Source organism: Syzygium oleosum, unplaced genomic scaffold, assembly GCF_021117445.2.
Source record: "Syzygium oleosum isolate NSW1041296 unplaced genomic scaffold, Sole_v2.1 Sole_v2.10, whole genome shotgun sequence".
Lineage (NCBI taxonomy): Eukaryota > Viridiplantae > Streptophyta > Magnoliopsida > Myrtales > Myrtaceae > Syzygium > Syzygium oleosum.
In genome coordinates, this window is record NW_026607494.1 from 1013533 (window position 1) to 1085621 (window position 72089).

The 72089-nt window shown below is 39.7% G+C and overlaps 6 protein-coding genes and 1 long non-coding RNA gene across 8 annotated transcripts; all 7 read left to right on the forward strand.

The window, feature by feature from the left end:
- Positions 1–3389: 3389 nt before the first annotated feature.
- On the forward strand, positions 3390–4169 carry LOC130139068 (agamous-like MADS-box protein AGL82). Its single transcript, XM_056315294.1, has one exon. It carries the CDS (start codon positions 3390–3392, stop codon positions 4167–4169), a length of 780 nt encoding a protein of 259 aa, XP_056171269.1.
- Positions 4170–8986: 4817 nt separating this feature from the next.
- On the forward strand, positions 8987–9448 carry LOC130139069 (uncharacterized mitochondrial protein AtMg00810-like). Its single transcript, XM_056315295.1, has one exon. The coding sequence runs from the start codon at positions 8987–8989 to the stop codon at positions 9446–9448; it is 462 nt and encodes a 153-aa protein (XP_056171270.1).
- Positions 9449–18644: 9196 nt separating this feature from the next.
- Positions 18645–19424, forward strand: LOC130139070 (agamous-like MADS-box protein AGL82). The gene has a single exon (XM_056315296.1). It carries the CDS (start codon positions 18645–18647, stop codon positions 19422–19424), a length of 780 nt encoding a protein of 259 aa, XP_056171271.1.
- Positions 19425–27359: 7935 nt separating this feature from the next.
- Positions 27360–28139, forward strand: LOC130139071 (agamous-like MADS-box protein TM6). The gene is made up of 2 exons (XM_056315297.1): positions 27360–27542; positions 27600–28139. The coding sequence occupies exons 1-2, from the start codon at positions 27360–27362 to the stop codon at positions 28137–28139; spliced, it is 723 nt and encodes a 240-aa protein (XP_056171272.1).
- Positions 28140–39115: 10976 nt separating this feature from the next.
- On the forward strand, positions 39116–52227 carry LOC115687931 (IAA-amino acid hydrolase ILR1-like). Of its 2 annotated transcripts, none has more exons than XM_056315422.1 (5): positions 39116–39295; positions 50626–50751; positions 50860–51174; positions 51576–51704; positions 51791–52227. In XM_056315422.1, exons 1-5 carry the CDS (start codon positions 39131–39133, stop codon positions 52190–52192), a joined length of 1137 nt encoding a protein of 378 aa, XP_056171397.1. In that variant the 5' UTR covers positions 39116–39130; the 3' UTR covers positions 52193–52227. The 2 variants fall into 2 exon arrangements, with proteins under 2 accessions (XP_056171397.1, XP_030469495.1); XM_030613635.2 differs by lacking the exon at positions 39116–39295 and adding an exon at positions 49653–50168.
- Positions 52228–55745: 3518 nt separating this feature from the next.
- LOC115687973 (mediator of RNA polymerase II transcription subunit 11-like) lies at positions 55746–58356 on the forward strand. The gene is made up of 2 exons (XM_056315057.1): positions 55746–55877; positions 57659–58356. Exon 2 carries the CDS (start codon positions 57705–57707, stop codon positions 58029–58031), a length of 327 nt encoding a protein of 108 aa, XP_056171032.1. The 5' UTR covers positions 55746–55877; positions 57659–57704; the 3' UTR covers positions 58032–58356.
- Positions 58357–64141: 5785 nt separating this feature from the next.
- Positions 64142–65223, forward strand: LOC130139134 (uncharacterized). Its single transcript, XR_008817357.1, has 2 exons — positions 64142–64739; positions 64870–65223. It is a non-coding gene; the product is annotated as an uncharacterized LOC130139134 (long non-coding RNA).
- Positions 65224–72089: the final 6866 nt, after the last annotated feature.

The window sequence follows — 72089 nt, forward strand, 5'->3', positions numbered from 1 at the left end:
GTAAAATCCCAAACTGGTATACTCGTCAACTTTCATATGTCATCCAACTCAGCAATTTGACAGTAAAATTTAACGTAAACTAACGGAGGGTAAATTTGGCAAATGTGTACCAGTTTGGGGTTTTTGGTGGTAAAAAAATTAGTTTTGGTAACTTTTTCATATGTGTACCAGTTTAGGATTTTTCGTGGAATTAACCATTTTAATATTAGACCACGCCTTTATCTAATAACTTAAACTTTTAGAATAGTCGGCAGTGATATCACAAATCTCACATGGGATAAGTTAGACAAGATAGAAGACCACATGCCTTTGTCAGATTGAAAAAAAAATTGGGAGAGAGAAGTGGGAAAATATTAAAGGTAAAATGAAATATGAAAGTGAGAAACTAGACTAGAAATTTCATTTTGCTTTAACCCAATTAGTAAATCACATTTTTCGACCAAAAAAAATCGCATTCACATTTCTTAATTAAATTATAATAAGGCGATTTTATAAGTCTTTTGAATGTCAATTAAATTACCGATCGGTGTATAGTCTCATAATAAATTTCCCCTCTTGTATTGTTACTTTCTTGAAAGACGTTTACGAAGACAAGAAATTTGCACTTATTTTCCCTTTTGAAAGGGATATATAGATTTCCAAGAAACTTGTGATAATTATAAGGGTTATGTTCTTTTTTTTTTTGGGTCAGAATTAAAACGATTATGTGTTAACAATGTTTCAAGCCAACTTATTTTAAGAAAAGTCAATATATTTACCATTTCCTCTGGAAGTTTTAACAAGATAGTTTCACAAAATCCATAATATAATTTTTTGTATTAAGGTTGTACCAGGTGAATGAGAATAACATTAACACGTTGTGGTTAGGATATGAATTGAAAACTCCCTGAAAAGTCCATGATATAAAAAAAAAGTTTCCACCCATGTTTGAAAAGTCTACACTATCACCTACTTATCTGTTATCCTTTCTCTCTTAATACTTTAATCCCAATCTCGCCGCACAAAAAAAATAATAAGCACATAATTTATTGAAATTACGAATAAATGTTTTTTTTTTACAAATTTAAATTCTCTTTTTCTCGGAAAGAAATCGAACTCTCTCTGTCTACCTCTCTTGGATTGATTTGCTTTGTTTGTACCTTTTTTTTTTTCATTGGCCAATAGATATCTTGTCTTGATTAAGTTGTGATGAGCATGCACATCTTTTATTAAGGGTCCGTTTACACTCACATACTCTTGGAAAGTTGTGATCAGATCAACTAATAAATGGTTATAATATTCACAGTCTAGATTTACTACTAATTGCCTTAGTTTCTTTATGAGCGCAAATTTCGATCGATCAATTAAGAAATATTTTTATTCTTAATTAATTATTTCTAATACATCGATTAGCAATTTATTTGCTTCAAACTGATCCATTTACTATTGATTATTTGATCAAATAAATCCTTTATAATAATATAGTGAAGAGTCAAATATTTTGACACATTTTCGTGACGTTGAATCAAATCTCTTAAACTAAGCTCGGTTATGTATAGCTATATTATAATTGTATATAAATGTAGAATTCAGTTGAACTACACATAATGACCGTGTACGTATATATTTTAAGACCAAATCTAAAACAAACAGATTATTTGTAAAATTACAGAGTTGAGAACATTTTCATTTCATAAAGATTTGTTGCCTTCTTGGTATATTTATTGTAAGTAGTGGACTAATTATCAACTTTCTTGGAAATTTTAATTGATTATTAGGTCACAATTACGTGCATCATCACCTGCGAAGTCGTTCTTTTATTTTTTTTATTTTTTTATTTTTTGTTTGCCCTTACAAGTTACAATCACCTCCCAGTCATCAAGTAAATAAAAAGCCCTAGACAATTAAATTAGTAATTATTTCAAATTGATAAAACAAAAAAAGCCCTATATAAAAAACTTAGTGATTACATCAAATATATAATAATTTGAGATCTCGCAAAATACAAGGTGGTACTGATTAATTTCGTCTCGAAACAATTAAATTATGTGGTTCGAAGCTATTGAAAGCGAATGAACATTTTTTTTTTGTTAATATGGAATTGCTCTAAAAGATAATCTCTTTCTTCATCCCTTCTCTATAAATTGAAGTTCTTTCCTTTCTTCACGGTCAACACGCAAACCAGCTTCCACGACTGAAACACAACGGTCACTTCTCTCTCTTCTCTCCCTGTCTCTCTCTGTTTTGAATAGGAAGAGCAGCGAGAACAGAGACGTACATTACCTCTTTGCTCTGTCTCTCTTTTCTCCATTGAAGCTCTGGGGGTTTATCGAAATTTGCAGAGGGAGGAGATCTTGGTCGACGGGATTGTGAATCGGTGAGTGCTTTCTCTCTCCAATAACCCTAGGTTTATGTTTTGGTCAAAAGCGGTTTATTGAAATCTCCGTAGTTCTGTGGTGCCCAATTGTCTCTGTTTTTTGTACTCCTGTTCTCTGTTCTCTGTCTGCGCGCGATCTCAAGTTCTCGTTCAATTTCTTTGTTTTGTTTCTTGCAAAATTCGATGAAGAATCGCCCCCCCACACCTTTCTCTCTCACTCCTCTCTCTTCTCTCTCTCTTCTCTCTCTGGAATTGCTCTGAAATTTTCCTGCGACACTTCTCGTGAATTTGTTTTATCCTTCCATTGTTTTTTTCTCCTGGTTTGTCTGGATTCTGACATTTGGAGGTTACTCTCAATTACATCCTTTGACGGTGTTCCATTAGGGCAAGACATAAAAGGGAAAAAGGAAACAGGGCAAGAAAGAAGCCATACATAATGTTGTTTGAAGAGGAGAAAACACGGACGTGTTTACAAACCATTGATCGATTTCTTTCCACGATGTCAAAGATTATTTAGGCGTGAATTATGCAGAGGAAAGCCTCCATTGAGGACCAAGGTTGTTTGCTTGAAGTAACACTGTACCATCAGTTTACTGTTCAAGACATTCAACCAACTTCAACTGTCGTCTATTTTATTTTCATTTATTTATTTTTTATTTTTTGCTTAAATATATGCTTGAATTTTGGAGTTCTCCTCTGTTGGTGGCTATATCTGGTTTTTTCATTTGCTCGTCCAAAAATCAAGATCCTTTCTGAATTTTATTTTTAGATATTCAGATAGAGACAAAATCATGAATTAGCGCTTGAGGATTGCTTGGTGATCGATCCATAATATCTTTCATGCAAATTTACAGTAAAATTTTTTATCGGGTTATAATGAAGAATGTTTTCTTTTGTCCCCTCTTTATTTTTTAATTTTTCTTGTCCCTCGTTTACCAAGAATAATTGGTACAAGTCTATTTTTTCTTTCCTAATTGTTGCTGTTTCTACTTTTTTGCAGGATTTATGCAAAAAAAATTAAAAACTTTGAGACATGGGTCATCGTAAATTGCCTTTAGAGCTTATCCCCAATGAGAAAGCACGTAGGATCACCTACGAGAAGAGGAAGAATAGCATAATGAAGAAGGCCCAAGAGTTCACCACCCTATGTGGTGTCGACACATGCATGATTATTTACAGTCCCGAGGGATCCGCCACCAGTGCCAATGAACCCAAGGTTTGGCCCGCGAACCGCGAGAAGGTAAAGCACATCATCGAGCGGTACATGAGCAAGGGGGCGGACCGCCGTGCCAAGAAGACAGTCGTGTTGCCCGACTTCTTCGTGAATCGGAAGAGGAAGGTCGACACCGAGCTCACCAAGGCCCGACTGGCCAATTGGAAGGCCGAGTACCCGATCTTGGAGGCATTGATTGAGGGCCTATCCAAAGAGGACCTAGAGAGGCTATTGGGCTCTCTGGGGCACAAGCTCGAGGCGGCCAAGGTGAGGCTGGCCGTACTGGAAGAGGATGCAATGAGGAGATCATTGAGCCGCACAAATGATCATCACGCACATGTAAATGATCATATGCATCATCATCATCACATGGACGCCTCGTTTCAAGATGACTGCCATTTTGGTGATGTCCCTCCTGGACAAGACTTTCATTTCGCCACCCCGGAGGGGACGATACTTTTGGAGACATCGTCGTATGGCCCCATCATGGGCAACATGCCACTGGAAGGCACTCCGAGCTTTGGGACGTGCTATGACGAGCTGATGGTCCAACCAGCCTCGCTCCTCGTGCCGCTCTCGGTGATGCAGGCTTCGTCATGAGGGGATTTTCAGTTTCTTGATTATCACTAAGATTCTGAGCAAGAAGAGCACACGGTTTGAGTTGCTTCTTCATGCATTATTGCGTGATTTTAGCTCTTCCATTAGTCGGTTGAATTTTAATGTGTAGATATGTCAATACTTTTACTACAGCAAGGTCGTTACTATTAGGGGCGAAATACTTTGTTTCTCTCCTCATTGAATTGTTCGTATTAGATAGCGAGGAGTCTTGTAATTTTTACTTTTTGGTTGTCCAAAAAGATGGACAAAAACGAAAATAAATAAATAAAATCTGGCGGGATGTGGTTTTGCTCATTTCCATTAACCTCTCTGGATTTCTTTTTCTATTATTCCGGAAGTGGTAACAGAAGAGCCGTGAGATGATTTGCTTCAGAAACACAAATTCGGACAACTGTCAACTATCAATAAAGGCTTTCAAGGACAAAGATAAACATAACACACTCCCAAGTCACAAATCCAAGTTGTTTCATCGTCCACTCTAGTTGAGTTGCATGCGAGTGCAAGCTGGGGAATTACTGAGAAAAAACTTGTTATATAGTAAAAAGAATGACAGAGCAACAGCAATAATTTCTGAAAACATAGAGAGTCTGCAATGCGCAGGTCTCTTGTTTTGTCCACTATGAAAGCGCAGTTCCTCAGATTGTAGAACGACATCCCTCTCCATCTCTCTCGTACTTGTCTCCTCCAAGAAGCGACAGATCAACGAGACTCGCTCCCACCGCATCTTCGCTGAAACCAAAACGTCAATCACTCAAACTTGTAATGGCTGTTAAACATAATATGTAATTTAGGTTTACTGTTCATTCTTTCCCTATATAAAGGGACTTGGCCTTGTAGTTCAATGAAAGTAATATACACAAATTTCACTCATCTCAACTTGGTATCAGAGCCGTTATTACCTGAGGAGCGCCCATTGAGTCTGCCACCCCGTGGCCGCTACGACGCCAGCCGCACCGGCCGCGCCGTCCCGGTTCTCAGACAAGACCGAAGTCTTTTCGTCTCTGCTCGCCACGACGCCAGCCGCACCGGCCGCGCCGTCCCGGTTCTCCAACAAGACCGAAGTTTTTCGTATCTGCTCGGCATACTTCCGCTGCTCATTTCGGAAAACCGAGACCACCAGCAGACTCGCCGCCCTCGGGCGACCCACATCCTGAAATTTCATCATCAACGGTCGCGGACGCCGCCGCACGACCGCCCCGCGCCCCTGCGCCTTCGACTCGGGGAAGTCCACCGCCGTTCACTGCTTGTTCACCGGTGTTTTGGACATCCTCCGCCGTGTTTCTCCAAAAACCAACACCAACCCACGACTCGCCGCCCTCGGTCGAGTCGGCCAATAATTTCGCCGCATTCCTCCATCGAACGCGCCTCACGCGCGCTCCAAGCCTTTGCGCGTGAGATCCACGCAGCGGCGACTGCACGCCTGTAGCCGCGCGCGCTGGGCGTGCCCGCACGCGCCTGGCACATGCCGGCACGCGCCTGGCCCACGCTCCCAGCTGACGTCACCGCCACCGGTCGTTGACCTCCCGTTGACCGGCGTTGACCGGCGTTGACCGGAGTTGACCGGCGTTGACCAGACCGGTTTTTCGGCCGGTTTGACCATTTCCTGACCGGTTTTCGGTGTTTTCCAACCGGTTCTTGAGGTATTCCGACACCCTGAGCTGGTTTTTGGTGTTATTTTTTCCATATCTGCGCTCAGTATACTACATTCCGTTGATTCTATAGTAGTAAAGTGCCTTTCATGGATAGAATGGATAGAATGGAAGTCTCAATGCCAATTCAGACTATTTTGAATGGTTCCAATTATATTTTATGGTCTCAAGAGATATCAAGTTTCTTAAAAGGACGCCGGCTTTGGCGTTATGTCACTGGACAAATTAGGGAACCTACTAGAATTGCTGAAGAAACTGATGATCAATTTGTGGATCGTTTGGATGAATGGGATAGTAGAAATCATCAGATTCTCACATGGTTTCGAAACACTTCGATCCCATCTATTCGACTCCAGTTTGGCCTTCTTAATACAGCCAAGGAAGCTTGGGATCTTCTTGATCGTCGTTATTCTAGTTCAGATGTTGCTCATCAATATCGGTTGTTAGGGACTTTATATCACATGCATCAGGAGCAAGGTCAGTCCATTAATGATTTTCTATCATCTATGCATGCTATTTGGGATCAGTTGACCTTGTGTGAACCACGCTTGGAAGGGGATAGTAACATTCGCAAAGTTGCTAAACATCGTGATCGTATTCGTGTCATGCAATTTTTGATGGCTCTAAATGATGAGTTTGAACCTGTGAGAGCTTCCATTCTACATAGAGATCCCTTTCCCTCTATTGAGACAGTTGTATCAGATTTACTGAATGAGGAGACTCGGCTAGCTACCTTGAAAACGCAACGTCCTGCTGTGCCTATATCCATGCCCACGGATGCAGTACTTGCCGCTTCGAGTTCTTCCTCCATGCGCCGTCCATTTTGCAAACATTGTCGCCGATATGGTCATATGGCATCAAATTGTTATCGGCTACGACCTATGCAATCCACAGGATCGACCACTCAGCCTCGTAGCCGAGGTCCCTCACGAGGTCCCTCTGTCGGTCCATCTGCCAATGCTACCACTGTAGAAGCTTCTTCCCATGGATCGTCCCACACACTAGTGTCTCTAGAGGATCTTCGCACTATTCTCCGAGAATCTGGTACCTTTACTCCTCCTATTCCTAGCACTTCTACTATGTCTACTACTCCAGGTATTTCTGATTCTTGGTTCTTTGATTCTGCTTGTTGCAATCACATGACATCAAATTCTGCCTTATTTCAGTCTAAATCCTCCGCTTTACATGCACCTCATATTCTTACTGCCGATAATTCACATATGAGAGTTAGTCATACAGGAAACATTTCCACATCTACATTATCTTTAACTAACACATTCCTTGTTCCTAAACTCTCACTTAACTTGATCTCTGTCGGCCAATTGTGTGAACTTGGTCTTGATATTCACTTCTCTTCTCATGGTTGTCGTGTGCAGGATCCTCGGACGGGACAGACACTTGGGACAGGCCGTAAAGTGGGGCGTCTCTTTGAGCTTGTTTCCCTAAATATTCCGACCTCTTTTCTTTGCTTGTCTTTGCCACAGTGTCCTCTCGAAACTTGGCATTCTAGGTTAGGTCATGCTTCCTTTTCTAGGTTAAGCTCTTTAATTTCGAGTGGTCATTTAGGTTACGGTGACACTAAACATTTTGGTATGCCTTGTAAGTTGGGAAAACATCATGCTTTACCGTTTCGGACTAGTGATTACGTGTCTCTATGCTCCTTTTGATCTCATTCGCTCTGATATATGGGGACCTTCCCCCACTCCCACCATGGGTGGCTCTCGCTATTTTGTCATTTTTGTGGATGACCATTCTCGGTATACTTGGGTTTATCTTATGAAAAATCGTTCTGAACTTTCTCGTATTTATCGTGATTTCGTTGCTATGGTTAAAACCCAATTTTCACGAGATATTAAGATTTTTCGTACTGATAATGCTATGGAATATAGAGATACAGAATTTCTTCGGATTCTTTCTCAAAATTGTACTATCATTCATCGCTCTTGCCCTGGCACCTCTCAACAAAATGGTAGAGCTGAACGTAAGCATAGGCATATCTTAGATGTTGTACGCACTCTGCTCATCTCTGCCTCTTGTCCTGAACGGTTTTGGGGGGAAGCTTGTCACACTGCTGTTTACACTATAAATCGTACTCCATCACCTATTATAGGTCACATCTCTCCTTACGAGCGTTTGTATGGTAGTGTCCCAAATTACACTCTTCTACGTGTTTTTGGTAGTGCACATTTTGTGCACCTTCATCCACATGAGCGCACGAAATTAGAACCTCGTGCCCATGTATCTTGCTTCCTTGGATATGGCATTGAGCATAAAGGGTATAGATGTTGGGATCCCGCTTCCAATCGTCTTCGTGTGTCTCGTCATGTCACGTTTTGGGAACACAAGATGTTCTCCTCTATTCATCCCTTCGACCCCTCTACTCATGTTCCTTTCTTTACCAATCCTTCCGTGGACTTATTTCCAGAAGACACTACACCTCCATCCACATCTGACTCTTCCATTCCAGATGTACATTTCTCTCATCTTGAAGCAGGACATTCTGGTGACCCTACTTTGGCCACTTCTGACGTGTCTGCACCTCCCGCGGATTCTCCACCAGCGGTCATTCCTTCATCCTCTGATTGTCGCCCCACCAGAGTAAGTCAACCTTCTGTTTGGCTTCGAGATTACCATTGTTATTCTACAATAGCTTCCCTTCATGAACCTCGCACATACAGAGAAGCTAGTACTAACCCTCTTTGGCAGAAGGCAATGGTAGATGAGTTACAAGCTTTAGACAAATCTCATACTTGGGATTTAGTTGCTCTGCCTCCTGGTAAGTCCGCTGTCGGTTGTAAATGGGTGTACAAGATTAAGACAAAAGCAAATGGTACTGTGGACCGCTATAAAGCTCGCCTCGTTGCAAAAGGCTTCACTCGGGAATATGGCATTGATTATGAAGAGACTTTTGCCCCCGTTGCACGTCTTACTTACATTCGCGAGTCTCCTTCTTGTCTGCTTTGTTAGCGTTGGCCTGCATTTCAGATGGATGTCAAAAATGCATTCCTAAATGGCGATCTCACCGAGGAAGTTTATATGGTACCTCCTCCTGGCTACACTCATTCTTCCCACCAAGTGTGTCGATTACGTCGTGCATTATATGGATTGAAACAATCTCCTCGTGCATGGTATTCCAAGTTTAGCTCCACCATGGCATCTCTTGGCTTTAAATCTAGTCCCCATGACCACGCTCTTTTTGTTCAACATACTTCTCGTGGATCTATTCTCCTGCTTCTATATGTCGATGATATGGTTATTACTGGAGATGATCGTCCCGGAATTTCAAAACTCAAGCATTATCTTGGTCAACAGTTCGAGACGAAGGATCTCGGACAACTTAGTTATTTTTTAGGCTTGGAGGTTACTTCAGACACATCCGGATATTATCTTTCACAAGCCAAATATGCCACTGATCTTCTTTCTCGAGCAGGACTCACGGACACCAAGGTCGTTACGACCCCTCTTGAGATCAATGCCAAATTTGATGCCGGTGATGGGACTCCTCTCCAAAACCCTACCCTCTATCGACAGCTAGTTGGCAGTCTTATATATCTCACTGTTACTCGCCACGACATCGCTCATGCTGTTCATATTGTCGGCCCGAGTACATGAGCGCCTCGTACAACTCACTTTTTGCTGAGTTCTTCGTATTCTTCGCTATGTCAAGGGTACGTTATTTCATGGCCTTCACTTTTACGCTCATTCAACATTGGAGTTGATTGCCTATTCGAGATCTTGCCGGGCGGTGACCCTCAAGATCGTCGTTCCACTACGGGTTATTGTTTTTTTCTTGGGCACTTCACTTATCTCCTGGCGTAGCAAGAAACAATCCACTATTGCTCGTTCTAGTACAGAAGCTGAATATCGAGCTCTTGCTGATACCACATCGGAGTTATTATGGTTGCGATGGCTACTGGAAGATATGGGAGTCCGTCATCATAGTGGGACAATCCTTCATTGCGACAATCGCAGTGCTATCCAAATTGCACATAATGATGTTTTCCACGAACGCACCAAACACATTGAGATAGATTGTCACTTCATCCGCTCTCATGTTCTTCGTGGCACTCTACGACTTGTCTTTACTTCATCAGCTAATCAGATTGCCGATATCTTCACAAAGACACATCCACCTGGGCGCTTCTTAGATCTTCTCTCCAAACTCCAGTTGACTTGTTTCAACTCATCTTGAGTTTGAGGGGATGTTAAACATAATATGTAATTTAGGTTTACTGTTCATTCTTTCCCTATATAAAGGGACTTGGCCTTGTAGTTCAATGAAAGTAATATACACAAATTTCACTCATCTCAACTATGGCGATGAGTTTCAGAGCCATTCTTCCAAATGGGACACGCTCACTTGCTGCGGTTGTCGCTCTCTCTTCCACTTCTGTCGGTCCCGCGGTGCCGAGCCCGAGCTCAAGTCTTTGACCCAAGGCTTGCTCAAATCGGCCAGGGACCCGGAGTTCTTCTAGAGGATGCGAGACATCAGGAGGAGGATCCATGAGTAGCCAGAGCTCGGGTTCGAAGAGCACCGGACGAGTGCCAACTCATTAGAGACGAGCTCGACTCTCTCGGGATCAAGTACAACTGGCATCGTCGCTTTCATGGGGTGCGGAGAGAAGCCGGTGTTCGCTCTCAGAGCCGACATGGATGCTCTACCATTGCAGGTGAGCGATCTTTAATGACATACCCGAGTTGAGGTTATGTCAGTGTAATGGGTTTTGGGTTATGTTCTTTGGTACAAACGGAGGTGAAGTGTTTGTTCTTTTGCCAGAACGCGTGAAAGCATGTCAAATGTGGGAAAGTGCTTGAGTAAAAGTAATCAGTCGGTGATGTCTGATAGTCGAACAGGGCCATTGGTTTTGGGTATATACATGTGGCTAATGTGATTGATTTACCTGTAAGAATCACAGGTAACGCGGGTCTTTGCCGACATTTAGTAATTTGAAGGAGGTTGTCTTGAAATTTCGTGTGAACCATTAGTAAATGCAGAGTAGTTCATGTTTTTGACTCTTTGCTGTCTTTCTAATATGCGTTGATGATCACATGAAGGGACTGGTGGAGTGGGAGCACAAAAGCAAGATTGGCACGAGTTCATGCAGCGGAGACCGCCAATGAGACTGTTCAGTCTTCGCTAATAGATCACACAGCATAACACCTGTAGTTCTGCTAGGCCTTGAGCCCCCCCTGAATTTGGGTACAAGATCTGTTCATATCTGAATATTTCCCAATCTACTGGGCATTCGGCCTCGTATTTTTCATGATATTTTCTCTCCATTTATAACTAGGTACTCATGCAAATAAATCTTCCATACAGTTGTTACATTTATGAACTCATGCAAATGGATCTTCCAACAACATTTTTAGCATTACTTGGATACATATAGTTTTCTTCTGGAAAATTGTACACTAGATATCACACTAATTATCAAGCCATAGATGTTCTTGTTGAAGAACAGAACAATAATCAAAAGGCATGGAGGATAGATTAGCAGTGTGAATGTGAGTTACAGTCAGTGGGATATAAACTTCGATACCTTGTCTTCTGGCGGATCGTACTAATCATAGTGAGGAAGAATTTCATAGCTGTCATTTTTCCGTCTTTGTTTTCGATTGACTTTTATTCCTGTAATTGAAAATTCTGCTTGTTCTTCCATATGAATCTATGTCAAGGTTGCAGTATCATCAGAGTCCATGTGATCAGCTTATCTATGATTATGTCTTAATTTAGAGAAAGCTTGGTGTGTAAATATAAATTTCCTGCTTATCACTGCAGTAAAATGTTATTTGTTCATCACATTAATGTCAATTTTGTCGGCCTAGGCTTAAGCGTTTACATCACTTGCATTTGTCTGTTTCATTTAACTAAATTCATCACATTCAGGGGGAACAACCAGTTGAACATGTTCAGCATCACACTAACCGGCTTGCATTTCTTCCGGAGAAAACATTCTTTGGCAACATGTTTGGGTGAAATGGTTTGCAAGATACTGGCAGTCTCTGTAAGCCTGTACATTCTCAGAAATTACAAATGGGACGGTACGGACGTATGCTTCTCAACTTCACTTGTACATCACTTACAATCACACTGCAGACATCTTGTAATGGGCATTCACGTACGTGAAGTAGGACAGCAAAAAAAAAAAACCACAGAACGCACAACTAGGTCTGCTCTTTCCTGTTCCCTGATGGAAGAGTACTTGGTCTCTACAGCACTTAAGAGTGGCACTATGAACATGACTATCCAATTTTGTTGCATTGATGCCTGAAGTCTCAGCTTTCTCTTAGCCGTTCAAGGGAAGAGTGTTATATTTGGGAATGCAATTTGTAGGGTCATCCTGACCGATACGTATAGGTGAAGTGGGTGAATTGGATACATAAAATCTCTTCCGTAACTTGTTTAGACGAGGCAACGGTTAATTTCTCTTCTGTATGACGTTGCATCCATGGTGGATCCCCTCTTTAAGACTTCTGACCCCATATGCTTTTAGGCCATAAGTTCATTCTACAATTCAAATTACCCGATTTGTACTTTAGATTACCAGCCGCCATGAAGCAATGGATCAGTTCCTGCACTTTATAAAACTTACTACATAACAATGAAATAAGATGCATGAATTTCTATAGCAATGGAAGACCCTTCAAATTTATTATGCTCTTTGGTGCATGTGGCGTCCAAGTCATGAACAGGGTTGAGGAGAAGAAAAAGTTGTATTTCAAGCATTTCACCATGTCATAGGCAATATGGAAAATGGATCGAGTACCTGTTGTGCTGCGGATCTCCTGCTTTGAATAATTCTCTGCATTCTTTTCACTGAGAGCCTGTACTTATTCAAGCATGATGGCAAAACTTAATTAGTAAGGACAAACATGTAATATATGCACGGAGTTGTCTCCTTGTATCAGAGTACAATACACCAAGAGATATTATAGTAGATCTATTCTTACCTTGAGCTCCTCCGTAGTCCATCTGTTTTCAGCAAGCCAATCACTCTCAGATATAGTAAGTGGAAGACCCTTGTTACGCTCGTGATCCACTTGCAATTTGTGTGTATGTTCCCTATACTGTCTTTGCATATGTTTTAGCACGAACCCGCGATCTTTCTCCGATAGTCCACAATGATTCCAGTTGCATCAGAAACGAAAGGAAAAATGCATACATCATAAAAAACAAGTAACTCAACAGAGAAAATGCATCCCATCACTCAATACATCAGTGAAAATCACAGTACATGTCTCAAGAATGACCAGTTGGATCTTGCAATGTAAAGAAGTGAGGTTTTTACCTAATTTAGAAAGGAAAAGATACCCCAAAAAAAAATTCTATAGCCTTGTGATAATTTGCTTCTCCTTCTATTTCAGTATCCTCCACCTCTTCTTTTATCTCATCATCATTATCTATACTCAGTTCACTTCCTTCTCGATCAGGACAACTCAACTCGACGAAACTTAGTCGGAGGCGATCAGTGGCAGTGACCCAACCTGGAGGACTTATCTTGACTAAACTTCATCGGAGGCGTCAATTGAGAGAAAACGAATATTTGTTCCTATAGGCCTAATGCATTTGTATATTAATTGAATATTTAAATACTAAAGCACGTATTCATCTAATTGTTTAAGTTTTTTGAACAGTCGACAGTGTCTTCACAAAATCTCACATGGTATCAGAACGGACGTCCTGAGTTCAAATCTTTCCAGGCTTCTATCTGCCTCCCTAATAAATATTTCCACGCAGGTAATTGGCAAAATGACCCTTTTTAAATAGGGTTAATATCACAAAAACACCAAAGTGGTAGACATGTGACAAATTTTCTTCCAAATTAATTTTTTGACCACCAAAAATCTCAAACTAGTACACGTGTGACAAATTTACCCCAAACAAATTTTTTGACCACCAAAAACCCCAAACTAGTACACTTGTAACAAATTTACCTTCCGTCAAATTGGATTAATACTACGAAAAATCATAAATTGATAAATCTATGACAAATGGAGGGGTAAAATCTCAAACTGGTATACTCGTCAACTGCCACGTGTCATCCAACTCAACAATTTGACAGTAAAATTTAACGGAAACTAATGAAAGGTAAATTTGTCAAATATGTACCAGTTTGGGGTTTTTTATAGTAAAAAAAATTAATTTTGGTAACTTTTTCATATGTGTACCAGTTTAAGATTTTTCGTGATATTAACCATTTTAAATATTAGACCATGCCTTCATCTAATAACTTAAACTTTTGGAACAGTCGGCAGTCGTCCCACAAATCTCACATGGGATAAGTTAGATAGGATAGAAGACCACATGCCTTTGTCAGATTGAAAAAAAAAATTTGGGAGAGAGAAATGGGAAAATATTAGAGGTAAAATGAAATAGGAAAGTGAGAAACTAGACTCGAAATTTCATTTTGCTTTAACTCAATTAGTAAATCACATGTTTCGACCCAAAAAAAAATCGCATTCGCATTTCTTAATTAAATTATAATAAGGCGATTTTATAAGTCTTTTGAATGTCAATTAAACTACCGATCGGCGTATAGTCTCATAATAAATTTCCCCTCTTGTATTGTTACTTTCTTCAGAGACGTTTACGAAGACAAGAAATTTGCACTTATTTTCTCTTTTGAAAGGGATATATAGATTTCCAAGAAACTTGTGATAATTATAGGGGTTATGTTCTTTTTTTTTTTGGGTCAGAATTAAAACGATTATGTGTTAACAATGTTTCAAGCCAACTTGTTGAGCATTTTTCTAGTAGGTACTAATTACAGCATATTTTAAGAAAAGTCAATATATTTACCATTTCCTCTAGAAGTTTTAACAAGATAGTTTCATAAATCCATAATATATTTACCATCTCATCAGCATCGTTGTCAATACACAATTTACTTCCTTCTAGATCAGGACAACTCAACTCGACAAAACTTTTTCGAAGGTGATCAGAGACCTAACCAGAGGGACTTATCTTCACTACTCTTCATCGGCGGCGTCAATTGAGGGAAAACGATCGTTGTTCCTAGAAGGGCTAATGCACTTGTCTAGTGTGGATAAGTTGGAGAGGAGAGAAGACCAAATGCCTTTCTCATATTGGAAAAAAAAAATTAGGAGAGAGAAGTGGGAAAATATTAGAGGTAAAATGAAAAATGAAAGTGAGAAACTAGAGTAGAAATTTAATTTTGCTTTAACCCAATTAGTAAATCACATTCGCATTTCTTGATTAAATTAACGTAAGGCCAATTTATAAGTCCTATGAATGTCAATTAAATTAGAGGTCGATATATAGCGCTTAGGGATAATGACACAAAATGTTCATGAATTTTGGTTCAATGTGCAATGTGGTCCATGAACTCTTAATTTGTTCAATGTAGTCCCTAAACTTTTGCCTAATGTTCAATATAGTTCCCGAACTATTAATTTGTTCAATGTGATCCCTGGACTTTTAGTATATGTTCAATGTAGTCCTCGAACTTGAATTGATGGAAGGACTACATTGAACATTTTCATATAGTTCGGAAACTAAATTGAATATACATTGGGTTAAAGTTCTGGAATCACATTAAACAAATTAAAAGTTCAGGGACTATATTGCACGTTGGATAAACGTTCAGGGACTATTTGTGTCATTTTCCCTAGACTTTAATTAATTTCCCCTCCTGTATTTTATGAAGAGGAGAAATTTACACTTAATTTTTCTTTTGAAAGTGGATATATAGATTCCCGAGAAACGTGTAATAATTATAAGGGTCATGTTCTTTTTTTTTTTTTTTGGGTGTTAACAATGTTTCAAGCCAACTTGTAGAGCATTTTTTAATAAATGATATTTTAAGTTTAGAAGGTACTAATTACAGCATATTTTAAGAAAAGTCAATGTATTTACCATTTCCTCTAGGCGTTTTGACAAAATAGTTTCACAAGATCCACATTATAATTTTTTCTATTTGGATTGTATTAGTTGAATGAAAATAATAGGGAAAATTTCAAATAAGGACATAAAGTGCCCTCATTTTCTCAAATAAGGACCCGAAGTGGACTTTGTATCAAATAAGGATCTGAAGTGGCATGTGAGTCTCAAATAAGGGCCTAAAGTGGCCATGAGAGTTTCAAATAAGGACTCGACCTCGCCGGTCGCTCGCCGATCGCCGATCGGCAAAATATTCCGGCCAATCAAGGGTATTTCAGTCAAAAAACCATTTTAATTTTAAATTATTTTTATTTATTTTCTTTTTTCTTTTTCTTTTTTTTCCCTTTTTCTAGTTTTCCCTTTGTTCTAGCCACCGGCGAAGTCCGGGAAGGGCTGTACGAGGGTGACCCTCGCCGGCAACAGGCTATCTACAACTTATTTGTTTTTTTTGGTAAGGCAAGAGTCTCCAACTTATTTGTTTATCCTTTCTCTCTTAATACTTTAATCACAATCTCGCCGCACAAAAAAAAAATGCATATAATCTATTGAAATTACGAATATATGTATTTTTGACAAATTTAAAATCTCTTTTTCTCGGAAAGAAATCGAACTCTCTGTCTCCCTGGCTTGGGTTGATTTGCTTTGTTTTTTTTTTTTTTTTTCATTGGCCAATAGATATCTTGTCTTGATTAAGTTGTGATGAGCATGCACATCTTTTATTGAGGGTCCGTTTACATTTACTTACTCTTGGAAAGTTGTGATCATATCAACTAATAAACGGTTATAATATTCACAGTATGGATTTACTACTAATTTGCCTTGGTTGCTTTATAAGCGCAAATTTCAATTGATCAATAAAAAAATATTTTTAGTCTTAGTTAATTCATCGACTAGCAATTCATTTGCTTCAAACTGATCCATTTACTGTCGATTATTTGATTGACTAAATCCTCTATATTGAAATAGGTAAAGAGTCAAATATTTTGACATATCTTCGTGACGATGAATCAAATCTTTTAAATTAGGCTTGGTTATGTATAGCTATATTGTAACTGTATATAAGTGTAGAATTAAGTTCAACTACACATCGTGACGGTGTACTTATATATTTTAAGACCAAATCTAAAACAAACAGATTATTTGTAAAATTACAGAGTTGAGAACATTTTCATTTCATAAAGATTTGTTGCCTTCTTGGTATATTTATTGTAAGTAGTGGACTAATTATCAACTTTCTTGGAAATTTTAATTGATAATTAAGGTCACAATTACGTGCATCATCATCCGCGAAGTCGTTCTTTTATTTTTTCTTATTTTATTTTATTTTTTGTTTGCCCTTACAAGTTACAATCACCTCCCAGTCATCAAGTAAATAGAAAGCCCTAGACAATTAAATTAGTAATTATTTCAAATTGATAAAACAAAAAAAGCCCTATATAAAAAACTTATCGATTATATCAAATATATAATAATTTGAGATTTCGCGAAATACAAGGTGGTACTGATTAATTTCGTCTTGAAACAATTAAATTATGTAGTTCGAAGCTATTGAAAGCTTATATAAAGGAACATTCTTTTTTTGTTAAAATGGAATTGCTCTAAAAGATAATCTCTTTCTTCATCCCTTCTCTATAAATTGAAGTTCTTTCCTTTCTTCACGGTCAACACGCAAACCAGCTTCCACGACTGAAACACAACGGTCACTTCTCTCTCTTCTCTCCCTGTCTCTCTCTGTTTTGAATAGGGAGAGCTGCGAGAACAGAGACGTACATTACCTCTTTGCTCTGTCTCTCTTTTCTCCATTGAAGCTCTGGGGGTTTATCGAAATTTGCAGAGGGAGGAGATCTTGGTCGACCGCATTGTGAATCGGTGAGTGCTTTCTCTCTCCAATAACCCTAGGTTTATGTTTTGGTCAAAAGCGGTTTATTGAAATCTCCGTAGTTCTGTGGTGCCCAATTGTCTCTGTTTTTTGTACTCCTGTTCTCTGTTCTCTGTCTGCGCGCGATCTCAAGTTCTCGTTCAATTTCTTTGTTTTGTTTCTTGCAAAATTCGATGAAGAATCGCCCCCCCACACCTTTCTCTCTCCTCTCTCCTCTCTCTTCTCTCTCTCTTCTCTCTCTGGAATTGCTCTGAAATTTTCCTGCGACGCTTCTCGTGAATTTGTTTTATCCTTCCATTGTTTTTTTCTCCTGGTTTGTCTGGATTCTGACATTTGGAGGTTACTCTCAATTACATCCTTTGACGGTGTTCCATTAGGGCAAGACATAAAAGGGAAAAAGGAAACAGGGCAAGAAAGAAGCCATACATAATGTTGTTTGAAGAGGAGAAAACAGGGACGTGTTTACAAACCATTGATCGATTTCTTTTCACGATGTCAAAGATTATTTAGGCGTGAATTATGCAGAGGAAAGCCTCCATTGAGGACCAAGGTTGTTTGCTTGAAGTAACACTGCACCATCAGTTTACTGTTCAAGACATTCAACCAACTTCAACTGTCTTCTATTTTATTTTCATTTATTTATTTTTTATTTTTTGCTTAAATATATGCTTGAATTTTGGAGTTCTCCTCTGTTTGGTGGCTATATCTGATTTTTTTCATTTACTCGTCCAAAAAATCAAGATCCTTTCTGAATTTTATATTTAGATATTCAGATAGAGACAAAATCATGAATTAGCGCTTGAGGATTGCTTGGTGATCGATCCATAATATCTTTGATGCAAATTTACAGTAAAATTTTTTATCGGGTTATAATGAAGAATGTTTTCTTTTGTCCCCTCTTTATTTTTTAATTTTTCTTGTCCCTCGTTTACCAAGAATAATTGGTACAAGTCTATTTTTTCTTTCCTAATTGTTGCTGTTTCTACTTTTTGCAGGATTTATGCAAAAAAAATTAAAAACTTTGAGACATGGGTCGTCGTAAATTGCCTTTAGAGCTTATCCCCAATGAGAAAGCACGTAGGATCACCTACGAGAAGAGGAAGAAGAGCATAATGAAGAAGGCCCAAGAGTTCACCACCCTATGTGGTGTCGACACATGCATGATTATCTACTGTCCCGAGGGATCTGCCGCCAGCGCCACGGAGCCCGAGGTCTGGCCCGCGAACCGCGAGAAGGTAAAGCGCATCATCGAGCGGTACATGAGCGAGGGGGCGGACCGCCGTGCCAAGAAGACGGTCGGGTTGCTCGACTTCTTTGTGAATCGGAAGAGGAAGGTCAACACCGAGCTCGCCAAGGCCCGACTGGCCAATTGGAAGGCCGAGTACCCGATCTCAGAGGCGTTGATTGAGGGCTTATCCAAAGAGGACCTAAAGAGGCTATTGGGCTCTCTGGGGCACAAGCTCGAGGCGGCCAAGGTGAGGCTGGCCGTACTGAAAGAGGACGCAATGAGGAGATCATTGAGCCGTACAAATGATCATCATGCACATGTAAATGATCATATGTATCATCATCATCACATGCACGACTCGTTTCAAGATGACTGCCATTTTGGTGATGTCCCTCCTGGGCAAGACTTTCATTTCGCCACCCCAGAGGGCATGATACTTTTGGAGACATCGTCGTATGGCCCCATCATGGGCAACATGCCACTGGAAGGCACTCCGAGCTTTGGGACGTGCTATGACGAGCTGATGGTCCAGCCAGCCTCGCTCCTCATGCCGCTCTCGGTGATGCAGGCTTCGTCATGAGGGGATTTTCAGTTTCTTGATTATCACTAAGATTCTGAGCAAGAAGAGCACACGGTCTGAGTTGCTTCTTCAAGCTTTATTGCGTGATTTTAGCTCTTCTATTAGTGGGTTGAATTTTATTGTGTAGATATGTCAATACTTTTACGACAGCAAGGTTGTTACTATTAGGGGCGAAATACTTTGTTTCTCTCCTCATTGAATTGTTCATATTAGATAGTGAGGAGTCTTGTAATTTTTACTTTTTGGTTGTCCAAAAAGATGGACAAAAACGAAAATAAATAAATAAAATCTGGCGGGATGTGGTTTTGCTCATTTCCATTAACCTCTCTGGATTTCTTTTTCTATTATTCCGAAAGTGTTAACAGAAGAGCCGTGAGATGATTTGCTTCAGAAACACAAATTCAGACAACTATCAACTATCAATAAAGGCTTTCAAGGACAAAGATAAACATAACACACTCCCAAGTCACAAATCCAAGTTGTTTCATCGTCCACTCTAGTTGAGTTGCATGCGAGTGCAAGCTGGGGAATTACTGAGAAAAAACTTGTTATATAGTAAAAAGAATGACAGAGCAACAGCAATAATTTCTGAAAACATAGAGAGTCTGCAATGCGCAGGTCTCTTGTTTTGTCCACTATGAAAGCGCAGTTCCTCAGATTGTAGAACGACATCCCTCTCCATCTCTCTCGTACTTGTCTCCTCCAAGAAGCGACAGATCAACGAGACTCGCTCCCACCGCATCTTCGCTGAAACCAAAACGTCAATCACTCAAACTTGTAATGGCGTTGAGTTTCAGAGCCATTCTTCCAAATGGGACACGCTCACTTGCTGCGGTTGTCGCTCTCTCTTCCACTTCTGTCGGTCCCGCGGTGCCGAGCCCGAGCTCAAGTCTTTGACCCAAGGCTTGCTCAAATCGGCCAGGGACCCGGAGTTCTTCTAGAGGATGCGAGACATCAGGAGGAGGATCCATGAGTAGCCAGAGCTCGGGTTCGAAGAGCACCGGACGAGTCAACTCATTAGAGACGAGCTCGACTCTCTCGGGATCAAGTACAACTGGCGTCGTCGCTTTCATGGGGTGCGGAGAGAAGCCGGTGTTCGCTCTCAGAGCCGACATGGATGCTCTACCATTGCAGGTGAGCGATCTTTAATGACATACCCGAGTCGAGGTTATGTCAGTGTAATGGGTTTTGGGTTATGTTCTTTGGTACAAACGGAGGTGAAGTGTTTGTTCTTTTGTCAGAACGCGTGAAAGCATGTCAAATGTGGGAAAGTGCTTGAGTAAAAGTAAGTCGGTGATGTCTGATAGTCGAACAGGGCCATTGGTTTCAAATGTCAACTGGGGGCTAAGTTCTCGAGTAAAAGTAATTAATAAATTAATCGGTGATGTCTGATAGTAGAAATAGGGCCATTGGTTTCGGGTATATACGTGTGGCTAATGTGATTGATTTACCTGTAAGAATCACAGGTAACGCGGGTCCTTGCCGAAATTTAGTAATTTGAAGGAGGGTGTCTTGAAATTTCGTGTGAACCATTAGTAAATGCAGAGTAGTTCATGTTTTTGACTCTATGCTGTCTTTCTAATATGCGTTGATGATCACATGAAGGGACTGGTGGAGTGGGAGCACAAAAGCAAGATTGGCACGAGTTCATACAGCGGAGACCGCCAACGAGACTGTTCAGTCTTCGCTAATAGATCACACAGCATAACACCTGTAGATCTGCTAGGCCTTGAGCCCACCCTGAATTTGGGTACAAGATCTGTTCATATCTGAATATTTCCCAATCTACTGGGCATTCAGCCTCGTATTTTTCATGATATTTTCTCTCCATTTATATCTAGGTCCTCATGCAAACAAATCTTCCATACAGTTGTGACATTTATGAACTCATGCAAATGGATCTTCCAACAACATTTTTAGCATTACTTGGATACATATAGTTTTCTTCTGGAAAATTGTACACTTGATATCACACTAATTATCAAGCCATAGATGTTCTTGTTGAAGAACAGAACAGTAATCAAAAGGCACGGAGGATAGATTAGCAGTGTGAATGAGAGTTACATTCAGTGGGATATAAACTTCGATACCTTGTCTTCTGGCGGATCGTGCTAATCATAGTGAGGAAGAATTTCGTAGCAGTCATTTTTCCGTCTCTGTTTTCGATTGACTTTTATACCCGTAATTGAAAACTCTGCTTGTTCTTCCATATGAATCTATGTCAAGGTTGCAGTATCACCAGAGTCCACGTGATCAGCTTACCTATGATTATGTCTTAATTTAGAGAAAGCTTGGTGAGTAAATATAAATATCCTGCTTATCATTGCAGTAAAATGCTATTTGTTCATCACATTAATGTCGATTTTCTCGGTCTAGGCTTGAGCATTTCCATCACTTGCATTTGTCTGTTTCATTTAACTAAATTCGTCACATTCAGGGGGAACAACCAGTTGAACATGTTCAGCATCACACTAACCGGCTTGCATTTCTTCCGGAGAAAACATTCTTTGGCAACATGTTTGGGTGAAATGGTTTGCAAGATACTGGCAGTCTTTGTAAACCTGTACATCTCAGAAATTACAGGTGGGACGGAACAGACGTATGCTTCTCAACTTCACCTGTACATCACTTACAATCACACTGCAGACATCTGGTAATGGGCAGTCATATACGTGAAGTAGGACAGCAAAAAAAAAAAAAAGCCACAGTTTTGCATCAGACGCACAACTAGGTCTGCTCTTTCCTGTTCCCTGATGGAAGAGTACTTGGTCTCTACAGCACTTAAGAGTGGCACTATGAACATGACTATCCAACTTTGTTGCATTGATGCCTGAAGTCTCAGCTTTCTCTTAGCTGTTCAAGGGAAGAGTGTTATATTTGGGAATGCAATTTGTAGGGTCATCCTGACCGATACGTATTGGTGAAGTGGGTGAATTGGATACATAAATTCTCTTCCGTAACTTGTTTAGATGAGGCAAAGGTTAATTTCTGTTCTGTATGATGTTGCATCCATGGGATCCCCTCTTTAAGACTTCTGATCCCATATGCTTTTAGGCCATAAGTTCATTCTACAATTCGAATTACCCAATTTGTACTTTAGATTACCAGCCACCATGAAGCAATGGATCAGTTCCTGCACTTTATAAAACTTACTACATAACAATGAAATAAGATGCATGAATTTCTATAGCAATGGAAGACCCTTCAAATTTATTATGCTCTTTGGTGCATGTGGCGTCCAAATCATGAACAGGGTTGAGGAGAAGAAAAAGTTGTATTTCAAGCATTTCACCATGTCATAGGCAATATGGAAAATGGATCGAGTACCTGTTGTGCTGCGGATCTCCTGCTTTGAATAATTCTCTGCATTCTTTTCACTCTGAGCCTGTACTTATTCAAGCATGATGGCAAAACTTAATTAGTAAGGACAAACATGTAATATATGCACGGAGTTGTTCCCTTGTATCATAGTACAATACACCAAGAGATATTATAGTAGATCTATTCTTACCTTGAGCTCCTCCGTAATCCATCTATTTTCAGCAAGCCATTGCCAATCACTCTCAGATATAGTAAGTGGAAGACCCTTGTTACGCTCGTGATCCACTTGCAAATTGTGTCTATGTTCCCTATACTGTCTTTGCATATGTTTTAGCACGAACCCGCAATCTTTCTCCGATAGTCCACAATGATTCCAGTAGCATCAGAAACAAAAGGAAAAATGCACACATCATAAAAAACAAGTAACTCAACGGAGAAAATGCATCCCATCACTCAATACATTAGTGAAAATCACAGTACATGTCTCAAGAATGAACAGTTGGATCTTGCAATGTAAAGAAGTGAGGTTTTTACCTAATCTAGAAAGGAAAAGATACCCAAAAAAAAAAATTTTGTATAGCCTCGTGATAATTTGCTTCTCCCTCTATTTCAGTATCCTCCACCTCTTCTTTTATCTCATCATCATTATCTATACTTAGTTCACTTCCTTTTAGATCACGACAACTCAACTCGACCAAACGTAGTCGGAGGAGATCAGTGGCGGTGACCCAACCTGGAGGACTTATCTTGACTAAACTTCATCGGAGGCGTCAATTGAGAGAAAACGAATATTTGTTCCTATAGGCCAAATGCATTTGTATCTCAATTGAATATTTAAATATTAAAGCACACATTCATCTAATAATTTATGTTTTTTGAACAGTCGACAGTGTCCCCCACAAAATCTGACATGATATCAGAGTAGGGCGTCCTGAGTTCGAATCTTTCTAGACTTCTATCTACCTCCCTAATAAATATTTCCACGCTAGTAATAGGCAAAATGACCCTTTTTCAAATAGGGTTAATATCACAAAAACCCCAAACTAGTAGACTTGTGATAAATTTACTCCGGACTAATTTTTTGATTGCCAAAAACCCCAATGACAAATTTACCCCAAACAAATTTTTTGACCACTAAAAATCCCAAACTCGTACACTTGTGACAAATTTACCATCCGTTAAATTGGATTAATACCACGAAAAATCACAAATTGGTAAATCTATGATAAATGGAGAGGTAAAATCCCAAACTGGTATACTCGTCAACTTTCATATGTCATCCAACTCAGCAATTTGACAGTAAAATTTAACGTAAACTAACGGAGGGTAAATTTGGCAAATGTGTACCAGTTTGGGGTTTTTGGTGGTAAAAAAATTAGTTTTGGTAACTTTTTCATATGTGTACCAGTTTAGGATTTTTCGTGGAATTAATCATTTTAATATTAGACCACGCCTTTATCTAATAACTTAAACTTTTAGAATAGTCGGCAGTGATATCACAAATCTCACATGGGATAAGTTAGACAAGATAGAAGACCACATGCCTTTGTCAGATTGAAAAAAAAATTGGGAGAGAGAAGTGGGAAAATATTAAAGGTAAAATGAAATATGAAAGTGAGAAACTAGACTAGAAATTTCATTTTGCTTTAACCCAATTAGTAAATCACATTTTTCGACCAAAAAAAATCGCATTCACATTTCTTAATTAAATTATAATAAGGCGATTTTATAAGTCTTTTGAATGTCAATTAAATTACCGATCGGTGTATAGTCTCATAATAAATTTCCCCTCTTGTATTGTTACTTTCTTGAAAGACGTTTACGAAGACAAGAAATTTGCACTTATTTTCCCTTTTGAAAGGGATATATAGATTTCCAAGAAACTTGTGATAATTATAAGGGTTATGTTCTTTTTTTTTTGGGTCAGAATTAAAACGATTATGTGTTAACAATGTTTCAAGCCAACTTATTTTAAGAAAAGTCAATATATTTACCATTTCCTCTGGAAGTTTTAACAAGATAGTTTCACAAAATCCATAATATAATTTTTTGTATTAAGGTTGTACCAGGTGAATGAGAATAACATTAACACGTTGTGGTTAGGATATGAATTGAAAACTCCCTGAAAAGTCCATGATATAAAAAAAAAGTTTCCACCCATGTTTGAAAAGTCTACACTATCACCTACTTATCTGTTATCCTTTCTCTCTTAATACTTTAATCCCAATCTCACCGCACAAAAAAAAATAATAAGCACATAATTTATTGAAATTACGAATAAATGTTTTTTTTTTACAAATTTAAATTCTCTTTTTCTCGGAAAGAAATCGAACACTCTTTGTCTACCTCTCTTGGATTGATTTGCTTTGTTTGTACCTTTTTTTTTTTCATTGGCCAATAGATATCTTGTCTTGATTAAGTTGTGATGAGCATGCACATCTTTTATTAAGGGTCCGTTTACACTCACATACTCTTGGAAAGTTGTGATCAGATCAACTAATAAATGGTTATAATATTCACAGTCTAGATTTACTACTAATTGCCTTAGTTTCTTTATGAGCGCAAATTTCGATCGATCAATTAAGAAATATTTTTATTCTTAATTAATTATTTCTAATACATCGATTAGCAATTTATTTGCTTCAAACTGATCCATTTACTATTGATTATTTGATCAAATAAATCCTTTATAATAATATAGTGAAGAGTCAAATATTTTGACACATTTTCGTGACGTTGAATCAAATCTCTTAAACTAAGCTCGGTTATGTATAGCTATATTATAATTGTATATAAATGTAGAATTCAGTTGAACTACACATAATGACCGTGTACGTATATATTTTAAGACCAAATCTAAAACAAACAGATTATTTGTAAAATTACAGAGTTGAGAACATTTTCATTTCATAAAGATTTGTTGCCTTCTTGGTATATTTATTGTAAGTAGTGGACTAATTATCAACTTTCTTGGAAATTTTAATTGATTATTAGGTCACAATTACGTGCATCATCACCTGCGAAGTCGTTCTTTTATTTTTTTTATTTTTTTATTTTTTGTTTGCCCTTACAAGTTACAATCACCTCCCAGTCATCAAGTAAATAAAAAGCCCTAGACAATTAAATTAGTAATTATTTCAAATTGATAAAACAAAAAAAGCCCTATATAAAAAACTTAGTGATTACATCAAATATATAATAATTTGAGATCTCGCAAAATACAAGGTGGTACTGATTAATTTCGTCTCGAAACAATTAAATTATGTGGTTCGAAGCTATTGAAAGCGAATGAACATTTTTTTTTTGTTAATATGGAATTGCTCTAAAAGATAATCTCTTTCTTCATCCCTTCTCTATAAATTGAAGTTCTTTCCTTTCTTCACGGTCAACACGCAAACCAGCTTCCACGACTGAAACACAACGGTCACTTCTCTCTCTTCTCTCCCTGTCTCTCTCTGTTTTGAATAGGAAGAGCAGCGAGAACAGAGACGTACATTACCTCTTTGCTCTGTCTCTCTTTTCTCCATTGAAGCTCTGGGGGTTTATCGAAATTTGCAGAGGGAGGAGATCTTGGTCGACCGCATTGTGAATCGGTGAGTGCTTTCTCTCTCCAATAACCCTAGGTTTATGTTTTGGTCAAAAGCGGTTTATTGAAATCTCCGTAGTTCTGTGGTGCCCAATTGTCTCTGTTTTTTGTACTCCTGTTCTCTGTTCTCTGTCTGCGCGCGATCTCAAGTTCTCGTTCAATTATTTGTTCTGTTTCTTGCAAAATTCGATGAAGAATCGCCCCCCCACACCTTTCTCTCTCCTCTCTCTCTCTCTCTTCTATCTCTGGAATTGCTCTGAAATTTTCCAGCGACATTTCTGGTGAATTTATGTTATCCTCATTGTTTTTTCTCCTGGTTTGTCTGGATTCTGACATTTGGAGGTTACTCTCAATTACATCCTTTGACGGTGTTCCATTAGGGCAAGACATAAAAGGGAAAAAGGAAACAGGGCAAGAAAGAAGCCATACATAATGTTGTTTGAAGAGGAGAAAACAGGGACGTGTTTACAAACCATTGATCGATTTCTTTTCACGATGTCAAAGATTATTTAGGCGTGAATTATGCAGAGGAAAGCCTCCATTGAGGACCAAGGTTGTTTGCTTGAAGTAACACTGCACCATCAGTTTACTGTTCAAGACATTCAACCAACTTCAACTGTCTTCTATTTTATTTTCATTTATTTATTTTTTATTTTTTGCTTAAATATATGCTTGAATTTTGGAGTTCTCCTCTGTTGGTGGCTATATCTGGTTTTTTCATTTGCTCGTCCAAAAATCAACATCCTTTCTGAATTTTATTTTTAGATATTCAGATAGAGACAAAATCATGAATTAGCGCTTGAGGATTGCTTGGTGATCGATCCATAATATCTTTGATGCAAATTTACAGTAAAATTTTTTATCGGGTTATAATGAAGAATGTTTTCTTTTGTCCCCTCTTTATTTTTTAATTTTTCTTGTCCCTCGTTTACCAAGAATAATTGGTACAAGTCTATTTTTTCTTTCCTAATTGTTGCTGTTTCTACTTTTTGCAGGATTTATGCAAAAAAAATTAAAAACTTTGAGACATGGGTCATCGTAAATTGCCTTTAGAGCTTATCCCCAATGAGAAAGCACGTAGGATCACCTACGAGAAGAGGAAGAATAGCATAATGAAGAAGGCCCAAGAGTTCACCACCCTATGTGGTGTCGACACATGCATGATTATTTACAGTCCCGAGGGATCCGCCACCAGTGCCAATGAACCCAAGGTTTGGCCCGCGAACCGCGAGAAGGTAAAGCACATCATCGAGCGGTACATGATTTAGGGGGCGGACCGCCGTGCCAAGAAGACAGTCGGGTTGCCCGACTTCTTCGTGAATCGGAAGAGGAAGGTCGACACCGAGCTCGCCAAGGCCCGACTGGCCAAATGGAAGGCCGAGTACCCGATCTTGGAGGCGTTGATTGAGGGCCTATCCAAAGAGGACCTAGAGAGGCTATTGGGCTCTCTGGGGCACAAGCTCGAGGCGGCCAAGGTGAGGCTGGCCATACTGGAAGAGGATGCAATGAGGAGATCATTGAGCCGCACAAATGATCATCACGCACATGTAAATGATCATATGCATCATCATCATCACATGGACGCCTCGTTTCAAGATGACTGCCATTTTGGTGATGTCCCTCCTGGACAAGACTTTCATTTCGCCACCCCGGAGGGGACGATACTTTTGGAGACATCGTCGTATGGCCCCATCATGGGCAACATGCCACTGGAAGGCACTCCGAGCTTTGGGACGTGCTATGACGAGCTGATGGTCCAACCAGCCTCGCTCCTCGTGCCGCTCTCGGTGATGCAGGCTTCGTCATGAGGGGATTTTCAGTTTCTTGATTATCACTAAGATTCTGAGAAAGAAGAGCACACGGTTTGAGTTGCTTCTTCATGCATTATTGCGTGATTTTAGCTCTTCCATTAGTCGGTTGAATTTTAATGTGTAGATATGTCAATACTTTTACTACAGCAAGGTCGTTACTATTAGGGGCGAAATACTTTGTTTCTCTCCTCATTGAATTGTTCGTATTAGATAGCGAGGAGTCTTGTAATTTTTACTTTTTGGTTGTCCAAAAAGATGGACAAAAACGAAAATAAATAAATAAAATCTGGCGGGATGTGGTTTTGCTCATTTCCATTAACCTCTCTGGATTTCTTTTTCTATTATTCCGAAAGTGTTAACAGAAGAGCCGTGAGATGATTTGCTTCAGAAACACAAATTCAGACAACTAGCAACTATCAATAAATGCTTTCAAGGACAAAGATAAACATAACACACTCCCAAGTCACAAATCCAAGTTGTTTCATCGTCCACTCTAGTTGAGTTGCATGCGAGTGCAAGCTGGGGAATTACTGAGAAAAAACTTGTTATATAGTAAAAAGAATGACAGAGCAACAGCAATAATTTCTGAAAACATAGAGAGTCTGCAATGCGCAGGTCTCTTGTTTTGTCCACTATGAAAGCGCAGTTCCTCAGATTGTAGAACGACATCCCTCTCCATCTCTCTCGTACTTGTCTCCTCCAAGAAGCGACAGATCAACGAGACTCGCTCCCACCGCATCTTCGCTGAAACCAAAACGTCAATCACTCAAACTTGTAATGGCGTTGAGTTTCAGAGCCATTCTTCCAAATGGGACACGCTCACTTGCTGCGGTTGTCGCTCTCTCTTCCACTTCTGTCGGTCCCGCGGTGCCGAGCCCGAGCTCAAGTCTTTGACCCAAGGCTTGCTCAAATCGGCCAGGGACCCGGAGTTCTTCTAGAGGATGCGAGACATCAGGAGGAGGATCCATGAGTAGCCAGAGCTCGGGTTCGAAGAGCACCGGACGAGTCAACTCATTAGAGACGAGCTCGACTCTCTCGGGATCAAGTACAACTGGCATCGTCGCTTTCATGGGGTGCGGAGAGAAGCCGGTGTTCGCTCTCAGAGCCGACATGGATGCTCTACCATTGCAGGTGAGCGATCTTTAATGACATACCCGAGTCGAGGTTATGTCAGTGTAATGGGTTTTGGGTTATGTTCTTTGGTACAAACGGAGGTGAAGTGTTTGTTCTTTTGCCAGAACGCGTGAAAGCATGTCAAATGTGGGAAAGTGCTTGAGTAAAAGTAATCAGTCGGTGATGTCTGATAGTCGAACAGGGCCATTGGTTTTGGGTATATACGTGTGGCTAATGTGATTGATTTACCTGTAAGAATCACAGGTAACGCGGGTCTTTGCCGACATTTAGTAATTTGAAGGAGGTTGTCTTGAAATTTCGTGTGAACCATTAGTAAATGCAGAGTAGTTCATGTTTTTGACTCTTTGCTGTCTTTCTAATATGCGTTGATGATCACATGAAGGGACTGGTGGAGTGGGAGCACAAAAGCAAGATTGGCACGAGTTCATACAGCGGAGACCGCCAATGAGACTGTTCAGTCTTCGCTAATAGATCACACAGCATAACACCTGTAGTTCTGCTAGGCCTTGAGCCCCCCCTGAATTTGGGTACAAGATCTGTTCATATCTGAATATTTCCCAATCTACTGGGCATTCGGCCTCGTATTTTTCATGATATTTTCTCTCCATTTATAACTAGGTACTCATGCAAATAAATCTTCCATACAGTTGTTACATTTATGAACTCATGCAAATGGATCTTCCAACAACATTTTTAGCATTACTTGGATACATATAGTTTTCTTCTGGAAAATTGTACACTAGATATCACACTAATTATCAAGCCATAGATGTTCTTGTTGAAGAACAGAACAATAATCAAAAGGCATGGAGGATAGATTAGCAGTGTGAATGTGAGTTACATTCAGTGGGATATAAACTTCGATACCTTGTCTTCTGGCGGATCGTACTAATCATAGTGAGGAAGAATTTCATAGGTGTCATTTTTCCGTCTTTGTTTTCGATTGACTTTTATTCCTGTAATTGAAAATTCTGCTTGTTCTTCCATATGAATCTATGTCAAGGTTGCAGTATCATCAGAGTCCATGTGATCAGCTTATCTATGATTATGTCTTAATTTAGAGAAAGCTTGGTGTGTAAATATAAATTTCCTGCTTATCACTGCAGTAAAATGTTATTTGTTCATCACATTAATGTCAATTTTGTCGGCCTAGGCTTAAGCGTTTACATCACTTGCATTTGTCTGTTTCATTTAACTAAATTCATCACATTCAGGGGGAACAACCAGTTGAACATGTTCAGCATCACACTAACCGGCTTGCATTTCTTCCGGAGAAAACATTCTTTGGCAACATGTTTGGGTGAAATGGTTTGCAAGATACTGGCAGTCTCTGTAAGCCTGTACATTCTCAGAAATTACAAATGGGACGGTACGGACGTATGCTTCTCAACTTCACTTGTACATCACTTACAATCACACTGCAGACATCTTGTAATGGGCATTCACGTACGTGAAGTAGGACAGCAAAAAAAAAAAAACCACAGAACGCACAACTAGGTCTGCTCTTTCCTGTTCCCTGATGGAAGAGTACTTGGTCTCTACAGCACTTAAGAGTGGCACTATGAACATGACTATCCAATTTTGTTGCATTGATGCCTGAAGTCTCAGCTTTCTCTTAGCCGTTCAAGGGAAGAGTGTTATATTTGGGAATGCAATTTGTAGGGTCATCCTGACCGATACGTATAGGTGAAGTGGGTGAATTGGATACATAAAATCTCTTCCGTAACTTGTTTAGACGAGGCAACGGTTAATTTCTCTTCTGTATGACGTTGCATCCATGGTGGATCCCCTCTTTAAGACTTCTGACCCCATATGCTTTTAGGCCATAAGTTCATTCTACAATTCAAATTACCCGATTTGTACTTTAGATTACCAGCCGCCATGAAGCAATGGATCAGTTCCTGCACTTTATAAAACTTACTACATAACAATGAAATAAGATGCATGAATTTCTATAGCAATGGAAGACCCTTCAAATTTATTATGCTCTTTGGTGCATGTGGCGTCCAAGTCATGAACAGGGTTGAGGAGAAGAAAAAGTTGTATTTCAAGCATTTCACCATGTCATAGGCAATATGGAAAATGGATCGAGTACCTGTTGTGCTGCGGATCTCCTGCTTTGAATAATTCTCTGCATTCTTTTCACTGAGAGCCTGTACTTATTCAAGCATGATGGCAAAACTTAATTAGTAAGGACAAACATGTAATATATGCACGGAGTTGTCTCCTTGTATCAGAGTACAATACACCAAGAGATATTATAGTAGATCTATTCTTACCTTGAGCTCCTCCGTAGTCCATCTGTTTTCAGCAAGCCAATCACTCTCAGATATAGTAAGTGGAAGACCCTTGTTACGCTCGTGATCCACTTGCAATTTGTGTGTATGTTCCCTATACTGTCTTTGCATATGTTTTAGCACGAACCCGCGATCTTTCTCCGATAGTCCACAATGATTCCAGTTGCATCAGAAACGAAAGGAAAAATGCATACATCATAAAAAACAAGTAACTCAACAGAGAAAATGCATCCCATCACTCAATACATCAGTGAAAATCACAGTACATGTCTCAAGAATGACCAGTTGGATCTTGCAATGTAAAGAAGTGAGGTTTTACCTAATCTAGAAAGGAAAAGATACCCCAAAAAAAAATTCTATAGCCTTGTGATAATTTGCTTCTCCTTCTATTTCAGTATCCTCCACCTCTTCTTTTATCTCATCATCATTATCTATACTCAGTTCACTTCCTTCTCGATCAGGACAACTCAACTCGACGAAACTTAGTCGGAGGCGATCAGTGGCAGTGACCCAACCTGGAGGACTTATCTTGACTAAACTTCATCGGAGGCGTCAATTGAGAGAAAACGAATATTTGTTCCTATAGGCCTAATGCATTTGTATATTAATTGAATATTTAAATACTAAAGCACGTATTCATCTAATTGTTTAAGTTTTTTGAACAGTCGACAGTGTCTTCACAAAATCTCACATGGTATCAGAACGGACGTCCTGAGTTCAAATCTTTCCAGGCTTCTATCTGCCTCCCTAATAAATATTTCCACGCAGGTAATTGGCAAAATGACCCTTTTTAAATAGGGTTAATATCACAAAAACACCAAAGTGGTAGACATGTGACAAATTTTCTTCCAAATTAATTTTTTGATCACCAAAAATCTCAAACTAGTACACGTGTGACAAATTTACCCCAAACAAATTTTTTGACCACCAAAAACCCCAAACTAGTACACTTGTAACAAATTTACCTTCCGTCAAATTGGATTAATACTACGAAAAATCATAAATTGATAAATCTATGACAAATGGAGGGGTAAAATCTCAAACTGGTATACTCGTCAACTGCCACGTGTCATCCAACTCAACAATTTGACAGTAAAATTTAACGGAAACTAATGAAAGGTAAATTTGTCAAATATGTACCAGTTTGGGGTTTTTTATAGTAAAAAAAATTAATTTTGGTAACTTTTTCATATGTGTACCAGTTTAAGATTTTTCGTGATATTAACCATTTTAAATATTAGACCATGCCTTCATCTAATAACTTAAACTTTTGGAACAGTCGGCAGTCGTCCCACAAATCTCACATGGGATAAGTTAGATAGGATAGAAGACCACATGCCTTTGTCAGATTGAAAAAAAAAAATTTGGGAGAGAGAAATGGGAAAATATTAGAGGTAAAATGAAATAGGAAAGTGAGAAACTAGACTCGAAATTTCATTTTGCTTTAACTCAATTAGTAAATCACATGTTTCGACCCAAAAAAAAATCGCATTCGCATTTCTTAATTAAATTATAATAAGGCGATTTTATAAGTCTTTTGAATGTCAATTAAACTACCGATCGGCGTATAGTCTCATAATAAATTTCCCCTCTTGTATTGTTACTTTCTTCAGAGACGTTTACGAAGACAAGAAATTTGCACTTATTTTCTCTTTTGAAAGGGATATATAGATTTCCAAGAAACTTGTGATAATTATAGGGGTTATGTTCTTTTTTTTTTTTGGGTCAGAATTAAAACGATTATGTGTTAACAATGTTTCAAGCCAACTTGTTGAGCATTTTTCTAGTAGGTACTAATTACAGCATATTTTAATAAAAGTCAATATATTTACCATTTCCTCTAGAAGTTTTAACAAGATAGTTTCATAAATCCATAATATATTTACCATCTCATCAGCATCGTTGTCAATACACAATTTACTTCCTTCTAGATCAGGACAACTCAACTCGACAAAACTTTTTCGAAGGTGATCAGAGACCTAACCAGAGGGACTTATCTTCACTACTCTTCATCGGCGGCGTCAATTGAGGGAAAACGATCGTTGTTCCTAGAAGGGCTAATGCACTTGTCTAGTGTGGATAAGTTGGAGAGGAGAGAAGACCAAATGCCTTTCTCATATTGGAAAAAAAAAATTAGGAGAGAGAAGTGGGAAAATATTAGAGGTAAAATGAAAAATGAAAGTGAGAAACTAGAGTAGAAATTTAATTTTGCTTTAACCCAATTAGTAAATCACATTCGCATTTCTTGATTAAATTAACGTAAGGCCAATTTATAAGTCCTATGAATGTCAATTAAATTAGAGGTCGATATATAGCGCTTAGGGATAATGACACAAAATGTTCATGAATTTTGGTTCAATGTGCAATGTGGTCCATGAACTCTTAATTTGTTCAATGTAGTCCCTAAACTTTTGCCTAATGTTCAATATAGTTCCCGAACTATTAATTTGTTCAATGTGATCCCTGGACTTTTAGTATATGTTCAATGTAGTCCTCGAACTTGAATTGATGGAAGGACTACATTGAACATTTTCATATAGTTCGGAAACTAAATTGAATATACATTGGGTTAAAGTTCTGGAATCACATTAAACAAATTAAAAGTTCAGGGACTATATTGCACGTTGGATAAACGTTCAGGGACTATTTGTGTCATTTTCCCTAGACTTTAATTAATTTCCCCTCCTGTATTTTATGAAGAGGAGAAATTTACACTTAATTTTTCTTTTGAAAGTGGATATATAGATTCCCGAGAAACGTGTAATAATTATAAGGGTCATGTTCTTTTCTTTTTTTTTTGGGTGTTAACAATGTTTCAAGCCAACTTGTAGAGCATTTTTTAATAAATGATATTTTAAGTTTAGAAGGTACTAATTACAGCATATTTTAAGAAAAGTCAATGTATTTACCATTTCCTCTAGGCGTTTTGACAAAATAGTTTCACAAGATCCACATTATAATTTTTTCTATTTGGATTGTATTAGTTGAATGAAAATAATAGGGAAAATTTCAAATAAGGACATAAAGTGCCCTCATTTTCTCAAATAAGGACCCGAAGTGGACTTTGTATCAAATAAGGATCTGAAGTGGCATGTGAGTCTCAAATAAGGGCCTAAAGTGGCCATGAGAGTTTCAAATAAGGACTCGACCTCGCCGGTCGCTCGCCGATCGCCGATCGGCAAAATATTCCGGCCAATCAAGGGTATTTCAGTCAAAAAACCATTTTAATTTTAAATTATTTTTATTTATTTTCTTTTTTCTTTTTCTTTTTTTTCCCTTTTTCTAGTTTTCCCTTTGTTCTAGCCACCGGCGAAGTCCGGGAAGGGCTGTACAAGGGTGACCCTCGCCGGCAACAGGCTATCTACAACTTATTTGTTTTTTTTGGTAAGGCAAGAGTCTCCAACTTATTTGTTTATCCTTTCTCTCTTAATACTTTAATCACAATCTCGCCGCACAAAAAAAAAATGCATATAATCTATTGAAATTACGAATATATGTATTTTTGACAAATTTAAAATCTCTTTTTCTCGGAAAGAAATCGAACTCTCTGTCTCCCTGGCTTGGGTTGATTTGCTTTGTTTTTTTTTTTTTTTTCATTGGCCAATAGATATCTTGTCTTGATTAAGTTGTGATGAGCATGCACATCTTTTATTGAGGGTCCGTTTACATTTACTTACTCTTGGAAAGTTGTGATCATATCAACTAATAAACGGTTATAATATTCACAGTATGGATTTACTACTAATTTGCCTTGGTTGCTTTATAAGCGCAAATTTCAATTGATCAATAAAAAAATATTTTTAGTCTTAGTTAATTCATCGACTAGCAATTCATTTGCTTCAAACTGATCCATTTACTGTCGATTATTTGATTGACTAAATCCTCTATATTGAAATAGGTAAAGAGTCAAATATTTTGACATATCTTCGTGACGATGAATCAAATCTTTTAAATTAGGCTTGGTTATGTATAGCTATATTGTAACTGTATATAAGTGTAGAATTAAGTTCAACTACACATCGTGACGGTGTACTTATATATTTTAAGACCAAATCTAAAACAAACAGATTATTTGTAAAATTACAGAGTTGAGAACATTTTCATTTCATAAAGATTTGTTGCCTTCTTGGTATATTTATTGTAAGTAGTGGACTAATTATCAACTTTCTTGGAAATTTTAATTGATAATTAAGGTCACAATTACGTGCATCATCATCCGCGAAGTCGTTCTTTTATTTTTTTTATTTTTTTATTTTTTGTTTGCCCTTACAAGTTACAATCACCTCCCAGTCATCAAGTAAATAGAAAGCCCTAGACAATTAAATTAGTAATTATTTCAAATTGATAAAACAAAAAAAGCCCTATATAAAAAACTTATCGATTATATCAAATATATAATAATTTGAGATTTCGCGAAATACAAGGTGGTACTGATTAATTTCGTCTTGAAACAATTAAATTATGTAGTTCGAAGCTATTGAAAGCTTATATAAAGGAACATTCTTTTTTTGTTAAAATGGAATTGCTCTAAAAGATAATCTCTTTCTTCATCCCTTCTCTATAAATTGAAGTTCTTTCCTTTCTTCACGGTCAACACGCAAACCAGCTTCCACGACTGAAACACAACGGTCACTTCTCTCTCTTCTCTCCCTGTCTCTCTCTGTTTTGAATAGGGAGAGCAGCGAGAACAGAGACGTACATTACCTCTTTGCTCTGTCTCTCTTTCTCCATTGAAGCTCTGGGGGTTTATCGAAATTGCAGAGGGAGGAGATCTTGGTCGACCGCATTGTGAATCGGTGAGTGCTTTCTCTCACCAATAACCCTAGGTTTTTCTTTTGGTCAAAAGCGGTTTATTGAAATCTCCGTAGTTCTGTGGTGCCCAATTGTCTCTGTTTTTTGTACTCCTGTTCTCTGTTCTCTGTCTGCGCGCGATCTCAAGTTCTCGTTCAATTATTTGTTCTGTTTCTTGCAAAATTCGATGAAGAATCGCCCACCCACACCTTTCTCTCTCTCTCTCCTCTCTCTTCTATCTCTGGAATTGCTCTGAAATTTTCCAGCGACATTTCTGGTGAATTTATGTTATCCTCATTGTTTTTTCTCCTGGTTTGTCTGGATTCTGACATTTGGAGGTTACTCTCAATTACATCCTTTGACGGTGTTCCATTAGGGCAAGACATAAAAGGGAAAAAGGAAACAGGGCAAGAAAGAAGCCATACATAATGTTGTTTGAAGAGGAGAAAACAGGGACGTGTTTACAAACCATTGATCGATTTCTTTTCACGATGTCAAAGATTATTTAGGCGTGAATTATGCAGAGGAAAGCCTCCATTGAGGACCAAGGTTGTTTGCTTGAAGTAACACTGCACCATCAGTTTACTGTTCAAGACATTCAACCAACTTCAACTGTCTTCTATTTTATTTTCATTTATTTATTTTTTATTTTTTGCTTAAATATATGCTTGAATTTTGGAGTTCTCCTCTGTTGGTGGCTATATCTGGTTTTTTCATTTGCTCGTCCAAAAATCAAGATCCTTTCTGAATTTTATTTTTAGATATTCAGATAGAGACAAAATCATGAATTAGCGCTTGAGGATTGCTTGGTGATCGATCCATAATATCTTTGATGCAAATTTACAGTAAAATTTTTTTATCGGGTTATAATGAAGAATGTTTTCTTTTGTCCCCTCTTTATTTTTTAATTTTTCTTGTCCCTCGTTTACCAAGAATAATTGGTACAAGTCTATTTTTTCTTTCCTAATTGTTGCTGTTTCTACTTTTTGCAGGATTTATGCAAAAAAAATTAAAAACTTTGAGACATGGGTCGTCGTAAATTGCCTTTAGAGCTTATCCCCAATGAGAAAGCACGTAGGATCACCTACGAGAAGAGGAAGAAGAGCATAATGAAGAAGGCCCAAGAGTTCACCACCCTATGTGGTGTCGACACATGCATGATTATCTACTGTCCCGAGGGATGCGCCGCGGCGCCACGGGCCCGAGGTGCGGCCCGGAACCGCGAGAAGGTAAAGCGCATCATCGAGCGGTACATGAGCGAGGGGCGGACCGCCGTGCCAAGAAGACGGTCGGGTTGCTCGACTTCTTTGTGAATCGGAAGAGGAAGGTCAACAGGAGCTCGCCAAGGCCCGCGGCCAATTGGAAGGCCGAGTACCCGATCTCGAGGCGTTGATTGAGGGCTTATCCAAAGAGGACCTAAAGAGGCTATTGGGCTCTCGGGGCACAAGCTCGAGGCGGCCAAGGTGAGGCTGGCCGTACTGAAAGAGGACGCAATGAGGAGATCATTGAGCCGTACAAATGATCATCATGCACATGTAAATGATCATATGTATCATCATCATCACATGCACGGCTCGTTTCAAGATCACTGCCATTTTGGTGATGTCCCTCCTGGGCAAGACTTTCATTTCGCCACCCCAGAGGGCATGATACTTTTGGAGACATCGTCGTATGGCCCCATCATGGGCAACATGCCACTGGAAGGCACTCCGAGCTTTGGGACGTGCTATGACGAGCTGATGGTCCAACCAGCCTCGCTCCTCGTGCCGCTCTCGGTGATGCAGGCTTCGTCATGAGGGGATTTTCAGTTTCTTGATTATCACTAAGATTCTGAGCAAGAAGAGCACACGGTTTGAGTTGCTTCTTCATGCATTATTGCGTGATTTTAGCTTTTCCATTAGTCGGTTGAATTTTAATGTGTAGATATGTCAATACTTTTACTACAGCAAGGTCGTTACTATTAGGGGCGAAATACTTTGTTTCTCTCCTCATTGAATTGTTCGTATTAGATAGAGAGGAGTCTTGTAATTTTTACTTTTTGGTTGTCCAAAAAGATGGACAAAAACGAAAATAAATAAATAAAATCTGGCGGGATGTGGTTTTGCTCATTTCCATTAACCTCTCTGGATTTCTTTTTCTATTATTCCGAAAGTGTTAACAGAAGAGCCGTGAGATGATTTGCTTCAGAAACACAAATTCAGACAACTAGCAACTATCAATAAATGCTTTCAAGGACAAAGATAAACATAACACACTCCCAAGTCACAAATCCAAGTTGTTTCATCGTCCACTCTAGTTGAGTTGCATGCGAGTGCAAGCTGGGGAATTACTGAGAAAAAAACTTGTTATATAGTAAAAAGAATGACAGAGCAACAGCAATAATTTCTGAAAACATAGAGAGTCTGCAATGCGCAGGTCTCTTGTTTTGTCCACTATGAAAGCGCAGTTCCTCAGATTGTAGAACGACATCCCTCTCCATCTCTCTCGTACTTGTCTCCTCCAAGAAGCGACAGATCAACGAGACTCGCTCCCACCGCATCTTCGCTGAAACCAAAACGTCAATCACTCAAACTTGTAATGGCGTTGAGTTTCAGAGCCATTCTTCCAAATGGGACACGCTCACTTGCTGCGGTTGTCGCTCTCTCTTCCACTTCTGTCGGTCCCGCGGTGCCGAGCCCGAGCTCAAGTCTTTGACCCAAGGCTTGCTCAAATCGGCCAGGGACCCAGAGTTCTTCCAGTGGATGCGAGACATCAGGAGGAAGATCCATGAGTAGCCAGAGCTCGGGTTCGAAGAGCACCGGACGAGTCAACTCATTAGAGACGAGCTCGACTCTCTCGGGATCAAGTACAACTGGCATCGTCGCTTTCATGGGGTGCGGAGAGAAGCCGGTGTTCGCTCTCAGAGCCGACATGGATGCTCTACCATTGCAGGTGAGCGATCTTTAATGACATACCCGAGTCGAGGTTATGTCAGTGTAATGGGTTTTGGGTTATGTTCTTTGGTACAAACGGAGGTGAAGTGTTTGTTCTTTTGCCAGAACGCGCGAAAGCATGTCAAATGTGGGAAAGTGCTCGAGTAAAAGTAATTAGTCGGTGATGTCTAATAGTAGAACAGGGCCATTGGTTGCAAATGTCAACTGGGGGCTAAGTTCTTGAGTAAAAGTAATTGATAAATTAATCGGTGATGTCTGATAGTAGAAACAGGGCCATTGGTTTTGGGTATATACGTGTGGCTAATGTGATTGATTTACCTGTAAGAATCACAGGTAATGCGGGTCTTTGCCGACATTTAGTAATTTGAAGGAGGGTGTCTTGAAATTTAACGCGAACCATTAGTAAATGCAGAGTAGTTCATGTTTTTGACTCTTTGCTGTCTTGCGTTGATGATCACATGAAGGGACTGGTGGAGTGGGAGCACAAAAGCAAGATTGGCACGAGTTCATACAGCGGAGACCGCCAATGAGACTGTTCAGTCTTCGCTAATAGATCACACAGCATAACACCTGTAGTTCTGCTAGGCCTTGAGCCCCCCCTGAATTTGGGTACAAGATCTGTTCATATCTGAATATTTCCCAATCTACTGGGCATTCGGCCTCGTATTTTTCATGATATTTTCTCTCCATTTATAACTAGGTACTCATGCAAATAAATCTTCCATACAGTTGTTACATTTATGAACTCATGCAAATGGATCTTCCAACAACATTTTTAGCATTACTTGGATACATATAGTTTTCTTCTGGAAAATTGTACACTAGATATCACACTAATTATCAAGCCATAGATGTTCTTGTTGAAGAACAGAACAGTAACCAAAATGCATGGAGGATAGATTAGCAGTGTGAATGAGAGTTACATTCAGTGGGATATAAACTTCGATACCTTGTCTTCTGGCGGATCGCACTAATCATAGTGAGGAAGAATTTCATAGCAGTCATTTTTCCATCTTTGTTTTCGATTGACTTTTATTCCCGTAATTGAAAATTCTGCTTGTTCTTCCATATGAATCTATGTCAGGGTTGCAGTATCATCAGAGTCCACGCGATCAGCTTACCTATGATTAGGTTTTAATTTAGAGAAAGCTTGGTGAGTAAATATAAATTTCCTGCTTATCATTGCAGTAAAATGCTATTTGTTCATCACATTAATGTCAATTTTCTCGGCCTAGGCTTTAGCGTTTCCATCACTTGCATTTGTCTGTTTCATTTAACTTAATTCGTCACATTCAGGGGGAACAACCAGTTGAACATATTCAGCATCACACTAACCGACTTGCATTTCTTCAGGAGAAAACATTCTTTGGCAACATGTTTGGGTGAAATGGTTTGCAAGATACTGGCAGTCTTTGTAAACCTGTACATTCTCAGAAATTACCGGTGGGACGGAACAGACGTATGCTTCTCAACTTCACTTGTACATCACTTACAATCACACTGCAGATTTTCTGGTAATGGGCAGTCATATACGTGAAGTGGGACAGCTAAAAAAAAAAACCACAGTTTTGCATCAGACGCACAACTAGGTCTGCTCTTTCCTGTTCCCTTATGGAAGAGTACTTGGTCTCTACAGCACTTAAGAGTGGCACTATGAACATGACTATCCAACTTTGTTGCATTGATGCCTGAAGTCTCAGCTTTCTCTTAGCCGTTCAAGGGAAGAATGTTATATTTGGGAATGCAATTTGTAGGGTCATCCTGACCAATACGTATAGGTGAGGTGGGTGAATTGAATACATAAATTCTCTTCCGTGACTTGTTTAGATGAGGCAAAGGTTAATTTCTCTTCTGTATGATGTTGCATCCATGGTCGATCCCCTCTTTAAGACTTCTGACCCCATATGCTTTTAGGCCATAAGTTCATTCTACAATTCAAATTACCCAATTCGTACTTTAGATTACCAGCCGCCATGAAGCAATGGATCTGTTTCTGCACTTTATAAAACTTACTACATAACAATGAAATAAGATGCATAAATTTCTATAGCAATGGAAGACCCTTCAAATTTATTATGCTCTTTGGTGCATGTGGCGTCCAAGTCATGAACAGGGTTGAGGAGAAGAAAAAGTTGTATTTCAAGCATTGCACCATGTCATAGGCAATATGGAAAATGGATCGAGTACCTGTTGTGCTGCGGATCTCCTGCTTTGAACAATTCTCTGCATTCTTTTCACTGAGAGCCTGTACTTATTCAAGCATGATGGCAAAACTTAATTAGTAAGGACAAACATGTAATATATGCACGGAGTTGTCTCCTTGTATCAGAGTACAATACACCAAGAGATATTATAGTAGATCTATTCTTACCTTGAGCTCCTCCGTAGTCCATCTATTTTCAGCAAGCCAATCACTCTCAGATATAGTAAGTGGAAGACCCTTGTTACGCTCGTGATCCACTTGCAATTTGTGTCTATGTTCCCTATACTGTCTTTGCATATGTTTTAGCACGAACCCGCAATCTTTCTCCGATAGTCCACAATGATTCCAGTAGCATTAGAAACAAAAGGAAAAATACACACATCATAAAAAACAAGTAACTCAACGGAGAAAATGCATCCCATCACTCAATACATTAGTGAAAATCACTGTACATGTCTCAAGAATGACCAGTTGGATCTTGCAATGTAAAGAAGTGAGGTTTTTACCTAATCTAGAAAGGAAAAGATACCCCCAAAAAAAATTTTGTATAGCCTCGTGATAATTTGCTTCTCCCTCTATTTCAGTATCCTCCACCTCTTCTTTTATCTCATCATCATTATCTATACTTAGTTCACTTCCTTTTAGATCAGGACAACTCAACTCGACCAAACTTAGTCGGAGGAGACCAGTGGCGGTGACCCAACCTGGAGGACTTATCTTGACTAAACTTCATCGGAAGCGTCAATTGAGAGAAAACGAATATTTGTTCCTATAGGCCAAATGCATTTGTATGTCAATTGAATATTTAAATATTAAAGCACACATTCATCTAATAATTTAAGTTTTTTGAACAGTCGACAGTGTCCTCCACAAAATCTGACATGATATCAGAGTAGGACGTCCTGAGTTCGAATCTTTCTAGACTTCTATCTACCTCCCTAATAAATATTTCCACGCTAGTAAATAGGCAAAATGACCCTTTTTTAAATAGGGTTAATATCACAAAAACCCCAAACTAGTAGACTTGTGATAAATTTACTCCGGACTAATTTTTTGATTGCCAAAAACCCCAATGACAAATTTACCCCAAACAAATTTTTTGACCACTAAAAACCCCAAACTAATACACTTGTAACAAATTTACCCTCCGTTAAATTGGATTAATACCACGAAAAATCACAAATTAGTAAAATCTATGACAAATAGAGGGGTAAAATCCCAAACTGGTATACTCGTCAACTTTCATATGTCATCTAACTCAGTAATTTGACAGTAAAATTTAACGTAAACTAACGGAGGGTAAATTTGGTAAATGTTTACCAGTTTGGGGTTTTTTGTGGTAAAAAAAATAGTTTTGGTAACTTTTTCATATGTGTACCACTTTAGGATTTTTCGTGATGTTAACCATTTTAATTTTAGACCACGCCTTTATCTAATAGCTTAAACTTTTAGAACAATCGGCAGTGATCTCACAAATATCACATGGGATAAGTTAGACAAGATAGAAGACTACATGCCTTTGTCAGATTGAAAAAAAAATTGGGAGAGAGAAGTGGGAAAATATTAGAGGTAAAATGAAATATGAAAGTGAGAAACTAGACTAGAAATTTCATTTTGCTTTCACCCAATTAGTAAATCACATTTTTCGACCAAAAAAAAATCGCATTCACATTTCTTAATTAAATTATAATAAGGCGATTTTGTAAGTCTTTTGAATGTCAATTAAATTACCGATCGGTGTATAGTCTCATAATAAATTTCCCCTCTTGTATTGTTACTTTCTTGAAAGACGTTTACGATGACAAGAAATTTGCACTTATTTTCCCTTTTGAAAGGGATATATAGATTTCCAAGAAACTTGTGATAATTATAAGGGTTATGTTCTTTTTTTTTTGGGTCAGAATTAAAACGATTATGTGTTAACAATGTTTCAAGCCAACTTATTGAGCATTATTCTAGCAGGTACTAATTACAGCATATTTTAAGAAAAGTCAATATATTTACCATTTCCTCTGGAAGTTTTAACAAGATAGTTTCACAAAATCCATAATATAATTTTTTGTATTAAGATTGTACCAGGTGAATGAGAATAACATTAACACGTCGTGGTTAGGATATGAATTGAAAACTACCTGAAAAGTCCATGATAAAAAAAAAAATTCCACCCATGTTTTTTTTTTTTGTTTTTTTGGACATAATCCACCCATGTTTGAAAAGTCTACACTATCACCTACTTATCTGTTATCCTTTCTCTCTTAATACTTTAATCCCAATCTCGCCGCACAAAAAAAATTAATAAGCAAATAATATATTGAAATTACGAACAAATGTATTTTTTGACAAATTTAAATTCTCTTTTTCTCGGAAAGAAATCGAACTCTCTCTGTCTACCTCTCTTGGATTGATTTGCTTTGTTTGTATTTTTTTTTTCATTGGCCAATAGATATCTTGTCTTGATTAAGTTGTGATGAGCATGCACGTCTTTTATTGAGGGTCCGTTTACACTCACATACTCTTGGAAAGTTGTGATCAGATCAACTAATAAATGGTTATAATATTCACAGTCTAGATTTACTACTAATTGCCTTAGTTTCTTTATGAGCGCAAATTTCGATCGATCAATTAAGAAATATTTTTATTCTTAATTAATTATTTCTAATTCATCGATTAGCAATTTATTTGCTTCAAACTGATCCATTTACTATTGATTATTTGATCAAATAAATGCTTTATATTAATATAGTGAAGAGTCAAATATTTTGACACATTTTCGTGACGATGAATCAAATCTCTTAAACTAAGCTCGGTTATGTATAGCTATATTGTAATTGTATATAAGTGTAGAATTCAGTTGAACTACACATCGTGATGGTGTACGTATATATTTTAAGACCAAATCTAAAACAAACAGATTATTTGTAAAATTACAGAGTTGAGAACATTTTCATTTCATAAACATTTGTTGCCTTCTTGGTATATTTATTGTAAGTAGTGAACTAATTATCAACTTTCTTGGAAATTTTAATTGATTATTAGGTCACAATTACGTGCATCATCACCTGCGAAGTCGTTCTTTTATTTTATTTTTTATTTTTTATTTTTTCTTTGCCCTTACAAGTTACAATCACCTCCCAGTCATCAAGTTAATAAAAAGCCCTAGACAATTAAATTAGTAATTATTTCAAATTGATAAAACAAAAAAAGCCCTAGATAAATAACTTAGTGATTATATCAAATATATAACAATTTGAGATCCCGCGAAATACAAGGTGGTACTGATTAATTTCGTCTCGAAATAATTAAATTATGTAGTTCGAAGCTATTGAAAGAGAATATGAAGGAACATTTTTTTTTCTTAATATGGAATTGCTCTAAAAGATAATCTCTTTCTTCATCCCTTCTCTATAAATTGAAGTTCTTTCCTTTCTTCACGGTCAACACGCAAACCAGCTTCCACGACTGAAACACAACGGTCACTTCTCTCTCTTCTCTCTGTCTCTCTCTGTTTTGAATAGGGAGGGCAGCGAGAACAGAGACGTACATTACCTCTTTGCTCTGTCTCTCTTTCTCCATTGAAGCTCTGGGGGTTTATCGAAATTTGCAGAGGGAGGAGAACTTGGTCGACGGCATTGTGAATCGGTGAGTGCTTTCTCTCTCCAATAACCCTAGGTTTATGTTTTGGTCAAAATCGGTTTATTGAAATCTCCGTAGTTCTGTGGTGCCCAATTGTCTCTGTTTTTTGTACTCCTGTTCTATGTTCTCTGTCTGCGCGCGATCTCAAGTTCTCGTTCAATTTCTTTGTTTTGTTTCTTGCAAAATTCGATGAAGAATCGCCCCCCCACACCTTTCTCTCTCTCTTCTCTCTCTGGAATTGCTCTGAAATTTTCCTGCGACGCTTCTCGTGAATTTGTTTTATCCTTCCATTGTTTTTTTCTCCTGGTTTGTCTGGATTCTGACATTTGGAGGTGACTCTCAATTACATCCTTTGACGGTGTTCCATTAGGGCAAGACATAAAAGGGAAAAAGGAAACAGGGCAAGAAAGAAGCCATACATAATGTTGTTTGAAGAGGAGAAAACAGGGACGTGTTTACAAACCATTGATCGATTTCTTTTCACGATGTCAAAGATTATTTAGGCGTGAATTATGCAGAGGAAAGCCTCCATTGAGGACCAAGGTTGTTTGCTTGAAGTAACACTGTACCATCAGTTTACTGTTCAAGACATTCAACCAACTTCAACTGTCTTCTATTTTATTTTCATTTATTTATTTTTTATTTTTTGCTTAAATATATGCTTGAATTTTGGAGTTCTCCTCTGTTGGTGGCTATATCTGGTTTTTTCATTTGCTCGTCCAAAAAATCAAGATCCTTTCTGAATTTTATTTTTAGATATTCAGATAGAGACAAAATCATGAATTAGCGCTTGAGGATTGCTTGGTGATCGATCCATAATATCTTTGATGCAAATTTACAGTAAAATTTTTTATCCGGTTATAATGAAGAATGTTTTCTTTTTACCCTTCTTTATTTTTTAATTTTTTTTGTCCCTCGTTTACCAAGAATAAATGGTACAAGCCTATTTTTTCTTTCCTAATTGTTGCTGTTTCTACTTTTTGCAGGATTTATACAAAAAAAATTAAAAACTTTGAGACATGGGTCGTCGTAAATTGCCTTTAGAGTTTATCCCCAATGAGAAAGCACGTAGGATCACCTACGAGAAGAGGAAGAAGAGCATAATGAAGAAGGCCCAAGAGTTCACCACCCTATGTGGTGTCAACACATGCATAATTATCTACGGTCCCGAGGGATCCGCCGCCAGCGCCACTGAGTCCGAGGTCTGGCCCGCGAACCGCGAGAAGGTAAAGCGCATCATCGAGCGGTACATGAGCGAGGGGGCAGACCGCCGTGCCAAGAAGACGGTCGGGTTGCCCGAGTTCTTCATGAATCAGAAGAGGAAGGTCAACACCGAGCTCGCCAAGGCCCGACTGGCCAATTGGAAGGCTGAGTACCCGATCTCGAAGGCGTTGATTGAGGGCCTCCCCAAAGAGGACCTAAAGAGGCTATTGGGCTCTCTAGGGCACAAGCTCGAGGCGGCCTAGGTGAGGCTGGCCGTACTGAAAGAGGACGCAATGAGGAGATCGTTGAGCCGTACATATGATCATCACGCACATGTAGATGATCATATGTATCATCATCATCATCACATGCACGGCTCGTTTCAGGATCACTGCCATTTTAATTTGGTGATGTCCCGCCTGGGCAAGACTTTCATTTTGCCACCCCGGAGGGGACGATACTTTTGTAGATATGTCTATACTTTTACTACAGCAAGGTTGTTACTGTTAGGGGCAAAATACTTTGTTTCTCTCCCCATTGAATTGTTCATATTGGCAAGTGAGGAGTCTTGTAATTTTTTGTTTCTCGATGTTCAAAAAGTAGGGCAAAAAACGAAAAAATTAAATCAAATTTGGCTGGTTGTCGTTTTACAACAAGAATCTACGAGTATTTGAGGAAAATGCGCTTTGCTGGAAAATCACTAACAGTGCTTTTCTAATATGTTGCCCTCATTTATGTATCTATTTGTATGTGATAAACATAGGCATATCAACTGTTCATACCATAAGGTTCCCTGAACTTTCTATGTTTTCCTTGTTGTACTAAATTTCTTTGTGCATAAGAACACTCAATTTCGGATGTAACAGGAGAACAAAAAAGTCAATGGAGTCAATTGTGGATACGCTTTGCGATTAATCATTCTATTTCACACTTCAAGCGCATAATTATTCCGTGGCGATTTAGTGTAACTCGTGGAACATATGTGCTTGTGTTGTCACAACATAAAAGGATAGTCAGTACTTGAGTCTATTACTGATACTTGGTAGATCGACTATCAACTGAGAGCTCACGATGCGATTTTCTTTTGTCGTTTACCATGCTCACGATGGCATTTTGTTCGCATAGGTCCAGTAAGTTGAGGGTCTGCAGAAACAAAAGAATCCATCCAATGGTGTGATTCACAGCCAGTTTGCTTGCACACGCAACTATAACCAAGAACTAGCCAGCTGATGAGTCTATTAGTATATGCAAGAGTGTTCGAGATCACAAGACCAATGCGTACCTTTCGAACTGAGAGCTTGGGATGATACTATTAATGATGCAAGACTGGCCTAAACGAATCTTCCTCCAACACTTTACGGCGAACTCGGGTGGCAAGAGAAGAGAGAATGAGATGCTGCAGCAAAAAACTATTATCTTCCTAAGATGCGATGCAATGCCCCGAGATGAATGAGCAGCCAAACCAACATTTGCATAGTTATAAGTTGTCACCAAGACAATATAGCTTCTTTCCCATCACCTCGCGGAGCTCTGGCTATACCAGCTGCACTGACACCATGGCAAGAGCAGTTGATGTTTTTCCTGAGCTATTCTGGCATTTGGTATAGAAAAGAAATGCAGTGGATGAAAACCGATTCTAGTCAGGATGGAACTGATGATGGCCAACTTCTACGCCCATTTTTCAGGAGTCAAAACGTTGTGACCACGGGACAGCCATCGAGACGAGGAACGGCGCTTCACTTCAAAATCCCAAGTGCATCGAGTCGAGATGAGGCAGTGCACGGGCTTATCCTAGTTAATTAATAAAAGGGTTGAGATAGCCCTAGACTATAGGTGACAAAATGTAATTAATAATATAAAACGTAAAGAGAAAATCGGGGTAGAATGGAAAAATTAACTGGGTAAAAGTGTAATTTTTGTCTCCAGTAAATGCATGACAGTCCCACTCTCCCACCTAATCCTCCAAAGATGAACTCTATTAGAGGTGTGCAAAGAAATCAAGAATCGCTCGGATCGCCTTGAACAGGACCGGACCGGCCAAGAACTGGCTGTTCCCATGTGGACTGGTTCAGTTCCTGGTTCCAGGCGTAGAACCCCCCACCCGGACCGAATCAGTATATATATATATTATATAAATATTTTTTGTAAGAAAAAATTCCATCCGCAACTATAATTTCCTAGAAGATTTAGCAAGAATTTATGTCAATTGAAATACAGACGCCTTCTCTAGTATGTCCTTCAAGATTTATGGACTGATAAAATTAGGAGAGCATCAAATGTCAATTGAAATACACAAGTGCTCATCATTTGAACAATTAACTCATCGTTCATGTGTCTATTGAGCGAGTAGAGTTTCATTTCTTAGTCCATCTAAAATTCGCTTGAAGGACAAATGAAATCATTTTTGTGAGCATACATTGTTTAGGTCTCTTTGAGATTCGCGATTGATTTGATCTGCATAATCAAAGACCGAACATACCGGTTTACACCAATTTTAGCTACAAACCGGTACACACACACCCCTTTTCCCTTGCAAAGAAGTACCCAAATAAAAATTAGGTTCACCATGGTACTATTGATGAATGCAATTTTGTAGAGATTAGAAACCGGTTCCATGGATCCATCTGGGAATCGAACCGGACCGACAGTCTGATTCCCCAATAGATCTATGAAACCAACGAGTGGTTCCTACTTCCAATTTTTCGAAACCAGTCCTTAGTAGGTGTGATTCCCTGTTCTAGGATGGGAACGACCCACCCGGACCATGCTCAGCCCTAAATTATATAGATACTTTTTTTTCCGACCAAAAAAAAAAGAATACTTATTTTATAATTAGAAAAAATCATTTTCTCAATTTTTTTTCTTCCTTCCAAAACTATCCTTGCATAAACTAATAATAAAAAGTCGAAAAAATAGATTTCATTCAAACCCTCTTCTTTCATTAAAAAAAAATAACTCTCGCTCATTTTTTTTCATTCAAAATATAATTATTACCTTCTTTTTCTGAAGTAACTCTCGATCTATTAAAGTTTTTCTCCTTTTGCACATATCCATGCAGTTTCATCGTCACATGTAGAGCGGAGCGGGGTCCACTCTAGTTGAGTTGAATGTACGACACACGCAAGCCGGGGTCCACCTCGGCTTATAACACCGAGATTCGTGCGAAACGTGGGAAACTTATTTTAAGGAATGACCCGGCAACAGCAAATATTTATGAAAACACGAAGAGTTTGCAATGCGCAGGTATCTTTCTTGTCCGCCCTGAAAGCGCAGTTCCTCAGATTATAGACCGACATCCCTCTCAATCTCTCACGTACTTGTCTACTCCAAGAAGGGACAAAGCAAACCGGCTCACTCACTCGCATCTTTGCTAAATCCAAAATGTCGACCTCAGTCTCCCCCTCTATTTCATCGCCCCTCCGGTTTTCGCTTTTTGTTAAGCTTCGAATCGCGTCGAGTTTCAGAGCCATTCTTCCAAATGGGGCTAGCTTACTTGCAGCTGTTATCGCTCTCCCTGTTTCTCGTCAGTGGGTCGTGTGCTGTGGAGCTCAAATCGGAGCCCGAGCTCAAGTCCTTGACCCAAGACTTGCTGGAATCGGCCAAGGACCCGGAGTTCTTCCGGTGGATGCGGGACGTGAGGAGGAGGATCCACGAGTACCCGGAGCTCGGGTTCGAAGAGCACCGCACGAGTCAGCTCATTAGGGATGAGCTCGACTCTCTGGGGATTAAGTACAAGTGGCCTGTGGCCAAGACTGGCGTCGTCGCCTTCATGGGGTCCGGAGAGAAGCCGGTGTTTGCTCTCAGAGCCGACATGGATGCTCTACCGTTGCAGGTGAGCGATCTCTAAGGACTTAGCCGAGTCGAGTTTACGAAACACTGGGAATTGGGGATTTCATGTCGCATTGTTCCGAAGCCCAGGAAGTTTCTGTTAGTGTAATGGGTTTTGGGTTATGTTCTTTGGTACACGACGGAGGTGAAGTGTTTGTTCTTCGATAGAACGAGTGAAAGCATGTCAACTGAGGGCAAGTTCTTGAGTTAATCTAATTAATCGGCGATGTCTGATAGTAGATGCGGAGTATATACATTGATGCTCACATGAGTACATGACGGAGGTGAAGTGTTTCGGGTATATACATATGGTTAATGGGATTGATTTACCTGTAAGAATCACGGGTGAGCCTAGAGTAGATGCGGGTTTTGAAATTTCATGTGAAACAATAGTAAATTCAGAGTTGTTCTTGTTTTGATTCCTTGCTGTCTTTATAATATGCATTGATGCTCACATGAAGGAACTAGTGGAGTGGGAGCACAAAAGCAAGGTTGACGGGAAAATGCATGCCTGCGGCCACGATACCCATGTAGCTATGCTTCTCGGAGCAGCCAAATTGCTCAAAGAAAGGGAAAATCAGATCAAGGTACTTCTCATCTCACCCGTCACTATCTTTAACTTACATGCTAAAGCAGTTGGCACTTTTCACCATCAAGACAATTTATGCATTCTTGTTGTGTCGTGAATTCTTAAGGGAACCGTGAAGCTTGTATTCCAGCCTGGAGAAGAAGGTTATTCCGGTGCTTATTACATGTTGCAAGATGGAGTTCTCGATGACCTTGATGGAATCCTCAGCATCCATGTTTTGCCTAATGTGCCGACGGGGTTCCTTGCTTCCAGGCCTGGCCCGATGCTTGCAGGTGCTGGGGTGTTTTCCGCTACTATTCAGGGGAAAGGCGGGCACGCGGCACTTCCGCATCACAATATAGACCCTATTGTTGCAGCTTCATCTGCAATCCTCGGTCTTCAGCAAATTGTATCTCGAGAGACCGATCCTCTTGAGGCAAAGGTAGTTTCCTTCTCGTCCGTTTTATTCATTATCTTAAGCTTCTAGATGTTGGAGGGGAACATGATTATGCGTGTGCACGTGATTGTAATCATTCGAGAGTATGACATCTGCAGCAATTTCATATCACTGCCAAACTTGTCATCCGAAGATACTTCTTGTTGTTTGTTAACCATGCATTGTACACTCAGAATAGGGAAACAGAAGGCCTAAATCTGTCGTGCTACAATAAAGTTGTATGAGCATCACAGACTACCACCGAAAGTGTCTCTTGTTTGAACTTCCTTGTGAAATGTTTATGTGACTAATGGAATTTCCAGTAATGCACTATGTGCGTCTTTTCTAGTTGCATGTTCTGGTCTAGCTTTAGCATCATCTCAATATGTCATACTTTGAATGGACAGGTGGTGACGGTCGGGTACATCGAAGGAGGCCATACCGCTAACGTGATTCCTGAGTCTGTCAAATTTGGAGGAACCTTTAGAAGTTTGAGTTCCAGTGGTCTCTTATCCCTTCAGAAGAGGATAAAAGAGGTAAATTGACGAATTCGTCGGCCGGTCTCTTATTACCGAGGTTGTCGGTTATTTATTCTTGCAAATACTTTGTGTTGTGGTTGCAGGTCATAGAAATGCAAGCGGCTGTTCACAGATGTAAAGCTGTGGTACACTTCGGAGAGGACAACGTGCCTCTTTACCCTGTAATGGTTAATGACAAAGTCCTATATGAACACACGAAAAGGGTCGGAGAGATCCTGCTCGGCGAAGGCAAAGTGCAGCTTATGCCGGTGACAATGGGATCCGAGGACTTCAGCTTCTTCGCGGACAAGACCGCTTCTTTGATTTTCGTGGTGGGGATACAAAATGAGACTCTGAAATCGCATCACGTGCTGCACTCGCCTTACTTCTTCGTCGACGAGGAGGCTTTCCCTATTGGAGCGGCTCTTCATGCAGCTGTTGCAATGTCATACTTGGATGAGCACGCGGATGCAGATAGTGCGTGTCCTTGCTATGGTTACCCTTAAGCCTCAACCTGCGTAAGAAAGTTATAAAGGGTTACTCATTGACCAGAGATTCCTAGATTCGTATGCTAGTCTGTGGGTTTGTTTCCTTTACGAAAGACGTGGGATCTTGATCTCCCAATCGCCATGAATTAACAGAGATATATCTTAAGAATCAGTAAGAGTATTGCATTCACGAAAATCTGCTGACTTGCTTTCAGTCATATCCGCAAGGGTCTTCGAATCCAATTCAACAGTAATCTTCGACAAACCCTGCTCTTGTGCATATCATGCCCATGACTAAGCTTTGAACAGAAGATGAATCCTCCTTTCCAATCTCCTCCTTCATCAAGTAAGAATCTTCCTGCTCCAGCCAAGCCCAGGATTTTGTTTGGATGTGGGACGGAAGAAAAGTAATCTCTCTAATTTCAGAGCAAACTCAAAAGATAGATTCAAGCTTCAACTTTTATGAGAAATATCACTGAAAGTCTACATTATAAATATATATAGATATATATATATATATATATATATATATATATGATTTTTTAGAACTAGATCTTTCTAAATTTAAATTTTGACACTTCTTATTTCGGGTATGTTAATCAATCTTATTTTACAGGATAACCCCAAAGATGGTTTCAATCCAAACTCTTTTCAATAAGGTTCTGTTGAACTTGTGGCTCAAAGTTCTTGCCAAAATTTGGAGTTTGGATGGAGCTCGGACATCGGATGGGTCGGTGACTTGTTTGCAGGTGCTTGTGGTCCGACGAGGCAAGAGACTGGCCGCCGGGCCCTGGCCATCGGATGGGTTGGAGACATCTATGGAGGTGCCCGTGGTGCGTGAAGGCTAGAGACTTGTTTCTGGCCAACAAAATAAAATCATAAAAGCTAAATTTTGGAAAAATTAATTAAGGGTTGCTTTACTTGTTTGGTTCATCGGACCGGCTCGTGATGCGCTCTTCACCCCGTGTTTAAGTCGCGCCCCTATTTTGTCTAGTCAGTGTTTTTCAGCGCGAGTGAGCGTGGTGAGACCCGGGCTCGTTAGTTTAGCATGACCGTGCGTGAACGTGTGTGATTTCGAGTTGATTTGGGACCGTTTCGTGGCTGAGTCGGGGCTCGGGCCACCATTCGCAGCCGTGACATGGCTTGCGATTCGTGGTGGTGGTGGTGGTTGGAAGCGAGGCGAGTCAAGGCATTGGGTAAAATTCCAAACTAGTACACCTATGACAATTTTTCACAAGAAACCTCAAACTGATATATTTGTGATAAATTTACCTTCTGTTAAATTAAATTAATACCACAAAAAATCACAAACGGATACACATGTGACAAACGGAGGGTAAAGCCCCAAACTGGTACACCCGTCAATTGCCACGTGTCATTCAACTCAAAAATTTGACGGTAAAATTTAACGGAAACTAATGGAAGGTAAATTATCATAGGTATATCAGTTTATGGTAAATTTATCAAAGATGTAGCAGTTTGAGATTTTTCATTATATTAACCCTAACTTTTATAATAACTTTCAAGCAGGAAACTTTTTAAGTCAGTTATAATAAAGAATGTTCTTTTCCCTCTTTCTTTTCTGATTTCTCTTGTCTCTCTGTTTGCAAGAACTCTTGCTCTAAATATGTACAAGTTAATTTTTCTTTCCTATTTTGTTGCAGGGATTTACACTAAAAAAAAAATCAAAGACATTGAGATATGGGTCGTCGCGAATTAACTTTAGAGTTTATCGCCAATGAGAAAGCATGGAGAATCATTTACAAGAGTGATCCACCTAGTACGGCGTCGACACGTGCTTAATCATCTACGACCCCGTGGGGTCCGCCACCGCCACCGCCACCGCCACCGCCACCGCCACCGAGTCTAAGGTCTGGCCCGCCCCTCGAACTGTTCTCAATGATGCAACGCAATCTGATCTCAACCCAAATGATGCAAGCTTCCTCACCGGGGAATCATACATTTCGTGATTATCTTCTGATCAAGAAGAGTTTGATTTACTTCGTTATGCATTATTAAGTGATTTTAGCCATTTTCTTTAGGTGGTTGGTTTAGGGCCTGTTTGGTTCAACTTTGAAAATGCTACTTGGGGAAATGTAAATACCTTTGGGTGAAAGCCCATTGGGGAAATGCAAATGATGTTTAGTAAAAATATTTTGTAAAGCTACTTTGGCCAAAATATAGTGTTTGGTGAATTTTTTTTTGCAAATGCACTTTGAGAATTATCTTATTTATTAAAAAAAAAAAACAAAACCTACCCATCGCCGGAGCCGACCGCCGGCCGCCGGCAAACGTCGCCCGAGGTCGGGCGAACCCTGGCGAGCCAGATCCGCCGCCGCCGGCGGTCGCCCGAGGCCAGGCGACCCTCGGCGGGGTCGCACGACCCAGGCGACGGCCGCCTGGGTCGCGTGACCCCCGCCGAGGGTCGCCTGGCCTCGGGCGACCACCGGCGGAGGTGGATCTGGCTCGCTGGCCGCCGTCGCCGGCCCTTCTGGTGAAGAAGATGAACAGCGCTAAACCCAAAAAAAAAAAAAAAAAAAAAAGATATGAACAGTAGCATTCGTGGAATCTTTGAAAGCCCAAGGCTGGTCCCACTGACCTTGGGCTTTCAGCATTGGAATGCCGAGCATTTGGCCAATGCTAGGCCAAATGCTGAACCAAATACTCTAACATTTTGGGAAGGGGCATTCGAGGCCCAAAACCCCTTCCCAAAGCTGAACCAAACACCCCCTTACAATATGTGTAGACTGTAGATATGTCAATATTTATTGCTGCCGTAGGATTGTTACTATTAGGGTGAGGTACTTCCTTTCTCTCCACATTAAATTGTTCAGATGGGCAAGTGAGGAGTCTTGTAATTTTTTTCTTTATGGATGTCCAAAAAGATGGGAAAAGGGAAGAAATCAATAAAATGTGACAGGTTGATGTCTGACTGCAAGAATCTACAAGAGTAAGGAAATATGCTTTGTTGGAAAATCGACAATTCTATTCTAATATATTACCCTTGTTTATTTATCCATCTATTCTAATATATAATTCAAGTTCAGAGATAACACTGAGCATTTTTATATAGTTCGGGGGCTGAATTGAACATATACCAAAAGTTCATTGACCATATTGAACAAATTAAAAGTTCAAGGACCACATTATATATTAGGTCAAAGTTCAGGGATCATTTATGTCATTTTCCCTTTTTATTTTACCTAACTCGTAACCCATCCAATTTTGGTAAACCAAGTGTTGGAATAATTATTCTATTCCCAAACCAAACTACAGATTAGCTTTTCAATACTGGATCGGGGCTTGGCCCACCGGGCCGAATCAATTCAATATGGGCAGAAAGCCTTCTGTTCAGTTGGGCCTTTAAATCGAGCCCAATATCTCGAGGCCCGACCGGGCCATCGACATTTCGTCGATAGATCGGCGAGCCCCCAGGTAGGGAACGAGGAAGAACGGTAAGATGTGGGCATACCCACCGACGCGGAGGCAACTGGCGGCGACGATCGGCGTCTTCGCCGCCGGCGCCACCCTGATTGCGGCCGGCATCCACCTCTCCTACGCCAACGTCGCTCCTCAGCAAGCCCGTGCCAAAGCTCGCAGCGACTTCGTCAAGTCTCGCCTCCGGAAGCTCCTCGACGATTGACCCTCCCGACCCGCCGGCCGCGGCCTCCCCCACCCACAAGTGACGATTTCTCTCTTCCCGGTGAGCATCGCCGTCTTTCAGTTAATTCCCCCGGAGAGCTCTGAATCTGCTCGTGTTCCTGCTTCTTTTAACGGCGTAGTGCTTGGGTGTGTTGGATTGACTCTGTTTTCGGAGTGGGACTTGATTAGATCAGCTCCAAGTTGGCTTTTTTTGCTTTTGTTTGTCGAAGAATGGGGAACCCATCTGTTGATTCACCGTACGTTTCGAGGGGTTCTATGTATGCGTGTTCGTGTCATACCAACTGTTCGATTAAATTACTGAGTCAAGTGATGACCCTGCAACGAAGTTGTTATCTTTTGTTCCATCTTTCATTTTTGACGACAGAGAGCATCGTTAGGTGCCTTTATGTTTTTGGGTGCATCCTGTCTTTAATGACTTCTTTTGGCATGACCATCATTTGTATAGAGGAGCAGATGATCATTTAAAGAAAAAGGAAGAAGGTTGTTGTAATGTGCAGAGATGTTGAAGGTTTTGTATCTCTAGAAGCATGCTGTAATTGTTGTACCCATCTAGTTTCTCCTACTTATTTCTTGGTTTATGTACTCTGGAACATTTTCCAGCATTTTTGCATCTTAGCTTTTCAAAGAACGGTGGTTGTTATCAACATATGGTCAAATTGCTTGTAATATGGATGTGACCCAATTCAGCCGGCACTTCTCTCTGATCTTACAATTGAAGATGAGCCAGTTTCTCTGCTTCCTTTAATATGATGGTGACAGACAGTATAAGCACTTTCTGGTTTTCTTGTCACAAATCAAGACCCTTTTGAACATGGATTTCACCTTGTCCCCCACCTTGTGAGAATCTCTTTCAGAGTTATTTATTTTGGCTATTAAAACCTATTGATCCTCCTACATTCTTGTAAAGAAATTGATTCACATGGAGGATGGTCAATTGAGCATCAAAGTTTGACATCCAAACTTATCGAACCTATGAATTGTCTCCACCTCCTTTCCACTAGAATATAAACCACAGAACGTAGTCGGTAGTATTGGATCTTATTTTACATTAAGTTTGTCATCAAACCCTGTTCAGGTGCACCTCAAATGATGAGGAGGAGGAGCCATAATCAATTGGACTAGTCACGATCTAATTCAGTTGAATGCACACACCTGGTTGCAGTGCTCTCATTCTAGCTTTCACATCAAGTGTGTTATGTAGTGATGCTGTTAGATTAACACTCATGTTGTCCTTAGGCTTAGCTTGGCTTGCTTGAAACGGGCCAACATCAGCTTGAGTAAGGGACTGAACAAAGGCTGAACTTACCTTGTTCTCAAGCAAGTCAAAGACGATCAATCTTTGACATTTACACCATGACTTATAATGAACTTCCTTTGTTTATAATATCATTAATACAAGTATGGTGGTAAGCAGTAACTAGAAAGATTTCCCAGATTGCTGTTGAAGGTTATGTTGTTGTCAATCATAATTCTGAACTTATGAAAAAGAACTGTTTGGTTCTTTCGATAGAAATGCTCATTTTTTAACTACATTCTCTTGGATGAGTGATCTCCAGTTCTTTCTCAGAGTTTGGAACTTCGCGCAAATGACAAAGACGGCAATCTAGATCTGTGATGTATGCTTAACATATTGTTTTCAGGATTTATTGTGGTACTCTTGTTCTTTAAATTTCACACATTTTCTGGCTCCAATACACAGTTACGAAGTTTTGATGCACTTAGTTACCTGACAGGATGGTTCATTTTTTGTTTATTTTCCAGGAAAGATCCGTGCTTTATTTGGTATTAAAGATTCTTATTTTTTGCCTTATTAACCTACAGGTGATTCATTGCAAAAGGACAGAAAGTGACTGTTAGTATAGGGTCCATGGATTCTCCAACACATAACACATCATTGCAGCAGCTTCAAAATGTTGAGAAGAGAATTATGAAGGTTTTGGAGCTAGCCGGTGAAGTGATGGCCGAACTAGCTAATCCTGCTGGTCCCAGAAAGGAATTTATCAACAACCATTGCCGTGAATTCATGCAACTGATCAAGGACATCCAAGTAACATTGAGACATGAAATTAAAAGTGCATGTGAATACCGCCCACTTGAGAAGTCCGATTACAGTTCTCGAATGGCTGATGAGATTTGTCTCAAGAAGCTGAAATACATCATTTCTCAGCTGGATGGAATTAAAAAAACGATTTAATAACACGATAGTAAAGCTGGACCGCCAAAAGTTCAGCCAATTTAGAAAAGCACGAGATTAGGGTATACTGGTAGACTGTAGTTTGTGAAGATCCACTTAGGGAAATTATTGTGGGTTATCCATTTTTTTTCAGATGAGGAGCACTTTTTTTTTTTTGCTAAAACTTCAGATCAGGAGCACTTAAAGTACGAGATGGTAGTTCTACTATGTTTATGGATGATGCTTTGGTTTGGCCTTTGCTTTTTGATCTGTGTAAGTTGGATATTCCTTACTTGTCATGCAGCCAAGTCTTAGTGCACTTGGAAGACTAACTTCTGAGCACAAACCCATTGTATGGACAGGTAAAGGAAAGCACTCTATGGCCAAAACAAAGTACATAAAAGCACTGCACTCATTATTCGCTCGTGTTGGTATATAATGCAGTGTTCCGTTCGCTGGCCTGGTGTATATGCGGACAACGGAGGATGAGATTTCAGTTTCATGTGAATTACCATGATTATGACCCAATACTCATGTTGTGTTCATTCAATCAATAAACAAGTGATGGTATATGAGCAGAACCGGAACTCACTCCCCATGTTAACTTTAAGAAGATTAATAGATGGCGAATCCAGAATCCTCGCTTATGTGTTGCTTCACATGTTACCTGAAAAGAACAAAGAGAGCATCATTCCTTGGACTGGAAAGGAATCAACAAGAACCTGCTGTTTTCTGGCTTCTACACGGTATGATATGGGTACTTGATACTTATAGCTATTTTCTTGCCAATTAGATCAAATCTAAGCTCATGGTAAGCTCTTCACCCCACCCCCAACTGACTAAAGAGACTACTAGTCATGTCATGTCGTCTAGATGCGAAATTTGTTGATGTGGCAGAAAGCACGTTTGACATATCGACAATTTTATGTCGAATGTACAAGAATGACATATCAATTTTGCTATGCTTAGGCCCCGTTTGGTTCAGCTTTAGAAATGGGCTTTTGGCCTCGAAAGCCCCTTTCCAAAATGTTGAACTATTTGGTTCAGCATTCGGCCTAGCATTGGCTAAATGCTAGCATTTGGAATGCCAAAAGCCCAAAGCTGGTCCGTACTAGCTTTGGGCTTTCGGCATTCCACAAATGCTAAACCCAAATTTTTTGTCCCCAAACTACCCTCACTTATTTTGGCTCATTCCGGTTTTGCCTCACTTGGTACTGTTCATCTTCTTCGTGAGGTGGCCGGTGACGGCGGCCGACACCGAATTGGGCCGGCGAGAGGTCGGCGACGTAGCACGACCCAGGCGACAGCCACCTGAGGTCACGCGACCGCCCAAGCACTGCCGGCCTGGGTCGCTCGACCCTATTTGCCGCCTGGGTCGCGTGACCTCAGGCTGTCGTCGCCTGGGTCGCGCAACCCAGGCGATCGGCGCCAAGGTCGCTTGACCTCAGGCGGCTGGCGCCTAGGTCGCTTGGCCTCGGGCGATGACCACCAGCCCCAGATCTAGCTCGTCGGGGGTCACCCGACCTCAGGCGAGAGCCGCCGGCGCCAGATCTAACTCGCCGGCTGCCGTAGGCCTTCGCCGGTTCCGGCGGCCGTAAGCCTTCGCCGATTCTGGCGAAGGATAGGATAGGTTTTTTCTTTTTAATAAAAAAGATAATTCCCAAAGCCCTTTTGCAAAAATAAATTTACCAAACACTACTTGGACCAAAATAGCTTTATAAATGATTTTTTACCAAACGCCACTTACATTTCCCCAAGGGACTTTAACCTAAAGGTATTTGCATTCCCCCAAGTAGCATTTGAAAAGTTGAACCAAACGGGCCCTTAGTATAATTGGTTTCATGTGCTTTTTAGTCATGGACCTCGATAATTTGTCCTACGAAGGCTCATCCATAAAGCAGACATATTGATGAGCTAAGCTGCAATGCGCTTGTCAGCATAACTGGGGTGGACTTCAGACGCTAATTTTGACCGATTCGGCTCGGCCGGGTCCAAACAATTGGAACCTAAGAAACATCCTCACTCCAAAGGAAGGGCCAGGCCAGAATTCTCATCTGATTTTATTCGAGTACAGAGAGAGGAACAAAAGGGAAACGTCTGATTTATGACACTTCTTTTGAGAGAGAGAGAGAGAGAGAGAGAAGGTTTAGTATATTTGATCCGCAACTAATAATAATTTTCGAGTTTTCAAAATGAGAAAAAGTTATCAAAAGCTCTAAATCATGTCTACTATGATACATTTATCCTGAACTTTTATTCACGACATCAAAAGTCTCAAACTATATCCGCTGTTACACATCTACCCCAAACTTTTTTTTGTCATATAAAAAACTCCAAGTTTGTACTTGTGGACACATTTACCGTCCGTCAAAATTTAGTCAAATGAATTTCCATCAAAACGACATTATTTTTATTTCACTTAAGTTATATGGACGCCGTGTCAACACCGTTTGCGTTTCGTCGTTCATGTATACATATTTTTAATATTCACGGAAGGTAAATGTATTACACACGGGTGTAAGTTTTGGAGTTTTTATATCACAAATTTTTTTTTACAGTAAATATGTCACAGTGGACATAATTTTAGGTTTTTGATAGCTTTTTCTTTTCCAAAATTTAAATGCAAAATCAGTCGAAATCATGCCGTGCATGATACAACTGGAATGCATTCTCCCCTTCCTCAGACTCTCATGATGACCCCCAACTCCCACGATCTCATCAAAATCACCTTTTGATTACATTCTCCTGCCAAATACATAGCCAACTTCTCCTCCTCCTCCTCCTCCTCTATTTGTCGACTAAATAATGGAGGTTTGAGCAAACTTCAAAAGAAAGTGCCTTTTCCCCCAGAGATATCCATAGACCCATCTGCCTACAATCCAAATAAACCTAACTCTTGCAGCAACTTTGACTTTGATTTTGCAAGCACCGGCCTTTCCTTTCGTTTCACATCTCTCTTTTTGCGAGAACGACGTGTGTGAATTTTCTAAGTCCCATTGACTATGCGAGTCGCGTGAACATGGAGAGAGGATGTTGGTAGGACAGGAGATATGTCTGACCGGTTTTGGAAAGTTGGGGGGCGAGGAGCAATCCAGCCAGAGCATTATTGACTGCGACATCGGCCCGCAGGTCCTCCATCCGTTTCCTTTCTCTTTCGAGTTAGGCAACGATGGGGACAGCTCCAATTTGACCCAACAGTTACCGCTCAAATCAGTCATTTTTTAAAACATTAAGGTCATCAGATGAATAATTTTAAGTTTCGCAACCATGTATAAAACCCGAAAGCCTTCGGTTCGAAAAGACCTCAAAGTTATTGCTCACACGAGAACAATGTCAATACGAGATCCGCGTTTTACGGGACTCATCTCGGGATTACAGATTCCTGTATCGAGACTTTCCGGGTGATTCCACACATATGTCAATACGAGATCCGCGTGTTTGGCGTGCCTCGTTAGTCATGGAATCGCATGAATTTTTATTTTTATTTTTCAAAGAAAGCCTAACATGTTTACTTAGACTCGGGTTTAGAGTAATAATTTAATGTTATCTTCCCTACCTAGTTAGTCACAAACTAGAGGCAGGCTAAGTCGTTATCATTTTGAAGACTAAAGAGGTGGTTCCCAAATGACACTCTCTTTAAGGAGATGCTTTGTGCTCATTAAACATGCAGATGGTGTCCCGATGAGCGAGGAGATCTTATCGATTAACTTGTATTTAAACAGATGACGCAGTTTGGCAATTCGTGCATGACAATAATTCAATGAATTTCACTATATATATATATATATAGGAGAGGTTAAACAGAAGTGACTGACTAGTCCTAGGTATTTTGTGGTTTATAGTTTTATTATGGCCCCTGTAATGGATGCATTGAACACGGATAAATTATCCAATTAGACATAAACATGTTGTATAGATACCAATTGGATCTTAAAATTTTCAATTGCGCCAAATTAGTTCTGGATTTTCGCACGAAATTTCAATGTAATCCTTCCGGCCAATCTTCTCCGGAAGTAGCTAACGTGGCGGTTTAGTCATTGTTGGCAGTCCTACACGATACACTGCCACATGTCACTGATTTCCCGGCGAAGATTGGCTGAAAGGACTACATTGGAATTTCACACGAAAATCTCAAATAAATTGGCAAAATAAAAAAGTTAAGGACTGAATTGGCATATGTACAACAGATTTGGAGCTTATTGGACAATTTCCCCCATTGAACTCTACCGTCCCATATACTTACAGATTGGGATAATTGTCCAAAATCCTTATACATATTGTATGGCAGTTAATTCAGTTATAAACCTGTCAATTGTGCCAATTTAGTTTTAAACCTTTTGACAATTTGCCAATTTAGTCCTTAATATTTCTTTGTGTCAATTTAGTCCTAAATCTTTTGAAGATTTGCAATTTAGTCCTAACCCTATTATTTGGATATTTAGCTGAAAGAATTATTGGCAAATTGTCAAAATGCATAGAACTAAATTGGTAAATCATCGAAAGGTTTAAGATTGAATTAGTACAATTGAAAGGTTTATGACTAAATCGGCAAATCGTTAAAATGTTTATGATTAAATTGACATGATTAAAAGGTTAGGACCAAATTGGCTTCCGTACAGTAAATTTAAAATTTTTTGGACAATTTTCCTAGAAAAGATCGTATCGTTGGTTAGATTCATTCCTGCAAATGGTAAAGTAATTAATCTCAATCAATTATAGTAAAATATTACATCAATACCATATAGCACTCGCACAAAAATGCGCTTTAGATTAGGTTCCTAGAATCGGTACCACGTGATACAAGCGATTATACTACTAATCAAGGAAACTCTCTCCCACAATTCCACCTCAAACTTTTACAAAAAAAAAAAAAAAGTCACAAAAAAGTCGTTCATATATATATATTAAAATACTCTATGAGCACACATTATTGTGATCGAAGAAAATTGCAATTTACGATTATCATGACGATTGACAAATGAATTAATCATGGATTTCTTGATTTTTCAAATTTAAACTCTGATAATTGTCAAACTATAACAAAATCTCTAGTCCTTCATTGATATGTGAAACTCTGAGAGTATAATCGAGCCCAGCCGAGCAGATACACTCCGGTTCATCTCGAATCGAAGAACTAGGTGCCTCAAAACTCGAGCTCGAGCGGTACTAAATTTTCTACTTAAGCTCGACTCGAACAATCTATCGGAATGAGCTCGGCTCGATTACCATCAAGCAATAAACGAGGCGACCGAGCTCGAGCTTTAAGAGCTCGAGCGAGCTAGAACAGAGCTTAATTTAAGAGCTGGAAGAAGCGAAATCAAACTTCAAGAGCTCTATATTCCACTAACCCTTATAAAAATATGCAAGGAATGGTTTTTTAATTCAGACGTTCAGCAAGATTTCATTGCCATGGGAATCTCTTCTAATCAACTCTACACCCATCTCGTTCCACGTCCCATCAATAACACTTAATCAAGTGATTAGAAACGAGAAGGAAGGACGACGAGAGGACGTGCCGGGTTTTGCTCTCGAAACGGAAACCGGGCCGAAACTTCGGGGATCACAGAGCAATAACGTCAAACAAGTCATGGGCGGCGGCGGCAGCCGCCGACGGACCACACGCAGCAGATGACGAGGGGGCACCACGAGCGCGCTCGTCGACATTCGAATGCGAGAGAGAAGTCTCGCACGCACGGAGCGGCAGACGACGACGAGGACGACGGCCCCCCTCGTCGCTCCCCGCCACAGCACGCGCGCGCGCCGCCCAAGAGCGGCCCACGTCCCTGCGCCGTCCTGTCGCTTTCGTCCTCGCCGGTTGCTGCCGCGGCCGCAGAAGGGGAAAGCATGCGGGACTAAGCAAGAGAAAAGGCCAAAAAAAAAGGGAAAAAACAAGGCAGAGAGGGATGACGTGGCCTTGCTGGCCACGCTGATTCGGTGGGGCCCACCTCCTCAGCCCCCGGCCCGGTATTCGACACGTGTCGGGGGCCCACGCTCCGAATTTCAGCACGCATGCCCCCCCCCCTGACTACGGTATGGGTTTCCAATCATGCAATTAATTTTCCTTGGCATCACATTCAATTTTTTGTTTTGCTGCCACTCCACATGCAAAAAACACAAAGAAAGAAAAAACAAAAGAGAGGGATGACGTGGCCTCCCCTCAAGCTTTTATTATTATTATTTTTATTTCGACAAATTTAACACCTTCCTCTCCAATTTCTTTCTTTTTAATCTCCTTCGATGAGCAATGTGATAGATATAACTATATAATTTCGACATAATTTTTGCGGATTCTGATCTTACTGTATGAATAATATCAGGTATCCATTTAAAGTCTTTTTCAATATTATCGTCAATAATAACACTCGGTACATATCGTCACTGATTATTGTTTCGGTACAGGTCTATTGAATGTCTTCTTTTATTCGTAACCTTATTTTTTTTTATGTATTTTTTTTCCCTGAGAAGTTCTTTTTTGTGGCCGAGAGATGTTGCACGTAGCCATGCCATGGAAAAATTAAAAAAATAAATGTTCGAGTTCAAACATTTTTATACTGGACCAAATTTGATTTTTGGCTGCCCAAGATCAGTGTGCCAGGTGGTCTCCAGCCGCAAATTGGACCCGACTAGCACATTATTTTGTGCCCAGCTGGTGGTTATATGTGGTACACACGGGGAAGGATCGATGCCCGACTTTCCAATTTGTCTTCTAATCAATAACGTGAGGCTACAGTATGTATCTAGCTAGATTGCACTAAATTTCACTCGAGTCGGAGAAATGTCACGTGTGCCCCGTCGGTTGTCCCTTGACTTCAGCTAATTGAAAACTTTGGCGCTGCTGCAATCCACGTGCGTTCGACAGATGACCGACGATCGAGAAATGAGTGAGGACTCGATCTTGGATCCTGAATTCAAGGTTTGGAATGAGTCGGGCTTGGGCACTCAACCGAAAGCTCTGGAATCTGATGATGAGAGATATTGAGTGAAGGGTTTGATTTTGATGAATCTAGTCACGAGGAAGTAAAGGTACAAGAATTTGAAGTGCATAGAGTGAAAGTAAAGTGCTGATTAGCCTTAGCCAATCTTCAATCTGGCTAATCTCCATCTAACATTGTATCGCAACATCGTTAGAACTTGTTGTGCAACAAGCAATGTAGTCAGCAAAGTAATTTTCTTTAGCTGGCTGAGTTTTATGATTACAATTGAATGTTTTTTACCTGACTGAGTTTTGATATTCCTTTTCCACTTCAAGTTGGATCGAATGGAATCACAAATGCGGCATGATTTCTATCTTAAACATCTTGGCCAAAGAGAAATCATCGACCTAATTTTCGGGATAATTACCCAATTAGTTCTAAACCCATTATACGGATGATAATTCAATCCTAATATTTTTTATCCTGTTGATTTAGTCCTAAACTTTCGCGCGAAATTCCAATGTAACCTTTCTGACCAATTGCCGCCGAAAATCGATGATGTAGTGTTCGATCATCGCCGACCTTTTTATGTGGCACGCTAATATGGACAATTTATGGATCACCACATTAGTGTTGTTCGACGGCGATTGGCCGTAAGAACTGCATTAAAATTTCATACAAAGATTTAGGAATACATTGACAAAATTAAAAAAGTTTAGAACTAAATTGATATCAACATCGTGCGTATACGAGATTCACGAGATTGACACTCAGTCAATAATGGTTTCAGCGGGGCCATCCTTCACTTGACCGTAGCCGCGCATGCCTTTCAAAAAGATATCTGACATTGCCTAATCAACAAGATATCCTCCTGCAAACGTGAAATCCCTTGTGATTGCACACTCATGTGGAAGACCACGAGGAAGTGTCCTTTAGCACTTAGCCTTTCATTTAGATAATTAACTTTAGGAGAATTTGGTTTGCTAGAATCTCTCTTTCGAGTTCTTCTTGCTTACCTTAGCAATTACCCGTAATTGATATTCCACATTCAAAATCTTCTTCAATCTTAAGTCCCATCTGGTAAGCCATTTTCTTTGTGCTAAAATTTACACGCGGTAGGGAAATGATAAGCACGTGTCATGGACCGCGATTCTCTCGTACTCTCGTACCCTTGTGAGTGGAGCTTGGGGTTATAAGGCGAAGAGTGAGGATGCAAAAGGAATTAATATAATTGGTTCGGGGGAGTGGTGTCAGGACAGTTGGTGTTAGGAGTTATAAGATGTAATGAATATACCAGGGCTCTGAATGTAGGGTTGACCTCTGGTGTACAAACTGGTCGGGAGCTAATGCCACTCTTCTAATGAGGCCATAGTAAGGCAAAACTAGTTGTTGTGCCTAAAGTGTTCTGCATGTATCACTCGATAAACTAGACGCTCGAGTTATGCTGGACGTGGTATGATTCGATACGAGGAAACTATCCAATGTATTGTTTTTTAGAACAACTAGAGAACGAGGGTTGGCCTAGTGCGAGCGATCCACCAGGCGCCGCACGGGCTTTTCTGTGGCAAAGGAATTGTCGGACCGTGACACAAGCCACATTGATTGTCGCTTGACTTCAACGAATCGAAAACATTGGCACAAGCTTAGTCCTTTATGCATTAAACAAAAAGAAATGACAATTGAGAAAGGAACACAAACTCGATCTTGGATTCCGAAGTCGAGTTCTAGGATGATTAGAACACCCAAACGCAGGCTCTTGACTTTGGTGGCAAGAGATCTCGAGCAAATAGTTTGGTTTTGACTATATTGAGGAACGTAAAAGTATATGAAATTGAAGCATATAAAAGTAAATGTGAAAGTAAAGTGTGGTTACATGATAACAAAGATAGATTGATATGTGCTTCGCGAAATGGGATAATTACCAAAAAAGTATTTATTGTATCCATGCCAATTCAATTCTAAACATTTCAACCTTTTGACAATTTGCCAATATAGTCCATCCAATCAATTTTGGCTGAAAATCGCTGATGTGGACACTAACTGTTCTACATGGCACGACCAGCGCTGACGTGGATAATTTTTTAAATATTCCGAATAATTAATTAATTTTTTACTTTCTTTTCCCTTTCTTTTCTTTTCCTTCTTTTTTTTTTCCACTATGGCCGATGAGGGTTGCTGAAGCTTAACAGCCGTTCGAGCTTGACGGCCACCAAGTGAGGGCCGCGAAGCTCCCACTAGCCGTTAGTGAGGGCCGCAATGGTCTGAGCGAGGCTAGCCTCTCCATGGCCTCGCCGACCGTGGGTGAGGTCGCCTTTGCTCGCAACTTGCAAGGCTAGCCTTGCCTGCAGTCACGATGGTCTGGGCGTGGGCAGCCTCACCATGGCCTCGTTGGCCGTGGGCAAGGCCACCTTGCCAAGATCTAGGCAAGGCTAGCCTCCCTATGGCCTCATCGGCCGTGGGCAAGGCCGCCTTTGCCTCCGGCCGCGATGGCCTCACCCTCTTTGGCCACAGCCCTTGCAGGTGGCCGACGAGTTCCGGTGACCCTCTTTGGCCATAATGAAAAAAAAGAAGAAGAAAAAGAGACTAAAAGAAAAAAGAAAAGGAAAAAGAAATAATAAATTTGAAAAAATAATAAAAAAATTGAAAAAAAATTGTCCACGTTAGCGTCGGCAATGTTACGTAGAACGACCAACGTCTATTTGAGCGATTTCGATCATTATTGGCCAGATGGACTACATTAGCAAATTATCAAAAAATTTAGGACTAAATTGACTAAATTAAAAGGTTTAGAACTGAATTGGCCCAAGTGTAATAAGTTTAGGATTTTTTGGTGATTTTTCCTTCATGATACCCTCATTGTGGACTACACAACGCCTATTTGTTGGCTGTTCCAAACGAAACTTTAATTTGGAAACAATGCAAACAAAGAACAGAGCAAGAATACATTTGAAACAAACTAACTAATGTAAACTTCTCATTGAAAGATATGATCATATCCACTTACAACTTCCACCTTCCCATATCAGATACCATCCTTGTATCTCAAAACCTACATTATATATATATATATATATATATATATCTCATTTGAGGTCAAGGACGGTCGTGACGGCCTCAAGAGGAGTGATGGCTATGCGTGGTGGAGAGTGGAAGGCTGGGTATATGTGCATTTGAACCTATCGAGTCGAGAAGTGAGAGAGAGAGAGGAGCCGGAGTAGGGTTTTATTGGGTGAGAGCAATTTGGAATGAAAATGGTAAACTTGGTAAATTATGTGCACATGAGAGACGCAACTTGAAAGCCAACAAAAAAGAAAGAATGATAACTGTAGGTTTTGAAATGTGAGGAGCATGATATGAAGAATACGAGCTCAGAGTTCAGCAGTGATGTCGTGATGGAGGTGGTCGTCTATAATGGCGAAGCCTTGCAGTAGCAAGGGGGTTGGGCTTTGGTTGTGTGGCTAGGCAAGGAGGAGGTGGGAAGAGAACCTTTCTCTTTTATGATGATTACATGAAGTGGTCTCGTGATGGAGACAGAGGATTTAAGGGCATAATTGTTCAAAAAGTTATAAACGTGTTGTACAACGACTAATACAATCATAAACCTTTAACTTTTTAACAATTTGCCAATATAGTCATTCCAATCAATTTTGGTTGGAAATTACTGACGTGGATGCCGGTTGTCTTATGTGGCATGGCCGGCAACCACCGGTGCTAATGTGGACAATATTTGCAAATACTTAAATGAAATTTCTCAATTTGTCAATGATTTTTTATATTTTTTCTTTTATTTTTCTTCTATATTTTTTTTCCACTTTTAAGGGCCACCCCGGTAGTTACTGGGTGAGGGCCGGTGACCCTAGTCGATGGAGGGAAATCAAAAGAAAGAAGGAAAAAAAAGGAAAAAGGAAAAAAAGGAAAATGATTAGAAAATTTTAAAAAAAATTGTAAAAATCATTCACATTAGCACTAGCCACGCCACGTAAGCCGACAGGCATCCACATCGGCGATTTTCGGCCAAAATTAGCCGGAATGACTACATTAGCAAATCGTCAAATATTTATGATTAAATTGGTACAATTAAAATGTTTTATAATTGAATTAGCCATCATACAATATGTTTAAAACTTTTTGAACAAGTTTCCTAAGATGGTATCAATTACAATTTGAGGGTTCTCGTATCAAAATTGATGGGTGAATAATTTTACAAAATTTGGCAATCCAATGGAGGCCAAATCGACGGAATTGCACAATCATATTATTATCCCCAACGTCTTCTCTTGGAGTCAGACTGTCTTAGTTTGATAAACACTTTGAAGTCCACATATCAGTTTGTTTGGGAAGGGTGCGCACTTATTAGAGAGGCTCGTGATATGTTACCTCTCTTTACTAATTTAAGAGTAACCCATTGTAATAGAGACTGTAACCAAGTGGTTGACTGAGTTGCAAAGGCCCACAGAAAAAAAAAAAAAAAAAGCCCTCTCCCAGGACTAGCTAGCCCGCCCTCCGCAGGTCCTTTGGGATCTGCTTTGTTTTGAGGCCTCGTTAGTGGGTTTCGGTATTTACCGCTAATAAATAAAGACTAGTGGTTAGACAAAAAAAATATTATTAACCCCAAATCTATACATCCAACCATCCATACAAGAAAAACTTGGAAATTGGGCATAATTGGACTTTTATAGATTTGGGATTTAGTCACTCAATATATCATTTAGTATATTAAATTTTCGTTATAATTGGTGCAGTTTGACCAGGATTCGTCAATTTTTTTAATGAAATGCTTATATTCCATATATGTGGCTAATTTTTTTTAGTTCCATGTCATTGCTACATGGCCACCACCAGCAAATTTTGTCAAATCATTGGCTATTTTGGAAAAATTACCCAATCAGTTCTGAACCAATTGTACGAATATTAATTCAGTCCTAAACTTTTTAATTTTGCAAGTTAATCCTAAAATTTTGCGTAAATACTTTATGGCTAGTCGGTCCAGTCATTATTGACTGTCCTAAGTGGTCCATTACCACGTATTTTTGGCGAAAATTGGCCAAAATGATTATATTAAAATTTTGCATAAAGATTTAGGATTAAATTGACAAAATTAAAATGTTTAGAACTGAATTGACATCCGTATAATAAATTTAAAATTGATTGAAAAGTGTTCCCAGTTATTTTGTGTCGAATTGTATTGACGAAGTAAAAGTAAGAAAAGGAATACTGATTATATTAAGTAATTGAAATCAAAGTACAATGATATGATTACTAGCCAGTAATCTTTATCCAACTTAGCTAAGGAACACTCAACTACCAGTGAAATTTACTGATGGAATTAATTAATATTGCTTTTTATACTTTCAGAAAGTTCTCCTTTCAAGATGCAAAATAAATAAATAAAATAATAATCAAGATGCTCTTTGAGAATCCACCAAAGAATCAAGTCAAATATAGCGGCTCCATCAATTTACATTTGAAAACTGAACCTGAGTGTGGTCCATGTGTAGACATGCAAATCATATATATACAATGGGGCCGAGGGGTCCCCTCTTGTGGTCACCCTATATCTATCTATATACACAAAGCTAAAAAGCATTAGGACCCCTAGTTCCTAGCACGAGGAAAAGCCGGTGAAGATTCCTTCCGGCTATCGTAGGAAATATTACATTGTACAATGTACACGGTTTACTGTCATTGTATCTACAGTGAAGCTTAAAATTTCTTTCGAATGACCTCATTATAAGAAGAAAAAATGGGCACGGGCGATCAACCCTAACGATCCCCTTTAGACTTTCCCATAATTGTCTCTTACTCATTATAAAACGTCTGGATGAAATCATCGTGATCTGAAGTTTTGAGGTTGACAAGCCCGACTCACGAAAATGCTAACAGTCGGAAAATCTCTCCATACCAGGTAGGCCTCAATTAGGCAACGCAACATGCGCCATTCGGAGGTTCACTCGCGGCGTGAATCGACCCAATCATCAATAGGCCGATTAGGCAGTCATCTCAATGTAAATTAAAGAGGGCTAAAGAGGAGGGAAGGAGAAAAAAAAGAGGACCAAAAGGGGATATACCTTCTAAACATTTAGCTGATCCCGTGCCATGTTGGGGAATCGATACTGTTCTTTCGAATAAACTACAACTCTTTTGTATGTACCATCGTCAGTTCTTTAAAACCACCTATTGGGAATATGTCCGGATGCGTATCGACCTCAAGATTTAATACATTGTTCTTGGCCAAAAGGAGCATGTTTTGGGACCTTCGTGCTTTTGCTCGCTGTATCGAACTGATTGCACTCAATCTGAAGCGCATGCAGTCTGCCTAAATCGCCATTAAAAACCCCCCACACTCTGCTCATCTTTTCTCGGAAATGGGGGACCAAGGCGAGGTTTGTTTAATCATTCTGCAGAAAAGGAGACTCGTGGACATGGTCCTTTGAGCGTGGAACGTCTCGCAGATCGGTCCAATGATCATAATCAAACCAGGTGGGAAGGTTTCCGCCTGGGGAAATGAGGAACTCCAGATATGGAAATAATTAACTCTTGTCTGTATTGCAGACCCACCATTCATCGCTCCCTCGCTTTCCCTTTGTATACCTCATGCAGCTGTCTTTCCCTTTGTATACCTCATGCAGCTGTCATCTATTTCCCAGCACACAATATCAATAATCTAATGGAGAGACGTAATCGTTTCAGATAATACAAAAAGTCCTGCCTCCACTACTTGCTTGGCAGATTCCTCCTTTCCTTGAAACCCTGGTTTTCTTTATGTTCAAGGAATCCTCTACTTGCCCAAACAACAACTTTTTCTGAAAGCAATACAAAACTCCAGGTTTCAGCGTTCCTAATTATTAAATGTTCCTATCACGTAGCAGTAAATGTTTCTTATTTTCCCGTGGACGATGAATCGACTCTCTGTGCCTGTCATTGTTTACATTATTCGAGAACTGTGCACCCTCCTAAGTGAAGTACGATTTAAATGTTAATCTGAAGATCTCTTAAGGACAAGGACAGGTGTATGCTTTCCCAAGTACGATCTTCATTTGATCCAATTGCCTAATATAATACCGAAACATCGGCAAACATTGTATTTAGCATATAGAAGCGAACTGCGCTACTTAGCAGCACTATATCTACTGAGGCTATTGAGACCTCATGCCAGGGATGAGAA

Excerpts from the sequence above, each read along its gene's own strand:
- LOC130139070 (XM_056315296.1), top strand. The coding sequence starts at position 18,645 with ATGGGTCGTCGTAAATTGCCTTTAGAGCTTATCCCCAATGAGAAAGCA.
- LOC115687931 (XM_030613635.2), top strand. The coding sequence starts at position 49,815 with ATGGGGCTAGCTTACTTGCAGCTGTTATCGCTCTCCCTGTTTCTCGTC. Across the intron at positions 51,175-51,575 it reads CCGATCCTCTTGAGGCAAAG|GTGGTGACGGTCGGGTACAT; the intron begins GTAGTTTCCTTC and ends TTGAATGGACAG. Across the intron at positions 51,705-51,790 it reads TTCAGAAGAGGATAAAAGAG|GTCATAGAAATGCAAGCGGC; the intron begins GTAAATTGACGA and ends TTGTGGTTGCAG.
- LOC115687973 (XM_056315057.1), top strand. The coding sequence starts at position 57,705 with ATGGATTCTCCAACACATAACACATCATTGCAGCAGCTTCAAAATGTT.
- LOC130139069 (XM_056315295.1), top strand. The coding sequence starts at position 8,987 with ATGGCATCTCTTGGCTTTAAATCTAGTCCCCATGACCACGCTCTTTTT.
- LOC130139068 (XM_056315294.1), top strand. The coding sequence starts at position 3,390 with ATGGGTCATCGTAAATTGCCTTTAGAGCTTATCCCCAATGAGAAAGCA.
- LOC130139071 (XM_056315297.1), top strand. The coding sequence starts at position 27,360 with ATGGGTCATCGTAAATTGCCTTTAGAGCTTATCCCCAATGAGAAAGCA. Across the intron at positions 27,543-27,599 it reads CCAGTGCCAATGAACCCAAG|GGGGCGGACCGCCGTGCCAA; the intron begins GTTTGGCCCGCG and ends TACATGATTTAG.